The sequence below is a fragment of the Moschus berezovskii genome, chromosome 2, assembly GCF_049115385.1.
Source record: "Moschus berezovskii isolate FMDL1 chromosome 2, NW_MosBer_1.0, whole genome shotgun sequence".
Classification (NCBI taxonomy): Eukaryota; Metazoa; Chordata; class Mammalia; order Artiodactyla; family Moschidae; genus Moschus; species Moschus berezovskii.
The window spans coordinates 11,241,253-11,298,735 of record NC_142461.1 but is presented as its reverse complement, the minus strand read 5'-3'; the positions used below and the strand labels follow the sequence as shown (position 1 = coordinate 11,298,735).

At 41.7% G+C, this 57,483-nt stretch overlaps 1 protein-coding gene, 1 non-coding gene and 1 pseudogene across 5 annotated transcripts; 1 reads left to right on the top strand and 2 right to left on the bottom strand.

Moving 5' to 3' along the window:
• The first annotated feature begins 27,844 nt into the window (after window positions 1-27,844).
• LOC129538762 (small nucleolar RNA SNORA40) lies at window positions 27,845-27,949 on the top strand. The gene has a single exon (XR_008682303.1). It is a non-coding gene; the product is annotated as a small nucleolar RNA SNORA40 (small nucleolar RNA).
• A 7,225-nt stretch (window positions 27,950-35,174) lies between these two features.
• MED18 (mediator complex subunit 18) lies at window positions 35,175-42,164 on the bottom strand. 4 transcript variants are annotated; one of them, XM_088844144.1, is made up of 3 exons: window positions 41,965-42,164; window positions 41,063-41,141; window positions 35,175-35,919 (listed from the first exon to the last, which is right to left on the bottom strand). In XM_088844144.1, the coding sequence occupies exons 2-3, from the start codon at window positions 41,133-41,135 to the stop codon at window positions 35,366-35,368; spliced, it is 627 nt and encodes a 208-aa protein (XP_088700270.1). In that variant the 5' UTR covers window positions 41,136-41,141; window positions 41,965-42,164; the 3' UTR covers window positions 35,175-35,365. The 4 variants fall into 4 exon arrangements, with proteins under 4 accessions (XP_088700270.1, XP_088700259.1, XP_088700256.1 ...); XM_088844133.1 differs by having other exon boundaries at window positions 41,063-41,205; window positions 41,965-42,163; XM_088844130.1 differs by having other exon boundaries at window positions 41,063-41,205; window positions 41,978-42,163.
• A 1,463-nt stretch (window positions 42,165-43,627) lies between these two features.
• LOC148778483 (ubiquitin-conjugating enzyme E2 E3 pseudogene) lies at window positions 43,628-53,084 on the bottom strand (annotated as a pseudogene).
• Window positions 53,085-57,483: the final 4,399 nt, after the last annotated feature.

The window sequence follows — 57,483 nt, the reverse complement described above, 5'->3', positions numbered from 1 at the left end:
AAGGAAGAAACCCAGGATTCATTTTTATTACCTCCTTCAGCCGCTTAAGTCCAGTCATCCCAGTTCCTTATCAGTTTTCCCACTACTATCTAGGGGAACGCACCATCACCTTTCCAAATTTCTTTAGTTTCAGGCCTCCAGGCAGTCGATGCCCTTCAAACATCTTCCTTCCCACAGCCAGAGGATCTTTCTAAATGCCAAACCCATTATGTCACAAATAAGTTAGACCTAAAAGTAAAACTGTGAGCTACAAAACTTGTAGAGTAAAATACAGGAGAAAATTCATGTGACTTTCAAACACAATAAAGGAGACAAATTGATAAACTGCACATCATCAGAATTAATACTTCTGCTCTTTAAAACACGGTTATGAAAATGAAAAGGCAAGCCAAAGACCTGGGTGAAATGGTAGCAAAACCTATAGCCAACAAAGGACTAGTATCTACAACACACAACTCTTTCAACTCAAGACAAACAGCCTAGTTAAAAAAGAAAAAAAGATTGAACAGAGATACTTTATCAAAGATGATAAATGGATGGCAAATAAATGCATAAAAGATGTTAAGGAAATGCAAATTAAAACCACAGTAAGGTAACATTACACACCCACTGAAATGGCTAACAAGACTGGCAGTTATCAAGTGTTAGCAAGACTGTAGCGCAATAGAAATTCTCATTCATTGCTGGTGGGATTGTACGATGATACAGTCACTCTGAGAAACAGTCTGGCAGTTTCTTTAAAAATTAAATATACATCTACCATATGGCCCAACCATTTACCTATATTAGGTATTTACGCAAGAAAATGAAAGAGTACATCTGCAGAAAGACTTGAAGGTGAATGTTCACAGCAGCTTTATTTGTAACCAGCCAAAGACTGGAAACAACTCAGATGTCCTCCAAAAGGTAAATGGAAGGACTTCCCTGGTGGTCCAGTGGCTACGACTCCATGCACCCAATGCAGAGGGTCCAGGTTCAATCCCTGATCAGAGAGCAACATCTGACATGTTACAACTAAGAGTTCTCATCTGCAGCTGAAAGATCCTGAGTGCCACAACTAAGATGAGGCACAGCCAAGTAAATACATGTATATTTTAAAGTAAATGGGCATTTCCCTGGTGGTACAGTGAATAAGAATCTTCCTGCCAATGCAGGGGACACGGGTTCGATCCCTGGTCTGGGAAGATTCCATATGCTGCAGAGTAACTAAACCTGGATGTCACAACTACTGACCCTACATCCTGCAGCTACTGAAGTCTGTGGGCCTAGAGCCTGCACTCAGCAACAAGAGAAGGCCTTGTAATGGTAAGTCCTCGCAACGTGACTGGAGAGTACCGCCCTTTTCTGTAACAGAGAAAAGCCAGCACAGCAACAAAGACTCAGCACAACCAAAACATAAATAAATAAATTTATAATAAAAAAGTAAATGAATATTTATACAATGGAATACTCTTCAGTAATAAAAAGGAATGAGCTACCAATACATATGATTTAATGATGAATCTTAAAGTAATTACTGAGTGAAAGAAGTCAGACATAAAAGAGTATATCTGATATGGTTACATTTACATAAATTCTAGGAATTATCCTGAAAAAAAGCAGAATAAGTGGTTGCCTGGGGCCAAAGAACCAGGAGCACAGCAGAGTGGGATAATAAAGGAATTGAGGAAACTTTTGGGGTGACAGGTGTTGACGGAAAAAAATGCACCACATAGAAATTGACATTAATGTTTTATTTGGTGGATAAAACTGAGGACTTGACCCTGGGACACAATATCTCAGATAACTCTGAGAGACTGTTCTGCAGAGGCAAGGAGGGGGCCAGGATATGCAGGAGTTTTTCAACAAAGACTGAGTAGTGGGAACATCAAAAGATTCAGCTCAGTTCAATTCAGTTCAGTAGCTCAGTTGTGCCCAACTCTTTGCAACCCCATGGGCTGCAGCACCCCAGGCTTCCCTGTCCATCACCAACTCCTGGAGCTTACTCAAACTCATGTCCAAAGTAATGCCATCCAACCATCTCATCGTCTGTTGTCCCCTTCTCCTCCTGCCTTCAATCTCTTCCAGCATCAGGGTCTTTTCTAATAAGTCAGTTCTTCGCATCAGGTGGTCAAAGTATTGGAGCTTCAGCTTCAGCATCAGTCCTTCCAATGAATATTCAGGACTGATTTCCTTTAGGATCTCCTTGCTGTCCAAAGGACTCTCAAGAGTCTTCTGCAACACCACAGTTCAAAAGCATCAATTCTTCTGTGCTCTGCTTTCTTTATGGTTCAACTCTCACATCCATACATGACTACTGGAAAAAAGCATAGCTTTGACTAGATGAACCTTTGTCAGCAGAGTAATGTCTCTGCTTTTTAGTATGCTATCTAGGTTGGTCATAACTTTTCTTTCAAGGAGTGAGCATCTTTTAATTTCATGGCAGCAATCACCATCTGCAGTGATTTTGGAGCCCAAAGAAAGAAAGTCTGTCATGCTTTCCATTGTTTCCCCATCTATTTGCCATGAAGTGATGGGACCAGATGCCATGATCTTAGTTTTCTGAATGTTGAGCTTCAAGCCAACTTTTTCACTCTCTTCTTTCACTTTCATCAAGAGGCTTTTTAGTTCCTCTTCGCTTTCTGCCATAAGGGTGCTATCATCTGCATATCTGAGGTTATTGATATTTCTCCTGGCAATCTTGATTCCAACTTGTGCTTCATCTAGTCCTGCATTTAGCATGATTACTCTGCATATAAGTTAAATAAGTAAGGTGACAATATACAGCCTTGATGTACTCCTTTCCCAGTTTGCAACCAGTCCATTATCACATGTCCGGTTCTGTTGCTTCTTGACCTGCATACAGATTTCTCAGGAGGCAGGTAAGGTGGTCTGGTATTCCCATCTCTTTAAAAATTTTCCACAGTTTGTGGTGATCCACACAGTCAAAGGCTTTATCGTAGTCAATGAAATAATCAAGATTACTGTTAATTAAAGAAAACCAGATGTCCCAAGGAATTTAGTGGTTTTCTACATATGGGAAGATGAAAGAGTTTGGGCCCACTGAAATCATTTCTTTGATCAGCACTTCAGGTTTCTAGGGCTAGCATCCTGTGCTTTCTCATCCCAAGTTGCCTCAGGGTGCTAGATGGCTGGCGGGCATCCTGTCTCTATCTTCTGTTCCTTCAGGGCTCACCATCCAGGAGACTTGATGGCAGCAACATCCTTTGTTTACTGATACGACAGGCAATAGTCTTCATTCACACAGGTATGTTAACTTTCTTGATTGTGGTTATGGTTTCAAAGGTATATGATGAATTTTAAATAAACCAAAACTGGGAATTCTGACTCTGGGGCTTTCACTGTCTAGGGTGCAGGTTCAGTTGCTGGTGGAGGAGCTGAGATCCCGCAAGCCTCACAGGGAGGGGGGGTGATAAAACAACTCATCAAACTGCATTCTTTAAATATATGCTGTTTATTGTTTGCCAATTATATGCCATTAAACCTGAAAAATAATAAAAAATTGCTTTTAAAAAAGAAAAACTTCTTCAGTGGCTTCCCAGTACCCTAGGACAAAAGCAAAAGTCAGGAGATGTTGATTCAATACCTGTGTTGGGAAGATCCCCTGGAGAAGGAAATGGCAACCCACTCCAGTATTCTTGCCTGGGAAATCCCATGGACAGAGGAGCCTAGCCGCCTACAAAGAGTCAGACGTGGCTGAGTGACTAAGCGTACACAATAATGGTGGGACCAGTAGTAGTAATAGTAATAATGAAACTGCTTCTTTTTCTTGAACATCTGCCAAGAACCAGCTATTTTACATATGTCTTAATTAGAATTTCCCCCAGAAAACCGAACCCAAGACAACTGCTAGTTGCTGATAATTTAGTTGGAACATGATCTCAAGGATTTAATATAAAAATAAAGAGTAAAATAGGGAAAGAAGAAAAATCAACATAAAAATTCATTACTAAGATGTTCACTGCTGCGGGTGCCTGGGGCTAGATCCTACCGGTGTCACCTGAGGATTTCCTAGAATGCATCTCAGTGTAGTCCACTTGAGCACTGCCACAAAGAAGCATTTATCCATTGACTCCTAACCATCCCCCATTGGTTAGGATGGCCCAGGGGCATCAACTCAACTCCCACTTCTGGGTAGGCTCCCACCAGTGTCTTACGTCCTGGTTTAGGGAAAGTTCCAGAACAGATTGCAGAAGGAGCCAGGAGAGTTGAAGCCCCCACCCAGCTGTTTTCTGCAACTTCAGTTAGAATCTAAGGTCAGACTGAGATGACAGGAGGCAAAAGAGGTGCCACACCATCCGTTGCAAGACTCAGATTTGCCCATTCTCTACATTCAAATCCATTCTATCATCTCATCTTCAGTCATAGCTGGCTACAGTCTCACTGAGCTCATAATTCTTTGCAAAATGTACATTGTCCCATATGCCTTTTGTGCTCTATAACTCACTATACTCAACTATATGGATGATTCTCACAAATAATATTAAATGAAAGCAGCCAGACCAAGTAGTGTATACTTGTGTAATTTCACATAAATAAAAAACAAAGCAGGCAAAAATAGTCTGTTGAAAGCTGGGATAGCAGCTACCTTTCCAAGTGGAAAAGCAGTGTCTGGAAGAGGGTGGGAGGAGATTTTCTCAATGCAGATGATATCCTGGGTTTTGATCTGTGTGGTGGTTACATGGGTATATTCAGTTTGTAAAAATTAATCAATAGGATGTGTATGTTTTTCTGCACACATATACTTTTGATAAAATTTTTAAGTGGGAAGTGGCCCAAGCAAGTCCTCTCTTGTCTTCTGAGTGATGAATTAAAAGTACAGACTATTTCCAACTATTAGCATTTCTGGATTTGGGGCACTATTGGAGCATAATATTAATTTAACAGCACAAGCTTTGGCAACAGAGAACTGTTTGGTCACTTTCTATTTGAGTGCTGCTAGCTAAGTTATTTAAACCTATAAAGATTCATTCTCTACACCACTGTTTCTATTCAGATCAAGTAAATTTTTTAAACGAATTCAGTTTCCTCATTTTACAATAGGAAATATAATATTAATAGTACCTAATATATAGATTGGTGTGAGAATTAAAGTAACATGGATATGGTACCCAGCACAATACCTGGTTAAAATAATAATATTTATTTGTTATTACACAGGGAGTTGGTGGTGGACAGGGAGGCCTGGCATGCTTTGATTCATGGGGTCACGCAGAGTCGGACACGACTGAGCGACTGAACTGAACTGAACTGAACTGAACACAGTACCAGCTCAAAAAAAATAGTAACTGTAATGATGAGTAATATTAGTTTTCATCTTTCTATTTTTTTTAAGCTTCTAATTTTTCAGCTGCTGCTGCTGCTAAGTCGCTTCAGTCGTGTCCAACTCACAGCCCACCAGGCTTTCCTGTCCCTGGGATTCTCCAGGCAAGAACACTGGAGTGGTTTGCCATTTCCTTCTCCAATGCATGAAAGGAAAAGTTAAAGTGAAGTCGCTCAGTCGTGTCTGACTCTTAGTGACCCCATGGACTGCAGCCTACCAGGCTCCTCCGTCCATGGGATTTTCCAGGCAAGAGTACTAGAGTGGGGTGCCATTGCCTTCTCCTAATTTTTCAGCAGGGAACACTGACACAGGCTGCAGGTGCAAGCTTGATCATTGTAGCACTGTTAGAAATAAAGGAAAAAAATGGAGACAATCTAAATATCCATCTACCTGGAGAGTGAGCAAGTTAATTGTGATCTATTTGTAATCCAGAATACATCAAAACAGTTAAAATGAACAATCTAAAGCTAATGGTTATCAATATGGATAAAACAAAATATTGAGGGGAAAAAATGTAGAAGGATAGATACATCTTGATACCTTGTGTATAAAATTTTACAATGTGCCAAACAACACTATGTACTGTTCGTGTTCACATATACGTTGTCAAAATACAAAATCTTATGTATAAATAAAATATTCAGGTACGTGATTATTTTTTTAAACCCTGTTCTACCACCTTAAAATTTTTTTTACTTATTTATTTTTGGCTGTGCTGGGTCTTCGTTTATTGAGTGGGCTTTCTCTAGTTTCAGAGAGCAGGGGCTATTCTCTAGTTGTGGTCCTCGAGCCTCTCTGTCTCTTGTTCCAGAGGACGGGCGGTAGAGCACGCAGCCATGAGTAGTTCTGGCACATGGGCTCTGTAGTTGTGGTGTGTGGGCTTAGCAACCCTGAGGCATGTGGGGTCTCCCCAGACCAGGGACTGAACCTCTGTCCCCTGCATTGGCAGTCAGATTCTTAACCCCTGGACCCCCAGAGAAGCCCTGGGAAGTGATTACTTCTTGATGAGAAAGGAACGAGGTAGGTGAAAAGGATACTTTGGGGCTTAAAACATGTCTCTGATTTTTTTTTTCCTTGAAAATACTGCAAGGAAATAAGGAAGAACGCTAAAATTTAACAAAGTTGATGAAGGGTACTTGAATGTTACATAAAAGGCTGAAATATTTCAGCCTACCTGAAATATTTCTCTATTAAAAAAAAAAGCGTAACCATTCAAAAGAATGAAATAATGGCATTTGCAGCAACATGGATGGAGCCAGAGATTATTATCTTGAGTGAAGCAAGTCAGACAGTCACAATATCATGTGATTTTGCTTACATATAGAATCTTAAAAAAAAAAAAAAAACAGAAACAGATTCAGAGACTTAAGAGAACGAATTTATGTTTACCAGAGGGGAAGGAGGGCAGGTAGGGATAGATTAGGAGTTTCGGCTTGACACATCACACACTGCTATCTTTAAAATAGGTAACTGGGGAATTCCCTGGTAGTACAGTGAACTCCAAGCTTCCACTGCAGGAGGTGCAGGTTCAATCCCTGGTTGGAGAACTAAGCTCCTGCAAACTCCCGCAAAGGCGCAGCCAAAAATAATAAATAAATACTACATACATATAGAGATACACACACACACACATATACATATATACATGTTGTTATTCAGTCTCCAAGTCATGTCCGACTCTTTGTGACCCCATGGACTGTAGCACACCAGGTTTCCCTGTCCCTCACCATCTCTCAGAGTTTACCCAAGTTCATGTCCATTAAATCGGTGGTGCCATCCAACCATTTCATCCTGTTGCCCTCTTCTCCTCCTGCCTTCAATCTTTCCCAGCATCATGAGTTGGCTCTTTGCATCAGGTGGCCGAAGTATTGGAGTTTCAGCCTCAGCATCAGTCCTTCCAATGAGTATTCAAGGTTGATTTTCTTTAGGATTGACTGATTTGATCTCCTTGCTGTCCAAGGAGATCCATATATACATACATACATAAAATAGATAACCAACAAAGACCGATGGTATAGCTATTTACAAAAAAGCTATTTATTAAAACAAAACCAAAAAAACATGGACTTCCTGGGTGGTTCAGTGGAAGACTGTGCTCCCAATGCAGAGGGCCTGGGTTCAATTCCTGGTTGGGGAACTAGATCCCACATGCTGCAACTAAGACCAAGTGCAATCAAATAAAAATAAATAAATTTAATTATTTTTTAGAAAAGCAAGATGGGAGCAGATGAGTGTGCAAAATACTTTAAAAAAACATTTCTGGTAAGGAAAAACAGTTTATTTATATCAATAAGTGCTGTTATGCCAACTTGAAATCAATGACTTTGGTGAGGAGGTACAAGGTTTTGTCTTATTTTGTTCTTTAAAAACATACAATAAATTTCATGCACTTTGGTGTTCAGCTTTATGAGTCAAACACATTCCTGTGTTTCCACTACCATAATAATCTAATTAAAAACTGTCCATCACCCCAAAATTTTCCTTTGTACTATCTTTTGTGGTCAACACCTTCTTCTCACCGAGCCTGTGGCATCTACCGATTTGTTTTCTGTTCCTATGATTTGGGTTTTCCAGAAAGGATTCTCTGGAATAGTGTGATTGAATAGTGTGATTCAAATAGTGTGATTTGAATGTGATAGAGAAACTGTCTATAATGTGTACTCTTTTGTGCTATTGAATTTTACCTTAAATGTACACATTACTATGCCTTAAAAATAACAACAAAATAAGATTTTTGTAAAAGAAAAAGCTAAGATCTCAGAAGGGGATGACAGAGGATGAGATGGTTGGATGGCATCACCGACCCAATAGATGTGTTTGAGTAAGCTCCAGCAGTTGGTGAAGGACAGGGAAGCTTGGCGTGCTGCAGTCTATGGGGTCGCCAAGAGTTGGACACGACTGAGCGACTGAATCGAACTGAACTGAAGATCTCAGAAAGTGTTGGGGACCACTGAAAACCAGTTCCACCTAACACAGTTTAAACTCCCCAATTTTAACTCCCTTTAAACTAAGGTGGAATGATTTCACCTTAGTTTCAGATCCTGAGATCTTTTCTTTCACAAACTGTGAAAGCCTCCCAAAGCCTGGTAGTCCTTTATGGGTTGAGGACCAAGTCCAATTAATTGGCAAAGAATTTACTGGGCCAATCAGAGAACAATATGCAAATGAATGAAGACTATAAAACTTCCTCACCCTTGCTTTGGACATTGCAGAATTGAGGCTGTGAGTGTTGCTGTCCCCTGCCGGCCACATCTCTCAACAGCAGGTTCAGGGAAATAACTCATAGGATCCCACTTCAATTAAGACCTCTGTGGGGCTCTGGATTAGAGAAACGGGACTTATAATAAATTTTACTCTTTGCCGGTCTGACCTCTATTCTGCCACAAACATAAGCTGGTAATTATTGTTGTTCAGTCACTAAGTCGTGTCCGACTCTTTGCAACCCACAGGACTGCAGCATGCCAGGCTTCCCTGTCCTTTTTCACTGTCTCCCAAAGTTTTCTCAAACTCATGTCCATTGAATTGGTGATGCCATCCAATTGTCTCATCCTCTGTTGTCCCATTCTCCTGCTTCCCTCAATCTTTCAGTGTATCAGGGTCTTTTCCAATGAGTCAGCTCTTCGCATCAGGTAGCTAAATTTATAGGAGCTTCAGCTTCAGCATCAGCATCAGTCCTTCCAATGAATATTCAGGGTTGATTTCCTTTAGGACTGACTGATTTGATCTCCCTACTGTCCATTATATCTACTACTATGGGCAAGAATCCATTAGAAGAAATGGAGTTGCCCTCATAGTCAACAAAAGCATCCAAAATGCAGTACTTGGGTGCAATCTCAAAGATGACAGAATGATCTCGGTTCGTTTCCAAGCAAACCATTCAATATCTCAGTAACCAAAGTCTATGCCCCAGTCACTAATGTTGAAGAAGTTGAAGCTGAAAGATTCTATGAAGACCTACAAGATCTTTTAGAACTAGCACCAAAAAAAAAAAAAAAAAGATGTCCTTTTCATCACAGGGGACTGGAATACAAAAGTAGGAAGTGAAGAGCTACCTGGAGTAGCAGGCAAGTTTGACCCTGGAGTACAAAATGAAGCAGGGCAAAGACTAACAAGAGTTTTGCCAAGAGAACGCACTGGTCATAGCAAACACCCTCTTCCAACAAACAAGAGGTGACTCTACACATGGACCTCTCCAGATGGTCAACACCAAAATCAGATTGATTATATTCTTTGCAACCAAAGATAGCTCTATACAGTCAGCAAAAACAAGACCAGGAGCTGACTGTGGCTCAGATCATAAACTCCTTATTGCCACATCAGACTTAAATTGAAGAAAGTAGGGAAAACAACTAGACCATTCAGGTATGACCTAAATCAAATCCCTTATTATTATACAGTGGAAGTGAGAAATAGATTCAAGGGATTAGATCTGATAGACACAGTACCTGAAAAACTTTGGAGGTTTGTAACATTGTTCAGGAGGTGGTGATCAAAACCATCCCGAAGAAAAAGAAATGCAAAAGGCAAAAGGGTTGTCTGAGGAGGCCTTAAAAATAGCTGAGAAAAGAAGACAAGATAAAGGCAAAGGAAAAAAGGAAAGATATACCCCTCTGAGTGCAGAGGTCCAAAGAATAGCAAGGAGAGATAAGAATAGCAAGGAGAGACATTGGTCACTTCCTCAGTGACCAATGCAAAGAAATAGAGGAAAGCAATAGAATGAGAAACACTAGAGATCTCTTCAAGAAAATTAGAGATACCAAGGGAACATTTCATGCAAAGATGGGCACAATAAAGGACAGAAATGGTATGGACCTAACAGAAGCAGATGATATTAAGAAGAGGTGGCAAGAATACACAGAAGAACTATTCAAAAAAAGATCTTCATGACTCAGATAACAATGATGGTGTTATTGTTATTGTCACCTAGAGCCAGACATCTGACTTCTTGGAATATGAAGTCAGATGGGCCTTAGCAAGCATAACTGCCAACAAAGCTAGTGGAGGTGATAGAATTCCAGCTGAGCTATTTCAAATCCTAAAAGATGATGCTGTTAAAGTGCTGCAATCAATATGCCAGCAAATTTGAAAAACTCAGCAGTGGCCACAGGACTGGAAAAGGTCAGTCTTCGTTCCAATCCCAAAGAAAGGCAATGCCAAAGAATGCTGAAACGGCCACACAATTGCACTCACCTCACACACTAGTAAAGTCATGCTCAAAATTCTCCAAGCCAGGCTTCAACATTATGTGAACCGAGAACTTCCAGATGTTCAAGCTGGATTTAGAAAAAGCAGAGGAACCAGAGATCAAATTGCTAACATCTGTTGGATCATCAAAAAGCAAGAGAATTCCAGAAAAACATTTGCTTTATTGACTGCGCTAATGTCTTTGTGTTGTTGTGATCACAACAAACTGTGGAACATTCTGAAAGAGATGGGAATACCAGACCACCTGACCTGCCTCTTGAGAAACCTGTATGCAGGTCAGGAAGCAACAGTTAGAACCAGACATGGAACAACAGATTGGTTCAAAATTGGGAAAGGAGTACGTCAAGGCTGTATATTGTCACCTTGCTTATTTAACTTAGATGCAGAGTACATCATGAGAAATGCCAGGTTGGATGAAGCACAAGCTGAAATCAAGATTGCCAGGAGAAGTATCAATAACCTCAGGTATGCAGATGACACCACCCTTATGGCAGAAAGTGAAGAGGAACTAAAGAACCTCTTGATGAAAGTGAAACAGGAGAGTGAAAAAGATGGCTTAAATCTCAACAGTCAAAAAACAAAGATCATGGCATCCAGTCCCATCACTTCATGGCAATAGACGGGGAAGCAATGGAAACAGTGAGAGACTTTCTTTCCTTGGGCTCCAAAATCACCATAGATGGTGACTGCAGCCATGAAATTAAAAGACACTTGCTCCTTGGAAGAAAGGCTATGACCAACCTAAACAGAATATTAAAAAGCAGGGACATTTCTTTGCCAACAAAGGTCAGTCTAGTCAAAACTATGGTTTTTCCAGTAGTCATGTATGGATGTGAGAGCTGAACCATAAAGAAGGCTGAGCATCGAAAAATTGATGCTTTTGAACTGTAGTGTTGGAGAAGACTCTTGAGAGTCCTTTGGACAGCAAGGAGATCAAACCTGTCAATCTAAAGGAAATCAGTCCTGAATATTCATTGGAAGGACTGATGCTGAAACTGAAGCTCCAATACTTTGGCCACCTGATGCAAGCAGCCGACTCATTAGAAAGGACCCTGATGCTGGGAAAGGTTGAAGGTGGGAGGAGAAGGGGATGACAGAGGCTGAGATGGTTGGATGGCATCCCTGACTCAATGGACATGAGTTTGAGCAAGCTCCGGGAGATGGTAAAGTCCAGGGAAGCCTGGCGTGCTGCAGTCCATGGGGTCACAAAGAGCTGAACATGACTGAGCGACTGAACAGCAACAACGAAGCACAGTGACTGGCATATAGTGAGCACGCAGCCAAGATTAATCGCTGTTAGGCAAATCTTCAGGCTTCCCACGTGGCATTAGTGGGAAGGACATGCCTGCCAATGCACGAGACACAAGAAACCCGGGTTCCATCCCTTGGTCAGGAAGGTCCCGTAGAGAAGGGCATGGCAACCCCACTCCAGTATTCTTGCCTGGAGAATCCTGTTGACAGAGGAGCCTGGAGGGCTACAGTCCAGGGGGTCACAAAGAACCAGAAAAACATCTACTTCTGCTTTATTGACTGCGCTAACGTCTTTGACTGACTGAAGCAACTTAGCACACATGCAGGCAAGCCTTCAGAAGCCTCTCCCATTCTAAACTGACAAACTGTCCTTGACACACAGTAGTGCAGCGAAAAGACTGTTCACACTTGGCTCCACTGCTTATGATCTTGAGCAGAAGCGTCTTAACCTCTTTGAACTCTATTGACCTCACAAGTGGTTTCGGATGTTACATGACATCATCTATGCAAAGCACCAACCACAGTGCCTGGCATGCCGTGAACAACAGAGTAATAATTAACACAGGAAGAGTTACCAAGTACAGCCAAAGGTTGAACAGCTCTTGTTGCAAACAGGCAGGTGGTCACTATCCTGTATATATTTTGGGCTGGCCCTCAGTGTTTTACAATTTTTAAGTTACTTGCCAGCATTAGAAACAGAAATTTCACATATAAGTCCAGATTCTTCTATTTTTTAATGTGAAGCTCTGACTAGGTGTCACACCAGATCCATAAGGAAGATGGCATATAGCAGCTGTTGTTCAGTCGCTCAGTCATGTCTGACTCTTTGAGAGCCCATGGACTGCAGTGCAACAGTCTTCCCTGCCCTTCACCATCTCCATATAGCGTATAGCAAAGAAACCTAATTTCTTGCAAAGGAGCCAAGTAATCCCTGAAGAAGTGATGTTAAAGCTGAGACATGAAAGTTGAGTAGGGGTTAACCTGATAAAGAGGGTGGAGATGATGTTCCCAGCAAAGGGACTGGCAGGTCTAAAGACCCTAATTCAGGGACATTAGTGCCTCCAGGACACTTCAGGGAAGCCTGGCTGGAGCTCAGAGGAGGGGAAGGTGGGAAGATGAGACTCCAGTTGACACCTGATGGATTTTGGACTTTATCGTGGGGTTGAATGTAGTTCAAGGCTGGAAGCTGGGCGGTAGCCAATTGGTGTAAAAAACTGATGGGGCTAGACAGGGTCAGAAAGGTTTAGGGTCAAGGGTCAAGACTGAGCAGATGAGAAAGCAGAGCAGTACGAGGAGCCCCATCTAGAAACTCTGGGCAGACACAGGATAGCCTGTCAGGTATGGTCTTGCAAAAGGCAGACTTTACAAGGACCAGCTAAGTTGGACACCAAGGTGAATTTCTTATGTTCATTTTTAAAGTGAAAAAAATGAGAAAAAGATTTGGACAAGGACATATAACAAACGAGATACAGATTCACAACACCTACCTCTAACTTGCTGCTTATCTTGCCATATTAATTTTCTCAAGGTGAATAATCTCAGTACCAATACTGTGTTGTTGATAATAATATAGGTCCTTTATCAAGAGCTTGCTAAATGGTAGGCTCTGTGTTTATGTGCATTATCATTCTCATTATTTCATTTAGTTAACAACTATAATCCACCCAAAATAGTATGTACCAGGGGACAGGAATGATGAGACAGACACATCCCTATCCTGGGGGAGTTCACCATCCGGAAAGGAGCTGAGGAGTTCAGGTAATGACAAAGGGTAATCGGCAGGCATTGTAGGGAGAGTCTAACAGTGAACCTGTCCTACCATGGGCAGCTGGGAAGGCTTTCTGGAAGAAGTGACAGTTGAGCTGAAAAGGCAGGAGTGAAACTCAGAGGAAGATTGTTCCAGGAAAAGAGAACAGCACGTGGAAGTCACTATTCTCACCATAACCTGTTGAGACAAGTGCTGTGGTTATCCCCTTTTCACAGATGAAGAAGCTGAGGTTCTAAGAGAGATGAAGTAACTGTCCCACTAGATAGTGCTGGAGCCAGGGTATAAGCCTGGATCTGCCTGGACCAAGGCTCATTCTCTTCGCTGCTAAACTGGATATTTCTCTTAGTCGGTCTGTTCCTTAAAAGGGTCATGTGAGTGAAGTGGAATATTAACTGAGGTGCTTGCAATGCAAGAAGTTGAAATCATGGCTTACAAACTATGCAAGCATGTTTGTGTCAGAGTTGGGTGTCTGTTTGGGAATGACAGCTATTCAGTGACACAGCTGCTGTGCTAACATCTGAATGGATGTTCAGTTCAGCTGAATATGATTCAACAGCCGTTTATTGAGTGCCTACTATGTGCTAGGAAGGGTGCCAGGCATTGTCAGAGTTACAGAGATGATGAGAAAAGTGCCCAGGTACTAGGCTAAAGATCATGTTTGTTGTTTAGTGGCTAAATCAGGTTCTACTCTTTTATGATCCCATGTTAATCACTAACAAAAAAAGTTAAACAACAAAGCCATAAATAACCCTTGCAGTTAGAAACCATAGATAATATCATAATAGCTACCAAGTTTTGAGACCTTAATGAAAATAAAACTGATCATAAAATGAAAGTCGCTCAGTTGTGTCCGACTCTTGGCAATGCCGTGAACTGTATAGTCCATGGAATTCTCCAGGCCAGAATACTGGAGTGGGTAGCCTTTCCCTTCTCCAGGGAATCTTCCCAACCCAGGGATTGAACCCAGGTCTCCCGCATTGCAGGTGGATTCTTTTACTAGCTGAGCCACAGGGGAAGCCCATAAAATCATAGCTAAAAACTAAAAGCCCATTCTGTGAGATTAGGTTGAGGACTTTGCAAGTATTATCTCCTTTAACCCATGTTCATGCTATAAAGCTAATATCATAGTGTCAATGGTACTGATATGGCTTATTTTATAGATGAGGAAACTGTGCTTCAAAGGTTTCTGCGTGAGATTGCAGGGCTTCCAAGATGGTGCACTGATAAAGACTCTGCCTGCTAATGCAAGAGACACAAGAGATAAGAGTTCAATCCCTGGATCAGGAAGATCCCCTGGAGAAGGAAATGACAGTAATCTTGCCTGGAAAGTTCCATGGACAGAGGAGCCTGGCAGACTACAGACCATGGGGTTACAAAGAGCTAGTAAATAGAAGAGCTATAATTCAAACCCAGGTCTGCCTGACTCCAAAACTTGGACTCTAGAGCATTGCACCACACCATCTTTTCAAGAAGTGTCAGTTTGTGAAAACCCAGGGGAATGTATGATCTGCATTTAGCCAGGCACACATCCAGACAGGAGAAATAAATATCAGTGCTTTAAAAACCCTCCAGGGGAGTAAAGAAACAGGGGAAAGAAAATATAACAAGATGTCTAATCATTTAAACACTAGTTAATCCCTAAATGGAGAAGGCAATGCAACCCACTCCAGTATTCTTGCCTGGAGAATCCCAGGGATGGAGGAGCCTGGTGGGCTGCAGTCTATGGGGTAGCAAAGAGTCTGACAGGACTGAAGCGACTTAGCGGCAGCAGCAGCAGCAGCAGTAATCCCTAAATTGAGAGCCCACCTCAAATATTTATACTCCTTTTTGTCACTTAATTCTACTTAAACTGGCCTCTAGAAGTATCTTTAATTAGTAGCTAAAGCTTAGAATTTTTAGTATCAAGATATACCTCTTTGAATTTTTTAAAAAATTAATTATTTAATTGATTAATTTGGCTCTGCCCGGTCATAGCTGTGGCTCTCAAGACCTTCAATCTTCTTTGTTGCTTGAGGGGTCTAGTTCCCTAACCAGGTATCAAATCCAGGCCCCTTGCATTGGGAGCTTGGAGTCTCAGCCAGTGGACCACTAGGGAAGTCCCACCTCCTTTAATTCTCATTTTACATTTATATGGGAAAGAAAATAAACTATTTCATATAAAATCAGTATCAAGCAAATAAGAGAACCTCATTAATGGCAAGCTGGATGACTCGCAATCTGAAATCAAGATTGCCAGCAGAAATGTCAACAATCTCAGATATGCAGATGAAAACTCTTTAATGGCAGAAAGTGAAGAGGAACTAAAGAGCCTCTTGATGAAGAGTGAGTGTTAGTGGCTCGGTCATGTCTGACTCTTTTGAGTCCCCATGGATTATAGCCCACCAGGCTCCTCTGACCATGGAATTCTCCAGGCAAGAATTCCAGAGTGGATTGCCATTCCCTTCTCCAGCAGATCTTCCTGACCCATGGATCAAACCTGTGTCTCCCACATTGCGGGCAGATTCTTTGCTGTCTGAGCTGAAGAGGAAAAGAGCTGAATGCAAAAGATGGCTTAAAACTCGACATTCAAAAAATGAAGATCATGGTATTCAGTTCCATCACTTCATGGCAAATAGGGAAACAATGGAAACAGTGACAGATTTTATTTTCTTGGGCTCCAAAGTCACTGTGAACAGTGACTTCAGCTACAAAATTAAAAGATGCCTGCTCCTTGGAAGAAAAGCTCTAATAAATCTAGACAGCGTATTAAAAAGCAAAGACATCACTTTTCTGACAAAGGTCCATCTATTCAAAGCTATGGTTTTTCCAGTAGTCATATATGGAAGTGAGAGTTGGACTGTAAAGAAGACTGAGCACCAAAGAATTGATGCTTTCAAACTGTGGTGCCTGACAAGACTTGAGAGTCCCCTGGACCAGTCAGTCCTAAAGGAAATCAACCCTGAATATTCATTGGAAGGACTGATGCTGAAGCCGAAGTTCCAATACTTTGGACACCTGGTATGAAGGGCTGACTCATTGGAAAAGACCCTGATGCTGGGAAAGAGTGAAGGCAGGAGGAGAAGGGGGTGACAGAGGATGAGATGGTCGGGTGGCATCAATTCAGTGGTCATGAGTTTGAGCAAACTCCGGGAGATGGTGAAGGACAGGGAAGCCTGGCGTGCTGCAGGCCATGACGTTGCAGAGTCGGACACGACTGAACAACATCAACAACAATAGTTAAGGATGTGGGTACAAACTGTGCTATGTTTTGCAAACTGGGGGAAGAACATCCCTTGCAGTAGGCAGCCATCAGCCGTGCGACGTGAACATCCTGTCTCTGTGATTATTTGTGGCTGTGGGCAGGGAGGTATGCAGCCTCATTCCAGATGTTCAGATGCAGCCAGAAGTGAAATCTATGTAGCTAAGGGAAGTGCCCCAAATTGCCTCTGTGACACATGGATCAGGAAGATCATTGTGTGTTCAAACATATGGATGCATGCATTTCCATCTGCTTATTTACCCTTTGTCTTAACATAAAAAAGGCGTGAAAGAAAACTAATGCTTACTTTATACCACTTTGAATATGCTATGTTATTGTCTCTTAACAGTTCATTTAATACAAAAAATGCATTCAAAGAGGTAGAACACACAACAACCTCTATCACAGCAACTGTAACAAGTTACTTATTACAACTATTGCGTTAGTAGAAAAGCATAATGAGAGCTTCCATTTGTTGAGTGCACACTATGTGCCAGGAACTATACAGAGCACTTCTTATACATGATCTTTTTTCAAGCATGAAGTGTCTTTATTTGATTTTAAATATTAATTGAAGTATAGCTGATTTACAATGTTGTGTTAATTTCTGCTGTACAACAAAGTGAATCATATATATATATTCATATCAACACTTTTTTTAGATTCTTTTCCCATGTATATAGGTCATTACAGAGTATCGGATAGAGTTCCCTGTGCTATACAGTAGGTCCTTCTTTGTTATCTGTTTTATATATAGCAGCATGTATATGTCAGTCCCAATTTCCCAGCTTGTCCCTCCCACTCCCTTACCCTCTGGTGTCCATAAGTTTCTTTACATCTGTAACTATTTCTGTTTTGTATTTAAGTTCATTTGTTCCCTCTTTTAGATTTCATGTATAAGTGGTATTATATTTGTCTTTCTCTGACTTACTTCACTCAGTATGAGAATTTCTAAGTCCATCCATGTTGCTGCAAATGGCATTATTTTGTTCTTTTTTATGGCTAAGTAATATTCCATTGTGTACTTTATCCATTGTCTTCTTTATCCATTCACCTGTCAATGGACATTTAGGTTGCTTCCATGTCTTGGCTAGTGTACATAGTGCTGCTATGAACACTGGGGTGCAAGTATCTTTTCCAATTATGGTTTTTTCTGGATATATGTCCAGGAGTGGGATTGCTGGATCATTGTGTGTGTGTGTGTGTGTGTGTGTGTTAGTTTCGCAGTCATGTCCAACTTTTTGCAACTCCCTGGACTGTAACCCACCAGGCTCTTCCATCCATGGAATTCTCCAGGCAAGAATACTGGAGTGGGTAGTCATTTCCTTCTTTAAGAGATCTTCCCCACCCAGGGATAGAACCTGGGTCTCTTGCATTGCAGGCAGATTCTTTACTGTCTGAGCCACCAGGGAAGCCCTTGCTAGATCATATCGTAGCTCTGTTTTTAGTTTTTTAAGGAATCGCCATACTGTTCTCCATAGTGGCTGCACTAATTTACATTCCCAGCAGAAGTATAAGAGAGTTCTCTTTTCTCCACACCCTCTCCAGAATTTATTGTTTGTAGATTTTTTTATAATGTCCATTTACACCAGTGTGAGGTGATACCTCATTGTAGTTTTGATTTGCATTTCTCTAAAAATTAGTGAAGCTATGACAAACCTAGACAGTGTATTAAAAAGCAGAGACATTACTTTGCTGACAAAGGTCCATCTAGTCAGCTATGGTTTTTCCAGTAGTCATATATGGATGTGAGAGTTGGACCATAAAGAAAGCTGAGTGCTGAAGAATTGATGCTTTTGAATAGTGGTTTTGGAGAAGACTCTTGAGAGTCCCTTGGATCGCAAGGAGATCAAACCTGTCAATCCTAAGGGAAATCAACCCTGAATATTCATTGGCAGGACTGATGCTGAAGTTGAAACTCCAATGCTTTGGCCACCTGATACGAAGAGCCAACTCATTGGAAAAGACCCTGATGCTGGGAGAGATTGAAGGCAGGAGGAGAAGGGGATGACAGAGGATGAGATGGTTGGATGACATCACTGACTCCAGGACATGAGTTTGAGCCAGCTCCAGGAGAAGGACAGGGAAACCTGGCGTGCTGTGAACCACTGGGTTCGCAGAGTCAGAAATGACTGAGCGACTGAACAAGAGTAATTAGTGATATTGAGCATCTTTTCATGTGTCTCTTCGCCATCTATATGTCTTCTTTGGAAAAATATATATTTAGATCAACTGCCCATTTTTTGATTGGGTTGTTTGTTTTTTTAAATTTTGAGTTGCATGAGATGTTTGGCATCACCAACTCGACAGACATGAGTTTGAGTGAACTCCGGGAGTTGGTGATGGACAGGGAGGCCTGGCGTGCTGTGATTCATGGGGTCGCAAAGAGTCAGACACAACTGAGCGACTGAACTGAACTGAACTGAACTGAGATGTTTGTATATTTTGGAGATTAATGAATCATTGGTTGCTTTGCTTGCAAATGTTTTCTCCCGTTCTGAGAGGTGTCTTTTTGTTTTGCTTATGGTTTCCTTTGTTATGCAAAAGATTTTAAGTTTAATTAGGTTCCATTTATTTATTTTTGTTCTTATTTTCATTACTCTATGAGGTGGATCAAAAAAGATTTTGTTGCCATTTATGTCAAAGAATGTTCTGCCTATGTTTTCCTCTAAGAGTTTTATATCTCGCCTTACATTTAGGTCTTTAATCTCATATTATTTCATGTAATCTTCAGAACAACCCTTGGTCTAAGGACTATGACCTATTTTACAGAAAAAGAAACAGACATTGAGGAGGTTAAGCAACTTCCCGAGGTCACACAGACATCTAGTAGCATCTGAGGCAGATGGGTCCTCAAGGCTCTCTGAGAGACTAACTCCATATATAGACATCAGGCTTGTCTTCCCCATGCAAGCTTTTCTCTTTTTCCTCATCGATATAGACACCTGATTCCCTCCCCAGTTGTGGTTGCTGTTCAGTCACTAAGTCCTGTTTGACTCTTTGAGACCCCATGGACTGCAGCACGCCAGGCTTCCCTGTCTCACTCTCTCCTGGAGATTGCTCAAACTCATGTCCATTGAATCGATGATGCCATCCAACCATCTCATCCTCTGTCACCCCCTTCTTCTCCTGCCCCCAATCTTTCCCAGCATTAGGGTCTTTTCCAATGAGTCTGCCCTTCATACAAGGTGGCCAAAGTATTGGAGTTTCAACTTCAGCATCAGTCCTTCTAATGAACATTCAGGGTTGATTTCCTTTAAGACTGACACGTTTGATCTCCTTGCTGTCCAAGCAGTAAGAGAAGTACCTTATAGCAACAGAGCCTTGAGAGGATATGTCTGCAGTCAGGTAGCCTAGGTTAAAATCCATTTCTATCTCTCACAGTTGTGACTTTGGCTGTATTTTTCTATGAGCCCCAGTTTCCTCATCAGTAAAACAAGGACAATAATGTCTATCTCAGAAGATTGTTGAAGTGTTTAAGATGTGACAGTTTTTTATCTTTTACTGTTTAAAATTTTTTAAAATTTATTTCTGTATTTATTTTTAAATGTTTTGGGCTGTTCTGAGACTTCATTGCTGCCCACAAGCTTTCCCTAGCTGTGGTTTGGAGGGGCTGCTCTCTAGTTGCAGTGTTTGGGCTTCCCACTGTGGTGATTTCTCTTGTCACAGAGTGAAGGCTCAGTAGTTGTGGCCCACGGGCTTAGTTGCTCCGTGGCATGTGGAATCTTCCCAGATCAGAGATGGAGCTGGTGTTCCCTGCATTGCAAGGCAGAGTCCTAACCGCTGGACCACCAGGGAAGCCCCTTTCAAAAATATTTATTTGTTTGTCTGCATTGGGTCTTAGTTGTCTATGTGGGATCTTTCATTGCTGTGAAGGGATTCTCTATTTGCTTTGTAGTATGTGGGATCTTAGTTCCCTAGCCAGCCACAGAACCTGAGTTCCTTGCATTACAAGGCAGATTCTTAACCACTGGACAACCAAGGAAGTCCCCTGTAGGTTTTTAGTACAGAGATCAGAACATAGTAATTGCTTAATAAACAGTAACTCTGATTATTACCTGTCAGCCACCAACCTTATCAGGTACATCTAATAAGGACTGAATTTCAGGAATGGACCCAACTTAAGGTCAGACTGGGGCCCAAAACAATATTATGCCTGATTCTTTAAAAACGTGGCACACCTTATGTGTACAAATGAAAATTGTTAACTTCAAGTTGTCATCACCTTGGGGGCAGTGCGCTTATTCCAGGGATGCTTCCACTCTCCAAAACATTTTGGGGGTACCCAATTCAGAAATCCTTCCCAGCATCAGAGTCTTTTCCAGTGAGTCAGCTTGTCGCATGAGGTGGCCAAAGTATTGGAGTTTCGGTCACAAAGAGTCGGAGACGACTGAGCGACTGAACTGAACTGAATTCAGAAATGGCTTCAGGGTCTATGACACATTCTTTTGAATATCCTCATCAATAGCAAATCTTTACCCTCTGTAAAGATAAATTCGATGTTTGAAATAATCAGAAGTTGGTGAATAAGTAGGGTACAGGGGAAGATGAAGTAAGACTAATTTTCTAATATGGCTTTTACATGGATTTTATCCTTTTATTTTATTTTTGGTCATGTGACTTGATGAATCTTAGTTTTTCCGCCAGAGACTGAACCAAACCCTCAGCAGTGGAAGTGCAGAGTCCTAACCACTGGACCACCAGGGAATTTCCAAGGATTTTATCCATTTAAAATACACTAGTTTTTCTTATCCTTCAATTTAAAAATAAATTAATTTTAAAAAATAAAAAATAAACTAGTTTTTCAAAGATAAAAGCAAATGAAGTTCAATTAAATTAAAAGAAAGAAAATTACCCATAGCTTACAATACATGCATGTTAAGTCGATTCAGTTGTGTCCAACTCTTTGCGACCCCACAGACTGTAGTCCGCCAGGCTCCTCTGTTCATGGGATTCTCCAGGCAAGAATACTGGCGTGGGTTACCACGCTCTCCCCCAGGGAATCTTCCTGACCCATGGATTGAACCCACATCTCTTAACTTTCCTGCACTGGCAGGCAGATTCTTCACCACAAGTGCCACCTACAACTGCTATCATTTTGGTGCATTTTCCTTATCTTTCCTTAATACACAATTTTAAAAACAGAAGTAATAGTGTATATACAATTTGTAAAATGCTAACCTGATTTAAATTATGTCATGAACATTTTTTCATGTTGCTGTAGTCTTCATAATATTTTTAATGGCTGCATAATATTTCATCAAATAGATATGGCAGAATTTACTTAACCACTTCTCTTTTGCTGAACATTTAGGTTGTTTCAAATGTTTTATTATGAAATATATGTAATTTTCCCCCAATTTTTTCTTATTTCTTCAGCTTGGATTACTGGAAGAGGGATGTTGGATCAAAGGGTATGAGAATTTAATGATTCTTTTGTTTTTTTAAATTCATTTTTAATTGAAGGATAATTGCTTTACAACACTGTGTTGGTTTTTGCCATGCATCAACATGAATCAGCCATAGGTATTTATATGTCCCCTTCCTATTGGCTCTCCCTCCCAACTCCCACCCCATGCCACAACTCTAAGTTGTCACAGAGCACCGATTTGAGCTCCCTGAGTCATACAGCAAATTCCCACTGGCCATTTGTTTTACATATGGTGGTGGATATGTTTCCCAGTGGCTCTTGATATTTATTTCCAAATTGTTTTCCAGTAGGTTTTCACTGGGGCTTTCTCGGTGGCTCAGCTGTAAAGAATCTGCCTGCAATGCCAGAGACATGGGTTTGATCCATGGGTCAGGAAGATCCCCTGGAGGAGGGCATGGCAACCCACTCCAGTGTTCTTTCCTGAAGAATCCCATGGACAGAGGAGCCTGGTGGGTTACATACAGTTCATAGGTTCACAAAGAGTTGGATGCTACTGAGCATGCACACAGGTTTTCACTCGTTTATAATGCCACTGGAAATATTAGAATATCCATTTCACTGCATCTAAAACAAGCACTTGGTATCACAATTTTAGTAAATTAGGACCTAGAAGAGTATTTCCTTGGGAACTAATTTTAAAGTCAACTGGGGGGCTTCCCTGGCAATCCAGCAGTTAAGACTCGCCACTCTCAATGCAGGGAGCATGAGTTCGATTCTTGGTCACGTAACTAAAATCTCCTCATATGCTGCATGGTGTGGTCAAATAAATAAATAAAATAAAATTGGTTTGACTTCTCTCTCTCCCTCCCCAAATCAAAAAATATATATATTTGAAAAAAATTTACGAAAACATGTTAATAACTGTGTACTTTCTCAAAATCAGTACTTTGAAGGGAATCACTTATGTAGATGTTTGTCTTTTGATATTTTTGTTTTCTAAAAAAATTAATCTCATCACTTCACATTCACACCTCCAAAGAAAAACACAGGAGCAATTATAGTCAACTTGACAAAAATACCAGTGTGATGACTCACATCCTGTCCACCTTGAGTTTGGTGCTGGCGCTATACTGCTGGGTCCCACACTGCTGGGAACCTGCCATTGCCTAAAGGCTTCTGGGGGTGGGATCGTCTCTCCTTTGCAAGAGGAGGGATCACCTTTTAAAGTGAGTGGAGAAGACTGCCGTCTTTACCCTCTTATAACAATCACACCAGCCAAAATGGGCCCAGACAGAGTGGAAAATTCCAGATACCCATTACACCCCTACTAAAGCAATGATCTTTTTTGGTTTGGTTTTGTTTTTAATTATTATAACTTTTCAGCTACATAAGAAACCTACATTCATTTTAAATATATAAAGAAGACAGGCAAAAACAATAAAAAGTACAGCGTATTTCCCAGTATCAAGCAAAAACCATTAAGATTTTGAAGTATTTACCCTCACACCATTTTCTCTATAGTACATGTTTTATCAAAAATAGCATGCCATGTGTACTTAGTCCCTTAGTCATGTCCAACTCTTTGTGATCCCATGGACTGTAACCTGCCAGGATTCTCTGTCCATGGAATTTTCCAGGCAAGAATATTGGAGCGGTTTGCCTTTTCCTTCTCCAGGGGATCGCCCCGACCCAGAGATCAAGCCTATGGCTCTTGCTTCTCTTGCATTGGCAGGCAGGTTTTTTTTTTTTAATCTCTGAGCCACCTGGAAAGCTCAAGGAGACTGAGGCAGAGAAGTAATTTGCCTAAAGTCACAAAGTTTATAAATTAACTGACTGGAATATTTTTTCCATGTTGTTAAGTTCATTTCCACCCAATTTTTTGAATGGCTGCACGGTATCTCACTCTGTGGATGAAGCATCATTTAATCGTTCCGCTTCCTTTTATGAGACGTCTAGATGAGTTCCATTTTTCAGTGTTATACGAATCACTAAGATACTTACTATGTGACCTTTGTGCACATCCTTGATTATTTCCTTATAAGCTAAATGCCCTCAAGAAGAGTTTCGTTGATTTTTATTTCCCTCAAAGAGATGTTCCTTTCTCTATGTTTTTCGTGATCTTAAATGTTATAAATTTTACCACTTTTGCCTACAGCAATATTCTAAAATTCATTTTACCAGTTCTGAGAAATGAATTCCAGTGCTAAAGGGCGAGTCATTTCTCTAAAGGAAAAGAGCCAGGGCCTCAGATCTCTCCCCTCTCCATGCTCTCTTGCTTTTTACAGGTGCTGAACTTCATGGCTTATCCACTTGTTCACTGGAGAGGAATGAGGAGTGTTAACCTGGGACAAACCAATTTACGCAGGCAAGATTCTTCTGGTCTATGAGTCAGCATTCACTAGTTCAGTCAGTCAGTAAACACTTGAATAGTTACTTTATAAGTAGTACTAAGCAGAGGTTATGGGGTTCACAGAAAAAATATTTAGAACATGCTAAACAAAACATTTAGCACATTATACTCAATAATTGCTCGAGAAATCAATATTTATGCCAGGCACTGTGCTAATTGCCCAAGGAGTGTATATCTCCTTTAATTCCTACACCAACCTGCAGAATTGGGTTCTTTTTTAATATTTATTTTTATTTATTTATTTGTCTGCACTGGGTCTTAGTTGTGGCATGTGGGATCTAGTTCCCTGACTGAGATTGAACCTGTGCCCCTTGCATTGGAAGTCATTCTTAACCACTGGACAACCAGGATATTCCTGGGGGGGTCTTTTATTATTCCCATTTTTCAGATAAGAAAACTGAGGCTTAGAGAGGTTTACCCAGATTGAGCAACATATATGTGGTGTTCAGATTTGAACTGAAGACTCCAGAGTCTGTGCTCTTAACTATTATGCTGAACTACAAAACACAATTTCTCCCCTTAAGACACATGCAATCTTAACAATGCTAAAACTGAAAACAGCTAACTTACGTGCCAAGCACTCTGCTAGGCCTTTATGCTTATCGATCATTTAATTGATATGACAGCTCTGTGAAATAGATACTATTGTAATTATACTTGTTTTATAGATGAGAAAATAGACATTCTGAGAGTTTAAAGAACTTGCATGAGATACAAATAACTACTAAATGGTAGCACTAGAAGCCAAGATAGACAAAAGAATTATTAGGGCTTGCCTAGTGGCTCAGTGGTAAAGAATCAGCCTGCTAATACAGGAGACACAGGTTCGATTCCTGGCCCAGGAGGATCCCGTATGCTGTGGAGCAACTAAACCTGTGTGCCACAACTATTGAGCCTGTGCTATGGAGCCCGGGAACCACGACAAGAGAAGCCACCACGATGACAACACTCTGCACCACAGTGAAGAGTACCTAAACCCCTGCTAACTAGAAAGCCCGTGCAGCAACAGAGACCCAGCACAGCCTCCCCCCGAAAAACAACCAAACGAATTACTGTATAGGGAATGAGATGAAATGTAAAACAAGTGATGCTACTGAGCTGTCATCAAATGTCAGAAGTCACAGGAAGGAAACTTCATTACCTTCTTGTGTTCCAGGAATGACCATAGAATGACAGAAAGGGAAAATCCTGGCTGCTTGTGAGGCCTGGTGTTGAAAGCCTTCACACAGGTTATTTCATTATATCCTCTACGTGATGAAGATGTCAAATTTCCTCACTGTGACAGATGGGGAAATGGATTCTCTAGAAAGTGATGCAATATGTCCAAGGTCACACAGCTGGTAAATGGCAGGGCTAGAACTGGAACCTATTTTGTCTCTCAGGTCTGAGCCCTTAACCACTATGTTACCTGCTTTCTATTATTTGATCTTGCTTTTTGGTTGCATGGGAGTCACATAGCCAGAGATGAATGGAAAAGTCAAAGGTAAATGGATATTAAGGAAGATAATGTATAAGCGAGTATTCAAGCACATTCAAGCAAAAGGAAGCAGATCTGCTTGGTCAGTGCTGAAGATTCATTTGTTTTGGGAAGGAGCCCCTTGTTTGCGTACCTTTGATGACTACATGAACTGTACAAATGTTTGTTTCTGCCATTGTAATGGGAGCTATTAAAAGACAGGAACTGTATCTTAGACACTGTAAGCCAGTGTCTAGCATTGTTGTTGCTTATTCGCTAAGTCCTGTTCAACTCTTTTGTGACCCCATGGACAGTAGCCCACCAGGCTCCTCTGTCCTTGGGACATTCCAGGAGTGGGTTGCCATTTCCTTCTAAAGGGGATCTTCCCAGCCCAGGGATCAAACCCACGTCTCCTGTGTCTCCTGCATTGGCACGCAGATTTTTTACCACTGTGCCACCCGGGAAGCCCACTGGAATGGCAACTTCCCTTGCCACAAGGCAAAGCCTAAGGAGTTCATCAAGAAAAACACTAAACTCTATTCAAGGACATAAGAAGACCTGGATCAATGTCATGATCCAGATAACCTCAACTGTGTGAAGATTTCATTCATTTAACAAATATTCAGAGTGACTATCACAGGCCAGATATTGTTCTGGGTACTAGGGGTACAGTAGAGAACACCTATCCTCACAAGTCTTATATTTTTAGTAGAGAAGCAGTGTTTAGATACTCTAAAGTTGGATAGTAATAAATGCTATGAAAACGATTAAATAAAAAAAGAAAGGGTAATGGGTAGTGAGTGTGCTACTTAATTTAGGATGGTTGGAGGTGCTTATCAACATTTTAGCAGAGACCTGAAAGAGATGAAGGAATTCTGCCACGTTGAATTCTGGCGAGAGAGCACTCCATGCAAATGTCAGTTCTCCTGCATGAGAGAAAAAAATGTCTGTGAAAGCTAAGTCTATTTTCAGAGGGAAATAAAAGTAGGGAGACCTGCCCTACTGGTAGAACTGGCTCTACCACGAAGCCACAGTAATAAAAATATCGTGTTGACACTGAAACAGAGAAAATGATCAATGGAATGGAATGGAGAGCCTAGAAATGGGAACTTAACATGTGATAAAAGTGACATCATGAAACACTGGAACGATTGTTTTTCCCTTGATAATAGAAAAATGAATTCACTGTGTAGAGAAAAAAGCTGAGTTTTTCCCTAAATGTGAAAGTTAAAACTATAAAGCTATTTTTAGACAGTACAGGAAAATCTGTTACCCAGGTATAAATAAAGACTTCCAAAATAAGACTCCAAATTCTAAGGTCAAAATTTAGGACATCTACTACATTAATGACATAACAAATTTGCATGAAGGTTGCAGACTGGGAGAAGGTATCTGCAGTGTTTAAACAAGGAGGGACTTCCCTGGTGGTCCAGTGGTTAAGATACTACCCTCTCGATGCAGGGGCCCCAGGTTCAGTCCCTGGTCAGAGAACTAGGTCCTGCATGTGGCAGCAAAGATTGAAAATCCAGTGTGAGGCAGCTAAGACCCAGAGTAGCCAAAAAAATAAATAAATAAATAAATGTTAATAAACAAGGAATAATGTCTAGAATATTCAATCGTTACAAATCAACAAGACAAGAAATCAAATAGAAAAACAAGCAAAGGATATATATAAATACCTTAGTATTTTTTCACATACTAAGCATACCAAAAAATGAAAGTGTCAACTTTAATTATAATCAGAGAAATGCAAATCAAAACAGCTGAGAACTCCCACTTTACCACTACCAGACTAGCAAAAATCAATAGTTCTTGTGTTTTTTGTTTCTTTGTTTAATCTGTGGACAAAGGTGAGAAAAGAAATCCTCTTTTGCAGCCCAGAACTCATTGTTTAGTATGAGTTTTGAGACAGATAAGAAGGATCATGATATCTGAAAGAGATTCAAGTGGTGGAGGTATTGATAAACACAAAGGTTGCTTCCAGGACTATAGATCTGATCATTTAAAAGTTTAAGATATGAAGGAAATTACCAACTACATTGATTTAGTACTCTAATTTTAATGTTGACATGAAACAAAGATGGCTTCCTTTTTTAGGCTTTTGAGGGTCTGAACTTTAAAAATGAATTACCATATCCTAATGATCTATATTATTCTTATTTTTTTAATAGCTTATTTTTTTTAAGTACTTTATTTATTTTTGGCTGTGCTGGGTCTTTCGCTAGTTGTGGAGAACAGGGGTTACTCTCTAGTTTCTGTGCCTGAGCTTCTCACTGCAGTGGCTGAGTTGCAGAGTACTAGCTCTAGGGCTCCAAGGCTCCAGTAGTTGGGGCCCCTGGGCTCTTAAGCACAGGCTTAAGAGTTGAGGCATATGGGCTTAGTTGCTCTGTGGCATGTGGGATCTTCCTGGATCAGGGATTGAACTCGTGTATCCTGCATTGGCAGGCAGATTCTTTACCACTGAACCATCAAGGAAGCCCCAGCTGCACTGTTATGAGGTGTGATAGCTTAAGAGTAAATCTGATTTGAACCTAAAGCATGTTTAGAGGATATCTAAAATTCAGAACCAGGCAGATCCATCTCCTCTGACCCTAAACATCAGTTCAGTTCAGTTCAGTCGCTCAGTCGTGTCCGACTCTCCGCGACCCCATGAATCACAGCACGCCAGGCCTCCCTGTCCATCACCAACTCCCGGAGTACACTCAAACTCATGTCCACAGAGTCGGTGATGGCATCCAGCCATCTCATTCTCCGTCGTCCCCTTCTCCTCCCGCCCCCAACCTTTCCCAGCATCAGAGTCTTTTCCAGTGAGTCAACTCGTCGCATGAGGTGGCCAAAGTATTGCAGTTTCAGCTTTAGCATCAGTCCCTCCAATGAACACCCAGGATTGATCTCCTTTAGAATGGACTGGTTGGATCTCCTTGCAGTCCAAGGGACTCTCAAGAGTCTTCTCCAACACCACAGTTCAAAAGCATCGATTCTTCGGCGATCAGCTTTCTTCACAGTCCAACTCTCACATCCATACATGACCACGGGAAAAACCATTGCCTTGACTAGACGGACCTTGGTTGGCAAAGTAATGTCTCTGCTTTTTAATATACTATCAAGGTTGGTCATAACTTTCCTTCCAAGGAGCAAGCGTCTTTTAATTTCATGGCTGCAATCAGTATCTGCAGTGATTTTGGAGCCCAAAAAAATAAAGTCTGACACTGTTTCCACTGTTTTTCCATCTATTTCCCATGAAGTGATGGGACCAGATGCCATGATCTTTGTTTTCTGAATGTTGAGCTTCAAGCCAACCTTTTCACTCTCCTCTTTCACTTTCATCAAGAGGCTTTTGAGTTCCTCTTCACTTTCTGCCATAAGGGTAGTGTCATCTGCATATCTGAGGTTATTGAGATTTCTCCCAGCAATCTTGATTCCAGCTTGTGCTTCTTCCAGCCCGGCGTTCCTCATGATGTACTCTGCATATAAGTTAAATAAGCAAGGTGACAATATACAACCTTGACGTACACCTTTTCCTACTTGGAACCAGTCTGTTGTTCCATGTCCAGTTCTAACTGTTGCTTCCTGACCTGCATACAGGTTTCTCAAGAGGCAGGTCAGGTGGTCTGGGATTCCCATCTCTTTCAGAATGTTCCACAGTTTATTGTGATCCACACAGTCAAAGGCTTTGGCATAGTCAATGAAGCAGAAATAGATGTTTTTCTGGAACTCTCTTGCTTTCTCCATGATCCAGCGGATGTTGGCAATTTGATCTCTGGTGCCTCTGCCTTTTCTAGAACCTGCTTGAACATCTGGGAGTTCACGGTTCACATACTGCTGAAGCCTGGCTTGGAGAATTTTGAGCATGACTTTACTCGCGTGTGAGATGAGTGCAATTGTGCGGTAGTTTGAGCATTCTTTGGCATTGCCTTTCTTTGGGATTGGAATGAAGACTGACCTCTTCCAGTCCTGTGGCCAGCGCTGAGTTTTCCAAATCTGCTGGCATACTGAGTGCAGCACTTTCACAGCATCATCTTTCAAGACTTGAAATAGCTCAACTGGAATTCCATCACCTCCACTAGCTTTGCTAGTAGTGATGCTTTCTATGTTTTGGACCCTAAACATAGTCCAAAGCTAATGGCTTGAGGAAATTGAATCCCCAAGACCACAGCTGGGGAATTTTGAAATGTGTCCCTATTCCACTGAATATCAAAGAAGCCCAACTGAAAAACTGTGGAGTAAGCAAAAATTCTTTTTGAAAGGGTTATCTTGAACTCAAATGGAGGAATTAAGGCGATTGGCAAGGAGAAGACATCAGAATGTGAAATTACTTAAAAATTTATTGACAAATAATTTTGCTTGTTACATATTAAAAAAATCTTTACACTTAAATAAAATACTGGCAAAAATTAGAAAAATGGTAACACTGAAGATTGATGAGGATGTGGTTAATAAGATTTCTTGTGTACTGTGATAGTAATGGAAATAGCACAGATATTCTGAAAAGCAACCTGATAATTTTTGGCAAAATTGAGCATTCCCAATTACATAGTGTAGGGGAATTATTCATGTCAATATACAAGCTTGGTTATTTTTGCAATTTTAATAGTAACAGAGTGTTGATGGCAATCTAGATTTCTATCATCTAAAGAGTGAATGAGTATAAACGTGGTAGATGCACAGTACTTATGTGCCTGGATTCTGAAGCTAGACTGTTCAAGTTCAAATGCAGGCTCCAACACTTACAGTGGAAGTAAAAATTTGAGTTATTTGTGCCTCATTCTTATCTACAAAATGGGAGTAAAAATATCATAGGGTTGTTGGGAGAAGTATATGATTTAAAACATTTAAAGCATCTGAAACAGAGTTAGCATTGTTGTCGTTCAGTCACTAAGTCATGCCCAACTCTGCAGCCCCACGGACTGCAGCATGCCAGGCTTCCCTGTCCTTCACTATAGAGTTTGCTGAGATTCATGTCCATTGAGTCAGTGATGCTATCTAACCATCTCATCTTCAGGTCCCCTTCCCCTTTTGCCTTCACTCTTTCCCAGCATCAGGGTCTTTTCCAATGAGTTGGCTCTTCGCATCAGGTGGCCAAAATATTGGAAGCTTCAGCTTCATTATCAGTCCTTCCAGTGAATATCCAGGGTTGATTTCCTTTAGGATTGACTGGTTTGATCTCCTTGCAGTCCAAGGGACTCTCAACAGTCTTCTCCAGCACCAGAATTCGAAGGCATCAATTCTTTAGTGCTCAACCTTCTTTATGGTCCAATTCACATCCATACATGACTACTAGAAAAACCATAGCTTTGACTATATGGACCTTTGTTGGCAAAGTTAAGCATTATTTAAGTACTAATATTACTAGTAATATGAAAGCCTATGCAAGTTCAAAGTTGTAAGTTAGGTTTATGTATAGCAACAAGAGAATATCACAAAAGCAAAAATAACTTTAAAAAGAAGAAGAACGTTTATTGCACATCACTTATGTGAATATGCTTACATAACTCTACATAGTTTATAAGACAAGCATCAGAGACATACATTGAACATATATGAATGGGTGCCTATAATAAAGAGTCGAGTTTAGGAATAAAGTGGAAGACTACAAAATAAGAAAGGGGCCTGCTTGAATTATCTTGCTAATATATTATGAAAGGAGGAACAAGATTTACTCATGCAACTGAAGCAACAGTTAGACCGGACATGGAACACAGACTGGTTTCAAATTGGGAAAAGGGTACGTCAAGGCTGTATATTGTCACCCTGCTTATTTAACTTATATGCAGAGTACATCATGTGGAATGCCAGGCTGGATGAAGCACAAGCTGGAATCAAGATTGCCAGGAAAAATAGCAATAACCTCAGATATGCAGATGACACGACCCTTATGGCAGAAAGTGAAGAGGAACTGAAGAGCCTCTTGATGAAAGTGAAAGAGGAGAGTGAAAAAGCTGGCTTAAAACTCAACATTCAGAAAACTAAGATCATGGCATCTGGTCCCATCACTTCATGGTAAATAGATGGAGAAACAATGGAAACAGCGAGAGACTTTTTTTGGGGGGGTTCCAAAATCACTGCAGATGTTTACTGCAGCCATGAAATTACAAGATGCTTGCTCCTTGGAAGAAAATCTATGACAAACCTATACAGCATATTAAAAAGCAGAGACATTACTTTGCTAGCAAAGGTCCGCTAGTTGAGGCTATGGTTTTTCCAGTAGTCATGTATGGATGTGAGAGTTGGACTCAAAAGAAAGCTGAGCGCCAAAGAATTGATGCTTTTGAACTGTGGTTTTGGAGAAGACTCTTGAGACTCCCTTGGACTGCAAGGAGATCAAACCAATCAATTCTAAAGGAAATCAGTTCTGAATACTCATTGGAAGGACTGATGCTGAAGCTCCAATACTTTGGCCACCTGATGGGAAGAACTGACTCATTGGAAAAGACCCTGATGCTGGGAAAGATTGAAGGCAGAAGAAGCAGACAACAGAGGATGAGATGGTTGGATGGCATCACTGGCTTGATGAACATGAGTTTGAGAAAGCTCCAGGAGTTGGTGAAGGACAGGGAAGTCTGGCGTGCTGCAGTCCCTGGGGTCGCAGAGTCAAACACAACTGAGCAACTCAACTGATGCAACTGAAGCCAGTAAAAGCTGTGTTGAAAATATGCAAGGTTAAGTCAAGAAAAGGATCCCAGAACCAGAGAAATAACCACCTAACCAACTTGGAAGCTATCCTATCCTTGATTTTACCCTTAAATCAGGTAATATCATCCTTACCATTTAAGTCAACTTTGGATAGGTTTTTTTTTAACAGAGTATTCATATAATCTTTCGAGTGGCAAACTGAGGTCCAACGAGAATTATGATTTGTCAAATGTTGGTCAACTGGGGTGTTATCTAAGTGGAAGGTTCCAGAAGAAAATGAAAATTTTGAGTGACCTACAATTTACAATTTTTAGCAAGCCAAACTGTCTCCAGCGTATTAAAAACTTCTACAGGTATTAAAATAACCCACATTTATCTCACACAGAACTGTTTTAAACAATTCATTAAGTCAAATGGGAAATTATATAAAAGCTCTTTACAAATAAAGATGAACAATGAAGAAAAGGAAATTCATGTAAGGAAAAAAATGTCCAATAAACATAAAAATTTAAATCTCACTGATCGTGTTTTTTTTTTTTTTAATTAAAACCAGTCACCATTTAACATCAAATGGGAAAAATGTGTTATCATGGTCACATCCAGTTTTGGCAACTGTGTTGGAAACCTCATTTACAACTGGTAGGAGTGAAAACTAGAACATTTCTGGAAGGCATTTGGCAATACATGGCATAAGACTTAAAACAGTACATACTCTCTGACTCAGCAGTTCCCTAGAATTTATCCTAAAGAATGATCACACATGACAAAAAATATCTAATTAAAAGTACTAGCAACACCAAATAGTTTATAAAAGCAAAAATATGGGATCTAACTAAAAATTCCAAAGTAGAGGAAACAAGTTTTAGAAAATCCTAATGATAGGATACAAATAATAATTACAATTATCAATATTTAAATACAAGCTCTGCTCGTTTGTAGCTGAATCACTCAGGGAAAGCTAATTACTCTCTCTGCACCTCAGTTTCCCTGTAAAATATGGGTCTGTTGTGAGGGTTAAATTAATAAACATACCTAATGAACTCCGGGAGTTGGTGATGGACAGGGAGGCCTGGCGTGCTGTGATTCATGCAGTCGCAAAGAGTTGGACACGACTGAACTGAACTGAAACCACTTAGGATAACACTGACACATAATCAGTTCAGTTCAGTTGCTCAGTCGTGTCTGACTCTCTGCGACCCCATGAATCACAGCACGCCAGGCCTCCCTGTCCATCACCAACTCCCGGAGTTCACTCAAACTCATGTCCATCGAGTTGGTGATGCCATTCAGCCATCTCATTCTCTGTCGTCCCCTTCTCCTCCTGCCCCCAATCCCTCCCAGCATCAGAGTCTTTTCCAGTGAGTCAACTCTTCGCATGAGGTGGCCAAAGTATTGGGAGTTTCAGCTTTAGCATCAGTCCTTCCAATGAACACCCAGGATTGATCTTCTTCAGAAAGGACTGGTTGGATCTCCTTGCAGTCCAAGGGACTCTCGAGTCTTCTCCAGCACCACAGTTCAAAAGCATCAATTCTTCAGCGATCAGCTTTCTTCACAGTCCAACTCTTACATCCATGCATGACCACGGGAAAAACCATAGCCGTGACTAGATGGACCTTTGTTGGCAAAGTAATGTCTCTGCTTTTTAATATGCTATCCAGGTTGGTCATAACTTTCCTTCCAAGAAGTAAGCGTCTTTTAATTTCATGGCTGCAATCAGCATCCGCAGTGATTTTGGAGCCCCCAAAAATAAAGTCTGACACTGTTTATTGGTTTTCTTTGGCTCCCTCCTTTCATTCTTTCTGGAGTTATTTCCCCACTGATCTCTAAGAACTCAATAAAAACTTTTTTTTTTAAGCAGAACACTGTAGCCTAATATCCTGGAAAAATGTTACTGATTAAAAAAAATGATTACAAACCAGTATATACACGATATTTTTCTAAAATATATCTCATATATATACATTTCTAAAAATAAAGCCTAGAAGGATATAAAACAAAATAGAAACTATACACCTCAGGACTTCCCTGGTGGTCCAGTGGTTAAGAAACTGCTTCCACTACAGGGGGCATAGGTTTGATCCCTGGTTTGGGAACTAAGTTCCTGCATGCCACGCATGAGGCACACCAAAAAAAAAAAAAAAACAACCAGCACATCTCTTTAAATAATAGGATTACACATTATCTTTCTTATTTTTGTCTGTATTTAATTTTTTTCAATAACAAACACATGCTACTCATACAAAAGGTAAAAGCTATCTATCATCGACCAAATATAAACAAAACACTGTCCTATATTTGCTCCAGTTGGTAATGAGTCCATCCCAAATTAGTAGGGTAGTACGGTGCAGAATCAGAATAGTAGACATTTCTCCTTACAGCTTTTATTGCTGCACAATACAAACTTGGTCTCTATTTTACAAACCTTATACACAAAAAGTTTTCTTCCCGAAAGCTACTTTACTCCAGTTTCCCCTCTTCCTGCAGAAGGATGATCTAGATTCTCCATGTTACTCTTAGTGTTTAAGTTAGAAAGGCTGTCACAAAAGTGAACTGGCCATATGAGGAAACCAGTGCAAAGAACCAACTGAGTTCTCACTGGCTTCCATCCTGAGGGAAGAATGCATGGCTGGCAGTGGTGAAATGGGGCAATTATAACATCTTTTCTTGTAACAGCTGAGGACAAGCCCCAGTGGTGGACAGATTGTCTCAGTCACATGAGCCTTTTGGGGTCTATTTTCTCTAGGTGAACCAGAGGTTTCAGCTGCTCCGCAAAGTTCCTCATGTCATCAGAGACCATGTCCTGCCCCGCTGGTGCAACAACACTTAGTTCCACGAGATAGGAGAGTGACAAGGCCTCAGTGTTGTCTGTGTTCCCTGGCACCAGGATGCGGAAGATCTTGTACACCACAATCTTCATGATGCCTTTCCGGAACAAGTGTCCCCTGGCAACAAACTCGTGGTCCATGCGAAAGCCCATTTCCATGAGGAAGTCAGTGAGGTTCTCAGATGTTGCAATGTCCACGCAGTTACGCACCAGGGCATGGCGGTTCTTGTCTCCCATCTCTGGCTGTCCCAGGTAGCGAAGATGCCAGGGTGCCCCTGCCCTATCCAGAGAGCGCCGGGCTCTTAGAACAAATGGACTGGCTTGCTGGCCCTTAAGGAGGAATACCATCTCATGGTCAACAAAAGTCTCGGGTTCCATGTTGTCACATAAACCACGAAGGCGGTGGATGAGGCTTTCCAAGCTGTGATCTAAAACACTTCCTAAAGAAGGAAAAAAGCACTATTGAGTCCATCTTTCATTTTGGGTAATGGAATTAGCAAAAGACTGAAAAAAACTTAAAAAGACAAAATAATTTAGTGCAGTGTTTTGTAAACCATAGGCCCAATATATAAGATTTTAGAGAGGTTACACTGCCAAGGTATTATATAACAAGTTAATCTCTTTTCAATTTTTTGCACTTTCTTATTTGGTATTAGAAGTTAGGCCTTGTTTAGTAATGCTAACCTCTAGCAGACTTCGGGGTTTAACAGGCAACAGTATCTACCTAGAATAATTATTTTATTCCATTCTATTATAAAATAATATATATTTTTATTATATAAAAAAAATAATAAATAAAACAGCATGTGTGTGTGTTAGTTGCTCAGTCGTGTCCGACTCTGCAACCCCACAGACTGTAGCCTGCCAGGCTCCTCTATCCATGGGATTTTCTAAGCAAGAGTACTGGAGTGGGTGGCCATTTTCTTCTCCAATAGAATAGCGTATTTCCCTCCAATCTCTTTTCACTTTTCCACTTTATTTTTTTTAGCTTATCACCTCAACTCTTTAGTCATCTTTCGACTTATCAATGTATAGACTTTTTAGTCATCTTTCTTTCTCTACTGCTGATACTCCAATGTGACGAATATATTCCTTTATTGACTAAATCTGTTAAAGTAAATAAAAATATACTACTGTAACTACAGTAAATATTGACAGTGGTACTCAAATGACTAAATTTTTGGAAAAGCAACAGAGTGGGTCCCAGTTATCATAGGACAGAAAATCACAGGAGTAGGGAGTGGGTCCTACATTCAGAACAGTGTCAGACATGTGTTTTTTCATTCTTCAAACATTTAAGGAGCTTTGTTAAGTCCTGGTTCATATACTTACACTCACTGAATGGCACCATGCTAAGAAGTAGGGGGCCTGGCCTGCCCAGAGAGTATAGTTTAATGGGGGAAACAAAAAAGAATAAATAAGTAAACCAATAAACAAGAGATAAATGGAAATAAATAAGTAAACAAACGAATAAGAGATAAACAGGATACGGAATAGAGAGCAACCGGTATGGGTGGAGAAGACAAGACCTCTGAGGGCTTGGAGTAGTCAGAGATCTCTAAGGGAAGGACAACTGAGTTGAGGCCTGAGGGATAAATATGAGATGGCTAAATATGTGAAGGGCTGGAACAAAGTATAGAGGCCGGGGGATCAGAGGTAGGAAAGAGCTTGGGGAACGCAAAGAAATGAAAGGATCTCAGTGTGGCTGAAGTACGGTAAGCAAGATGGAAGATGATCATGAAATGAGTATTTGGGGTGGGCCAAAGCATGCAGGCCTTATGTGTCGCCCGTGCTAAAGTAAGGCCACTGGGCAGTTATTAGCTCCACACTTTATTCTCCATGCAACAAGGAAAGATATGACTGGATTTACATTTTAAAAAGATCCCTTTCTGGCCTCGGCTCTCGGCGGGGACGCTGCTTTGCTAGAGGTTCCGATGGCTCAGGTCGTCCCGCAGCCAGGCCTGTGAGCGCCGGGGCGCCGGGCGGGACTCTGCGGCCTCCCTGAGTCTTGGGAGGCTGCTGCCGCAACCGGGCCGGCAAGATGCTCCTGGCACCTGCACGCGTGGATGGCAGCGGCCTGCTTTGGCCTCCGCCACGTCATTGTTGAGACCTCAGGAGGCTCCACGCAGCCCCAAGTGTGCTCTTCCATGCCAGGAGAGGGCGCTGGGGTGGGGGCTTTTGAGTTCATTGACTGCGTGCCAGGGAATTTCTAATGAGGGGATTTTGTGTGTGTGAGAGGGAAAGGCTCACCGTGTAACAGCACGTATGCAGCCCATGTTGTGGTGTGAAATCAGGCCAACGCAAGAGTGCCATTTCAGGTGTAGATCTTGATAACAATGTCATGGTGCAGAATTTGACGGAAATGAGTATCACCATCCTTGCAGGTGAAAGATGGACGCTGGAAGCATAGACTGCTGCCAACTGAATACTTAACTATCTGGAAGCGCGAAGATGACCTAAAGCTGTCCTTGGTGAGGAATTTGACAACTTGATCTTCAGGAGCTGCTTAGAGTATTTAAAATTTCCAGGATTGCTTAAAAAATAGTGCTTTTGGACAGCCCATAAATGTACATATAAAACAGTGGGACTGTAAGTAAAATAATGTGCTTGCTTCTTGGAAAACAAAAAAAAGATCATCCCAGGAAAACTGGTATGGATGCTTCAACCAGACAGGGTCACATGAAAAAAAGTGGGAGTGAGGGGAGGCGGGTCCAAGTTAAAGAGGCTTAAGAGACACGGTTTTCATAGGTAATGCATGAGACAATATTATGCCCTGGATCAAAACTACAAGATGGAGGAAACTTTTGAATCTGAATTAGATATTCAGTTCAGTTCAGTTCAGTTCAGTCGCTCAGTCGTGTCTGACTCTTTGCGACCCCATGAACCACAGCACGCCAGGCCTCCCTGTCCATCACCAACTCGTGGAGTTCACTCAAACTCATGTCCATAGAGTCGGTGATGACATCCAGCCATCTCACTCTCTGTCGTCCCTGTCTCCTCCCACCCCCAATCCCTCCCAGCATCAGACTCTTTTCCAGTGAGTCAACTCGTCACATGAGGTGGCCAAAGTATTGGGGTTTCAGCTTTAGCATCAGTCCTTCCCAATGAACACCCAGGATTGATCTCCTTTAGAATGGACTGGTTGGATCTCCTTGCAGTCCAAGGGACTCTCAAGAGTCTTCTCCAGCACCACAGTTCAAAAGCATCAATTCTTCGGTGATCAGCTTTCTTCACAGTCCAACTCTCACATCCACACATGACCACGGGAAAAACCATAGCCTTGACTAGATGGACCTTGGTTGGCAAAGTAATGTCTCTGCTTTTTTATATGCTATCTAGGCTGGTCATCACTTTCCTTCCAAGGAGTAAGCATCTTTTAATTTCATGGCTGCAATCAGCATCCGCAGTGATTTTGGAGCCCCCAAAAATAAAGTCTGATACTGTTTCCACTGTTTCCCCATCTATTTCCCATGAAATGATGGGACCAGATGCCATGATCTTCGTTTTCTGAATGTTGAGCTTCAAGCCAACCTTTTCCCTCACCTCTTTCACTTTCATCAAGAGGCCTTTGAGTTCCTCTTCACTTTCTGCCATAAGGGTGGTGTCATCTGCATATCTGAGGTTATTGATATTTCTCCCGGCAATCTTGATTCCAGCTTGTGCTTCTTCCAGCCCAGCGTTCCTCATGATGTACTCTGCATATAAGTTAAATAAGCAGGGTGACAATATACAACGTTGATGTACTCCTTTTCCTATTTGGAACCAGTCTGTTGTTCCATGTCCAGTTTTAACTGTTGCTTCCTGACCTGCATACAGGTTTCTCAAGAGGCAGGTCAGGTGGTCTGGTATTCCCATTTCTTTCAGAATTTTCCACAGTTTATTGTGATCCACACAGTCAAAGGCTCTGGCATAGTCAATGAAGCAGAAATAGATGTTTTTCTGGAACTTTAGATGATATTAAAAATATACTATGAATTTTTCAGGTAATAATGATAGTATTGGGATTATTAAGGAAAATACTGTTGCTTTTTTAGAGATGTATACTGAAAGTGTTTGGGGGTAAAATGTTACGAGATCTGAAACTGTCTTCAAAAACAGCAAAATGAAAAAGATAAAGCAAATATGGCAAAAGGACAGAAACTGAAATCTAGGTGACCAGATCTAGAAATCTAAGTTGACTGTTCACAGGAATTCCCTGGTCATCCAGTGGTTAGGACTTGGTGCTCCCAATGCAGGGGACCCAGGTTTCATCCCTGGTCTAGGAACTAAGATCCTGCATGCCATCAGGTATGGCCAAATTAAAAAATAATAAGAGAAATGGAGTGTTAACTATATTAGTCTCTATTTTCTTCTCCCTGAGATTGATTCTGAATGCATGGCTTACACAACTGATGACTGACAGTGGCCCTTACTGAGATGGGAAAGATGAGGAGTGAAATTAACAATCCTATTTTGTTCATAGTAAGTTCATTGGAAGGACTGATGCTAAAGCTGAAACTCCAATACTTTGGCCACCTCATGCAAAGAGTTGACTCACTAGAAAAGAGTCTGATGCTAGGAAGGATTGGGGGTGGGAGGAGATGGGGATGACAGAGAATGAGATGGCTGGATGGCATCACCGACTCGATGGACATGAGTTGAGTGAACTCTGGGAGTTGGTGATGGACAGGGAGGCCTGGCGTGCTGTGATTCATGGGGTCGCAAAGAGTCGGACACGACTGAGGGACTGAACTGAACTGAACTGAAGTTACTAAATGGATGATCTGAATTAAAGTCTAAATTCTTCCACTAAAGATTAAATGCCCTCCTGAAAATCATAACCCTCTCTGGGTCTTGAGTTTTCTCATCTGGGAAAGTTACTTCACTTATATTTCCTGATCTATGAGATGGAACTAATAATGGTATCATAACATTACCATATGATCTATTAATCTCACTTTTGGGCATTCACTCCTAAAGAATTCAAAGCAGGATCTTGAAGAGGTATGTGCACACTTATGTTCACTGAGCATTATCTATGATAACCATTTGGGTAGAAGCAATCCAAATGTCTGACAGAGAAATGAATAAAGAAAATGTGGTACGTAGATACAGTGGAACATTATTCAGATTTTTAAAAGGAGATTCTCTCACATGCTAAAGGGTTAATGTTGAGGACATTATATTAAGTGAAATAAGCCAGTCATAAAAAGACAAATACTGATGCTTCCACTCCAATGAGGTTATCTAAAGTTGTCAAAATTAGAAACATAAAGTAAAAAGGTTGTTGCCAAGGCCTGGGACAAGGCAAAAGGAGGAATTAGTATTTAACAGGAATAGAATTTCAATTCTGCAAGGTGAAAAAGTTCTAGAGATTAGCTATACAACAATGTGAAATACTTAACGTTACTGAACTATATGCTTAGAAATGTTTAATATGGTAAACTTAATGTTACGTATTTGTGACCATAATTAAAAGTAAATTGGGGAATAAAAGGGAGCCAGAAATTATGCAGGTAGCCTTTATATAACAGCCTCTCATCTCCATGGAAAGCGGAACAGAAAAGAGGAAAACAGGTAATTCAAGCTTCCTAGTTCACTTACCCTGCAGTAGGTACTCCATCATGTTAATGGTGCCCCCGGTGACAGGCATCATGGTGACTGGAGGTGCCTCCATGTTTATCTGTTTAAGTTGAAAACGAGAGAACTAGATTTTGAGTCCCCAGTCAGGTAAAGACAGGATACACCTGGAGAAGAGTTATACTTGTTAATACATGGGAGAGCCAGAGAGACACCAGATCTGCTTGGGTCATTGGCCTGGACATGAATATTCATTCATCCACCCATTCAAAACTTTTTTAGTAACTGCTATAGGAAAGTTTCAGGTGATCCAGAAATACACAAAGGAGGCCTGATCATGGAGTTACAGCATAATCTTCCAGTCTCAAGGTCTGAAACCCTTCAGTGGTTTTCTGTGCACCCTGGGACTCAATGTCTTTCTTCTAAAATGAGGCCCCGATATTAACCCCCAAGGCTTTGTGGCTCAGATGACATAATGGACCTGCAACTAAAGACTGAAAGGTGACTTAAGGACTCTGGTATGCCCTTCAATTTATAGATGAGGATATTGAGGCTTGGGGAGGAGCCTAAGGACATAATGGGTCGGTGGCAGAACCTAGACCAGACTAAAATCTAGGCGTTCCACCTCTCTGAAAACCTTTTAAAGAGATTGAAGCAAAAGCGCGAAGTTCTTTCCATTGATGCTTTGTGTTAGTCGTTCAGTCATGTCCGACTCTTTGTGACCCCATGGACTTAGCCCGCCAGACTCCTCAGTGCATGGGACTTTCCAGGCAAGAGTACTGGAGTGGGCTGCCATTTCCTTCTCCAGGGAATCGTCCCGACCCACGGGTCGAACCCAGGTCTCCTGCATTGTAGACAGACGCTTTACCGTCTGAGCCACCAGGGACAGGGCCTCCTAAAGCCAGCATCAAAATGTGCCCACTTACACCAAAAACACACCTCCGAGTGCGTTCCAGCCTCTTCCAGCAAAGCGGCAGACCGTATTCACCCAAGCACCTCCGAGCTTTCGAGCAACAATCACCACCCCCAGCCCTAAACTTGAAAACCCCTGGGAAGTGTAACACTTCTCTCGCCTCTTCCCACTTCTGACAAAAATCTTCCGTCGCGCAAACCTCGATACCGCTACTCGGCGACGTACGGGTGCCGAGAGGACAAAAAAGTCAATTCCCCGGTACGGCAAGCAGGAGCGCATGCGCATGCTGCACAGAAGATGGCGGCCTCCTTAGGAACGGTCTTTTGCAAGTTCCAGGAGGCACTGACGTCATAGGCCGTCCTCCAGGAAAATATTTTTTTTCAACTGTGAAGACCTGGACGTGTTTTTGTCCAGGAAATCTCTTGGACCTGAAAGGACAAAGAGACCCTGGGGAAGAGAGCTTCAGAAAAAGAGGAGAGATTGTCGTAAAACAGAAACTTGTTTTGGTTGGGTATCTGAAAATAGAACTTCCCCGGTGGCTCAGCGGTAAAGAATCTACCTGCAGAAGACACAGAAGCCTCTGGTTGGATCCCTGGGTCGGGAAGATCCCCTGGAGGAGGGCATGGCAACCCACTCCAGTATTCTTGCCTGGAGAATCCCATGGACAGAGTGGCTGGCTACAGTCCATAGGGTCAAATAGTCCCGCAGGACTTAAGCGACTGAGTAGGCACGCAAGCAAACTGTTCAGAACCGTGAGGGAGCTCAGCAATACATTTAATACTTGTTCACTCTTCTGTGTTTGTTTCACTTCAATACAAAAATATCGGGAGATAAATAAATTCGACAAGTATTTACCGAACACTGCTTATGTGTTAAGGACATAAAGTACAGGAAAAGAGTGAGCTGGAATAACATGACTGAAGCCCTCTCTTGGAGCGAAAAATTTAAAGGGCACCAAAACACTCAGTAATAAATATTTTAAAATTTAATGCAGGGTGTGCGAGCCAAGCAAGCAACGCAGACGCATCCCCGAGGGACCGGCGCGACTCCTCCTTTGAGGCACCGGAGGTTCACTCAGAGCAGCTCCCGCTCCTAAAGAAGAGCTGCGCGTGTAGAATTTTGCTCTTCTTCTGGCCCCTCCCTCCGGCCGGCGTGCGCGGCCCCGCGGGGGCGGGGTGGGGCCCACCGGAGCCTCCTGGGGGGCGTACAGCCCGCCGCAGTGGGACTCAGTCTCCTGACCGCCGCCGCCGTCGCCACACCTTATGTCACTTTGGCTTCTGATGTTTTCATTTCCCTTGCTGAGGCGCTGCTTCTGGGTTAAAGTCATCTTATTGCCTGTCCATTTGTAGACAGGACAAGGTCACTTGAATAGATCAGTAGTCGAACTCAGAGTGGGCTTCCCTGGTGGCTCAGACGGTAAAGAGTCTGATCCCCTGGAGAAGGCAATGGCAACCCACTCCGGTACCCTTGCCTGGAAAATTCCATGGACGGAGGAGCCTGGTAGGCTACAATCTATGGGATCGCAAAGAGTCGGACACGACTGAACAACTTCACTCACTCGAGCTCAGAGTAGGTCAAAGGTATATAGTTGGGAGCGGGGATCACAACAGAAGGAGGGTTGTCAAGTACAGCCAGGGCTAGGTGTTCACTGTGTATACTTAATAAAGGCCAGAATCTCATCTGTCTCTGGTGGGCAGGTCTGTTGGTTTCACTGGATCAAATTCAACCGGATCCAAAGCAGTTTCATGGAATAAAACACTCTGGATTTCGGTGACCACTGTTCCCATCAAGAAAGGATGGTCCTGTTTGGAAGTCAACATGTTGGAGAGCTGTAAACTCCACAAACCTAAGTACAGGTCACAAGGCTAAAACTGGGCCTAATTAGACCTGAAACCAAGGAAAAGAATTCGGCTTCTCCAGCTGGTTCTCCTATGGATTTTTGATGGTTTACTGCAGCTGGATTACAGGCACTTCCAAGGGTACTGAGAGTCCTGTGGTGAGTCTTCCAGGCAGTTCTGGATAAGAAGCACTTTCCAGACTTCAAGACCGCTGAAGAGAAGTGCAAGAGTCAACTTTGAGTCAAGCTCAAAGATAGTGCATCCAGGGACTGACGGATTAACCTATTAAAAGTGACAAGAACAGTGGGGAAAACTAGCTGTTCTGCCCCAAGGGTGAGGAAAAATGTCTCAAATTGCAAACACTTATGTCTATGATGCCCCAATAGACTTCACTGATTTTCAATCAAATCATGACAAAGACACCAAAGGCATAGATTCTTCATTTGAGAAGGCCAACTGGAGGATAAGGTGCAGAGAACTGTGGAAAAACACCCTTTATCCTTTGATTCTTTGGAGAAAGAACACCAATTACTGGAATAAGAGAGAACTGCAGACAGGTGAGGTGCCCTTCAGCTTCAAGGTGCACCTGTTGCCTTAATTTGCCATCATTAATCTGCCAGAGAAGAAGGTGAAGGATACAACCAAGCCTGAGCCTTTCTGCCTGGAGACAGACAGAAGAGGGGCCCTGAAGGCCCAGATTCAGAATCAACACCTGGAGGAAGAACTAAAACAGCAGAAAGCAGCAGCTTGCTTTGAGGTTAGTCCAAACACCACCATCTACCTCAAGCCCTTCTGTAGGGAAAGAGCAAATTAGCCAAGATGGCATGGTCAGACCCTCTCTCTTACCCCACATTTTGTAAAAAATGATTATGTAACATCTGAGTTCATTTATAGCACTGTGCATGCGTGTCAGGAGGTACTTGCTTGGCCAAGGGCTACTGTTTTTCTCTAAGCATATATGAACTTTACCTGAAAAGCCCTGGCGGGCTATGTTATGGTTATGTGAAGTTATGGCTGTTGCTACAGCTGCTGCGTCAGCCAGGAGAGACTACATTATGTTACATTATGGCTGTGTTATGGCTACCTTATGGTTATGTTAGGTTATGTGATGTTAGGGCTGCTGCTATGGCTGCTGTGTCAGCCAGGAGAGAATAAAGGTGTCTGCAGTTCCTACTGCTCCTTGCATCTTCTTCCAGCCTCTTAGCTCGTGTCTTGCCTACCCTGGATTCAAAAAATAGTGCAGCACAGTGAGACACAGGCTGTCGCTCACCAGGCTCCTCTATCCGTGGAATTTTCCAGGCAAGAATACTGGAGGGGGTTGCCATTTCCTACTCAAGGGGATCTTTCTGACCCAGGAATTGAACTCGTGTCTCCTGTGTCTTCTGCATTGGCAGGCAGAATCTTTACCACTGAGCCCACCTGGGAAGTCCCTGCTAACCATTGGACTGCCAGGGAATTCCCTTTTTAAACATTTTTTAATGACATTTACTCAAATTTTAGCTGGCATTTCAGAAGTGGCATTAAAAAAAAAGAATGAGTAAGAAATGGGTGAACAATATAGTAAAACTTGGACAAGAGCTCAGGAGTTATAGGGGTGGGTTTCTGTATAAGGATGTGAGGCCTGGCGCTTAGAATGGAGCTTGCTTCTGTCTTCTGTCGCTACCCAGCTGTGCAACCTTGGGCAATTCACTTCCCCTCTCTGAGCCTCAGCTTCCTTTTTTATAAAATAGAGTTAAAAATAGTACTTTCTTAAGTGGGGGAGGTTGTAAAAATAAAATGAGATATTTATGAAATACAGCATAGAGCCTGGCTTATTGTAAGCAATCAATAAATGATAGCTATTATTATTACACTTTATATCTCTCATTTGAGCAAGCACATTCTATTTTAATGAATATATTTTGTGCATGTCTCATCCCCCAAAGTCGGAGAAGGCAATGGCACCCCACCCCAGTACTCTTGCCTGGAAAATCCCATGGACGGACGAGCCTGGTGGGCTGCAGTCCATGGGGTCGCTAAGAGTCAGACATGACTGAGCGACTTCACTTTCACTTTTAACTTTCATACATTGGAGAAGGAGATGGCAACCCACTCCAGTGTTCTTGCCTGGAGAATCCCAGGGATAGGGGAGGCTGGTGGGCTGCTGTCTATGGGGTCACACAGAGTCAGACATGACTAAAGCAACTTAGCAGCAGCAGCATGCCCCAAAGTAGATTATAAACATCTTGAAGGGAGGAATCATGTATTTCCTTTTATATATTTGTGTCTTAGACAGCTCAGGCTGCTGTAACAAAATATAAATGAAATGGCTTATGAACAACAGAAATTTATTTTGCATAGTTCTGGAGAGTGGAAATCTGAGCTTAGGGTCCCAACATGGTTGGGTTCTGATGAGTGCCCTCTTAAGGCTGCTGCTTGCCAACCTCTCCTCGTAGCCTCACATGGTGAAGATCAGAGAAAACTCCCTCTGGACTCTCAATAAGGGCACTAATCCCATTCACGGGGGCCCTTCCTCTTGACCTCATCTAACCCTAGCCATTTCTCAAAGGCCCTTCCTCTTAAATACTGTCACATCGGTGGTAGTATTTCACCAATACCAGTAGTATTTCATTGGTAGTAGGGTTTCACCATAAGGATTTGGTGGGGAGGGACACAAACATTCTGTCTACAACAATGTACTTTACAGGTAGTTGGTGTTCAAAAATGTTGTTGAACACATCAAAATGACTACCAATTTTTGAACAGTTGCTGTATACAACTTTACACTGTATATGTGTAACTATGTCAAATACCTCCCAAAGGTAGCTGTTACCATCTCCATTTTACAGACGAGGAAAAAGAGGTTCAGACAGGTGAAGTGACTTGCCCAAAGGTGAATCACAGCAAATGGCAGGACACAGATTCAGACTGAGTTCCTTCACTTATAAACCTATCTCTTTACCATGCCTCCACTCTGAATTCATGGGCTCTTTCTCCACAGTGAATTTCCTCAATTATTACAATTAATTGCACCAAAGAAGGAGAAAACTTCATACATTAATGCTTCCTAGCCCATCACTAGACTGGGCTCCAAGGAGTAAGACTAGTTCTTGGCCAGTCTTCATCAGAACAGCAGACCATCAGCATGGATTGCAGGGCACACTTCAGTTCAGTTCAGTTCAGTTCAGTCGCTCAGTCGTGTCCGACTCTCCGCGACCCCAGGAATCACAGCACGCCAGGCCTCCCTGTCCATCACCAACTCCTGGAGTTCACTCAAACTCATGTCCACAGAGTCGGTGATGCCATCCAGCCATCTCATTCTCGGTCGTCCCCTTCTCCCGCCCCCAACTTTTCCCAGCATCAGAGTCTTTTCCAGTGAGTCAACTCGTCGCATGAGGTGGCCAAAGTATTGCAGTTTCAGCTTTAGCATCTGTCCTTCCAATGAACACCCAGGATCGATCTCCTTTAGAATGGACTGGTTGGATCTCCTTGCAGTCCAAGGGACTCTCAAGAGTCTTCTCCAGCACCACAGTTCAAAAGCATCAATTCTTCAGCGATCAGCTTTCTTCACAGTCCAACTCTCACATCCATACATGACCACGGGAAAAACCATAGCCTTGACTAGACGGACCTTGGTTGGCAAAGTAATGTCTCTGCTTTTTAATATACTATCAAGGTTGGTCATAACTTTCCTTCCAAGGAGTAAGCGTCTTTTAATTTCATGGCTGCAATCACCATCTGCAGTGATTTTGGAGCCCCAAAATATAAAGTCTGACACTGTTTCCACTGTTTTTCCATCTATTTCCCATGAAGTGATGGGACCAGATGCCATGATCTTCGTTTTCTGAATGTTGAGCTTCAAGCCAACCTTTTCACTCTCCTCTTTCACTTTCATCAAGAGGCTTTTGAGTTCCTCTTCACTTTCTGCCATAAGGGTAGTGTCATCTGCATATCTGAGGTTATTGATATTTCTCCTGGCAATCTTGATTCCAGCTTGTGCTTCTTCCAGCCCAGCGTTCCTCATGATGTACTCTGCATATAAGTTAAATAAGCAAGGTGACAATATATAGCCCTGACGTACTCCTTTTCCTACTTGGAACCAGTCTGTTTTTCCATGTACAGTTCTGACTGTTGCTTCCTGACCTGCATACAGGTTTCTCGAGAGGCAGGTCAGGTGGTCTGGTATTCCCATTTCTTTCAGAATTTTCCACAGTTTATTGTGATCCACACTGTCAAAGGCTTTGGCATAGTCAATGAAGCAGAAATAGATGTTTTTCTGGAACTCTCTTGCTTTCTCCATGATCCAGCAGATGTTGGCAATTTGATCTCTGGTGCCTCTGCCTTTTCTAAAACCTGCTTGAACATCTGGGAGTTCATGGTTCACATATTGCTGAAGCCTGGCTTGGAGAATCTTGAGCATGACTTTACTAGCGTGTGAGATGACTGCAATTGTGTGGTAGTTTGAGCATTCTTTGGCATTGCCTTTCTTTGGGATTGGAATGAAGACTGACCTTTTCCAGTCCTGTGGCCACTGCTGAGTTTTCCAAATTTGCTGGCATATTGAGTGCAGCACTTTCACAGCATCATCTTTCAAGATTTGAAATAGCTCAACTGGAATTCCATCACCTCCACTAGCTTTGTTCATAGTGATGCTTTCTAAGGCCCACTTGACTTCACATTCCAAGATGTCTGGCTCTAGGTCAGTGATCACCTTATTGTGACTATCTTGGTCGTGAAGATCTTTTTTGTACAGTTCTTCTGTGTATTCTTGCCACCTCTTCTTAATATCTTCTGCTTCTGTTAGGTCCATACCATTTCTGTCCTTTATCGAGCCCACCTTTGCATGAAATGTTCCCTTGGAATCTCTAATTTTCTTGAAGAGATCTCTTGTTTTTCCTATTCTGTTGTTTTCCTCTATTTCTTTGCATTGATCACTGAGGAAGGCTTTCTTATCTCTCCTTGCTATTCTTTGGAACTCTGCATTCAGATGCTTATATCTTTCCTTTTCTCCTTTGCTTTTCGCTTCTCTTCTTTTCACAGCTATTTGTAAGGCCTCCTCAGACAGCCATTTTGCTTTTTTGCATTTCTTTTCCATGGGGATGGTCTTTGTCCTTGTCTCCTGTACAATGTCACGAACCTCAGTCCAGAGTTCATCCGGCACTCTATCTATCAGATTTAGTCCCTTAAATCTATTTCTCACTTCCACTGTATAATCATAAGGGATTTGATTTAGGTCATATCTGAATGGTCTAGTGGTTTTCCCTACTTTCTTCAAGTTAAGTCTGAATTTGGCAATAAGCAGTTCATGATCTGAGCCACAGTCAGCTCCTGGTCTTGTTTTTGCTAACTGTATACAGCTTCTCCATCTTTGGCTGCAAAGAATATAATCAATCTGATTTCGGTGTTGACCATCTGGTGATGTCCATGTGTAGAGTCTTCTCTTGTGTTGTTGGAAGAGGGTGTTTGCTATGACCAGTGCATTCTCTTGACAAAACTCTATTAGCCTTTGCCCTGCTTCATTTCGTGCTCCAAGGCCAAATTTGCCTGTTACTCCAGGTGTTTCTTGACTTCCTACTTTTGCATTCCAGTCCCCTATAATGAAAAAGACATCTTTTTTGGGTGTTAGTTCTAAAAGGTCTTGTAGGTCTTCATAGAACCATTCAACTTCGGCTTCTTCAGCGCTACTGGTTGGGGCATAGGCTTGGATTACTGTAATATTGAATGGTTTGCCTTGGAAACGAACAGAAATCATTCTGTCATTTTTAAGATTGCATCCAAGTACTGCATTTCGGACTCTTTTGTTGACCATGATGGCTACTCCATTTCTTCTAAGGGATTCCTGCCCACAGTAGTAGATATAATGGTCATCTGAGTTAAATTCACCCATTCCAGTCCATTTTAATTCACTCATTCCTAGAATGTCTATGTTCACTCTTGCCATTTCCTGTCTGACCACTTCCAATTTGCCTTGATTCATGGACCTAACATTTCAGGTTCCTATGCAACATTGCTCTTTACAGCACCGGACCTTGCCTCTATCACCGGTCACATTCACAACTGGGTATTAGTTTTGCTTTTGCTCCATCCCTTCAATCCTTCTATAGTTATTTCTCCACTGATCTCCAGTAGCATACTGGGCACCTACCGACCTGGGGAATTCCTCATTCAGTATCCTGTCATTTTGCCCTTTGATACTGTTCATGGGGTTCTCAAGGCAAGTATACTGAAACGGTTTGCCATTCCCTTCTCCAGTGGACCACATTCAGCTGTGGTCCATGTGATCAGATCGACTAGTTTCCTGTGATTATGATTTCAGTGTGTCTGCCCTCTGATGCCCCCTCGCAATACCTACCGTCTTATTTGGGTTTCTCTTACCTTGGGCATGGGATATCTCTTTACAGCTGCTCCAAGAAAGCACACTTACCCATACACAATTCCTTCATCAATTTTCTAGAATAGTCTGATATAAATTGACAGATCTATCTCTCTGTTATCTACAATGCTAGGATATCAACCTTAGTGTTGCTGCTGCTGCTGCTGCTAAGTCGCTTCAATCGTGACCGACTCTGTGCGACCCCATAGACGGCAGCCCACCAGACTCCCCCATCCCTGGGATTCTCCAGGCAAGAACACTGGAGTGGGTTGCCATCTCCTTCTCCAATGCATGAAAGTGAAGAGTGAAAGTTAAGTCGCCAGTCATGTCCATCTCTTAGCGACCCCATGGACTACAGCCCACCAGGCTCCTCCGTCCATGGGATTTTCCAGGCAAGAGTACTGGAGTGGGGTGCCACTGCCTTCTCCACATTAGTGTTACAAACTAGTTAATTTCCCTAGGAAAAGCTGCTTCCCGTGTGCATAGCCCTCAGGAAAATGTATAACTGTTCTTTTCAACCTAGTTGTTGCCACCATCCTTATAAGTTCATGCCACTTCTCAGAGTAAAAACCAAAGTTCTCACTCTGCCTACACGATCTGCCCTCATCACCTGTTACCTCTCTGACCATTTCCCTCTGTGTCTGCCCCCGCCCCATTCACTCAGCTCCAATCACACTGGTCTCGTTGGTCTTACTTGAACATGTCAAGGAGGCTCCCATCTTAATTGTGGTACAGTCAATCTTGAGCGCTCCTTTTCTACTGAACTGTGGGATTCACTCCCTTGTCTCCTTTTGGTCTCTTCTCACATCTTTACTAGGCATGCCTTCCCTGATCACCTGTTTCAAACTGTAATCCACTATCCACCCTGTATTCCCTCATACCTTTTTGTATTTTTCTTCACAGGATATTTGACTAGGTGATATACTGCCTATTTACCAATTAATTGTTTATTTGCTCACCTCCCCATTAAAATCACAAGTTCCATGAAAGCAGAGTTTTATTTACTGCAGTATTCCCTGCTCCCAGAATGATGCCTGGCATAGTGCATACACTTAATAAATACTACTTTTTTTGAGAGAATGATTTGAAGAGAGCAGAGGTTACCAGAGGCTTTTCTTGGTCTCCTAGATTTAGTCTGCCCTGAGTTCAGCAGGAGAACCTAAGTCCTTAGATTCCAAACTGGGAACACTGCATCTTTCTTCTAGGTTTGTGCTGTCTAATACGACAGCAGTGAACCACATGTAGTTATTTATTTATTTATTTGCCTTCAGGAGCATGTTTATTGTGTTTGAGATGATACATCAGGTGCTCTCTGAGCTACAAAGGGTAAAAGGAAATCCTCTCGTTACAAACTGACAAAGGTGAAAGGTAAAACATTTTTCACAACAGCATGAACCACATACTCAGAAATAGATCTGGGTTTATTACAAATGACATAATTCCTAATCATCTACGGCTACTTTTATAACTTCATACAGATAATGAATTAGGCTAAAATGCACTATAATATTTGGTAGACTTCAGGACCAGTATTCTTAGTACATCACAAAATACATTTTGATATCCCAAACAAGCAAGACTTGCAAGTAGTGTTTTAAACAGAACTAATCTACAGCTGCAAAGTTCTACTCTTGATAGCATTTACCTTTTTGGGGAGTCTCCCAGTCTCCAAAGGATAAAAGCAGAGAGTAGAATCAGTATAACATATACACAGAAGTCCGTATTGTAAAGGCTATAAAGATCTGCAGCACAGTGGGAAGATGCCTTCTGCTCCTTCACACTGTGTACAAATCATGTGAATTATGTTGCGTATCGCTTGATCCACTGTCTGGCTATTCTGTTGTGTTCTGCTCTGTTGGTCAAATACTGAGTGGCTATGCTTCCAACCCGGAGAAGGCAATGGCAAGCCACTCCAGTACTCTTGCCTGGAGAATCCCGTGGATGGAGGAGTCTGGTGGGCTGCAGTCCATGGGGTCACTAGGAGTCGGACACGACTGAGCAACTTCACTTTCACTTTTCACTTACACACATTGGAGAAGGAAATGGCAACCCACTCCAGTGTTCTTGCCTGGAGAATCCCAGGGACAGGGCAGCCTGGTGGGCTTCCGTCTATGGGGTCGCACAGAGTCGGACACGACTGAAGTGACTTAGCAGCAGCAGCAGCAGCATGCTTCCAATCAGAGGGTCTGAAGGGTTGCAGTCTGTCAAAAGAGAACAAATTGACAGCAAAACCTTTGAAATAGTCAAAGCAGGACTCCAGTTGTCTTTAAGGATGTCCAGACAGATGACTCCCTGACTATTGATGTTGTAGTGATAGATTCTGGTGCAGAAACTAACCTTTGGTGGCTTAAATGGATAACTGGATGAAAATGTGATATCCAGAAAAAAACACACCACCTTCATATACAGAACCTGGTGGACCAAGTATAGTCGATCTCCATTCGTAAATATTATCTCCTTTAGGCCCAGCACTGCAGTTAGGAGGAGGATCAAGGGTTATTTCAGCTAGCTCCTTCTGAATTCTTTTAGCACTAGTGGATAATTTAGCAGTGGTTTTGATAGAGAGTTTGGTGTTTTTCTTCTACTAGGTGGCAGAAGGTTTTCTTTCTTCTTGTTCTTCAGGCTCTGGAGCGGCTGGGTCTGGCTGGTCTGCATCTGAACTACCACTGCTGGTGCTGGGGCTCTCATCATCGGACCTCTGCCGATCACTGGACATCTTGGTGAAGTTATTCCTCGGAAAACTCGGCCACCCGCCCAGCCTGCTCGTGCGCTGCTACGGTATGGGGGAGGGAGAGAGAAGAAAACCCTTCCTTAAGGAAATGGAGGCAGCTGGCGGGCCACATGTGGTTATTAACCACTGGAAAAGTGCCTAGTTCAAATTGATTTAAGCTCTCAGTGTAAGATACACATTGGATTTTGAAGACTTACTATGAACTCTGTTCATAATTTAATATATTGATTACATGTTGAAATGATATTTTGGATATTTAGAGTTTAATAAAATATATGATTAAATTTAATTTCACTTCTCATTTTTTACAATGTGGCTAGAATATTAAAAATTTCATATGTGACTCACATTCTATTCCTATTGGACAGCACTGCTGTAGGATCTAGATTTGAAGATATGGATTTAAAGCCTGACTGATCTAGGTTTGAATCTTGGCTACTGTTTATATGGCCTTAGGCAAGTTATTTACATTCCTAGGCCTTCAGCAGTGCCTGGCACATACTGTGTATTGTAGGTATGCAATGAATCAGAGCTATCATTAGGAGAATGGTTTAGGAACTGTGGAATGTTTAATTTGGAAAAGACTTGAGGGTGGAAATAACATCTGTCCTCAAATATATAAAATTATAACAAATCTAGCAAGGAAAGAGTATAGAAGAAGAGGAAGGAAATAGCTTACTTTTATTGAGCATCAGGTGCCAGATACTTTGTACTCCTATATCTAATTTAAATCTCACAATAATGGTAATTTAATCCACTTAATAAATAAGTTAACAGAAACTAAGTTATTTGCTAATAACTGGTAGAGTCAGGATTAAAACCCAGATCTGTCTGCCTCCAGAGATTTTGCTTACTGTTCTGAGCCATTCTGCATCCTAAGAAAAATTTATTTTGTGTAGTTCCAGAGGAAAGGACTAGAAAAGATGGGAAAAAATTATAGACAGATTTTGGCTCCATATAAGGAACAATTCGAAGAAGGCAATGGCAAGCCACTCCAGTACTCTTGCCTAGAAAATCCCATGGATGGAGGAGCCTGGTAGGCTGCAGTCCGTGGGGTCGCTAAGGGTCGGACACGACTGAGCGACTTCACTTTCACTTTTCACTTTCACACATTGGAGAAGGAAATGGCAGCCCGCTCCGGTGTTCTTGCCTGGAGAATCCCAGGGACGGGGGAGCCTGGTGGGCTTCCGTCTATGGGGTCACACAGAGTCGGACACGACTGAAGTGACTTAGCAGCAGCAGCAGCAAGGAACAATTGGTCACAGTGATGATGTCTAGTAATGAAAAGGACTGCTTGGATAAGTAAATTCCTTTCCAGTGGAAATATTGATGCCAAGATTATGGTAGAAAGAATTCTTGCCTGGAATGGGAGACTGAACTCTTATATTGCTTTGATTGTTGGATAATCAAGCCACAGCATTTACATAAAAAGTTTTAGGCAGTTGAGAAACACCTCCATAAACAAGCACATATGTATTAAAAGACAAAGTCTGATACGCATGGACACAAAGTACATCTTAGAGTTGAAAAAATAAGGTAGTTGAAAGTTATGATTTCATAATTCATGGAGAACACCTAGCTTTAGTAATTCTTTGCTTCTGGTTTTTTTTTTTTTTCCTATTATGAAAACACCGACATCATTATTAATAGTAACCATCATGAGCAAAGCACCCAATGACAAATAAATAATACAATTCTGGCTCTAAAGGTGTTTGGTTTGCAGACAGACAGGTAAAACACCCCAGGTTATTTTGTGCCTAGTATTCTTCATTGGCTGCTGACTCAAGAGTTCACCTTCTTACCCCACCCTCGTATGACAGGGAGCATCAGCCAATTCAACCTCTTAATCTTAAGGCAGGGACCTAAGAAAGTCTGTTGCAGAAGAGTAATTGGCCTATTTACTTGCTGCTTTCCACTTAGCCTGGCCAACCCAACCCCAGCCTCTGGTCGACCAGGTGTCAAGGTGCCTCAAGGGGATAGGCTATAATAGTTAATCTATTACACATATCCATAAAAGATTAAAGATTAGCTCTGTTTTAGCTGAACTGTAACTGTCTGTTTGGGTTTCTCCCCTCTCAGGTCTGTGTGGGAAGTCGGTGTTGTTTTCTATCTGAGGATAATTAACCCACTGGGTCTCGGATTTCCTAGACAGAGGCCCCTTTGGTGTGGGCTCACAGTGTGCTGTGACAGACTCTGGGGTAAGCGCTTTCAGTGAATCCAGACCACTCATTTACTCCCCACACCTGCCTTCTGAAGCAGGTGGTGTTCTTCCAGTTGCATAGCTGCAAGAATTGTGAGTCTGCCGTGTGGTATCTTTGGAAATAAGAGTTTGTTTCAGATCCCCTAAGATTGCATCGTCATTAACCCCTTTGGGCTAGAGGATTATACACTATCAACTCAAACTGTTCCTGTAGGACACTCTGCATATAGCCCAGAGGAGCTAAAGAAGCCCAAGGGGGCTCCATGGAGAAGAAGGGCCAGGGTCAACACACTAGTTCTTAGCACATAAGATGGATCCTGAAGTCAAGCTACATGGGTTAAAATTCTGTTACTCTCTAGCCATGTAAGCTTGGGCAACTGGCTCTGCCTCTGTGAAGCTCATGTTCTCATCTCTCCAGTGGGGACATGCTAGTGCTTCCCTTTAAGGTTGTTATGAGGATTGACTGATACCTTTGGCACATAGCAAGTATCAATAATAATTTTAACTATTCTCCTTTTGATTTCAGGAGTTGGATTCTATTAAACGTGGGTTGAAAACAAACAAACATGGGTCATATCTGGACCCAGTTGCATACTGGTGTGTGGCCTTGAACTGGTCATTTAATTTCTCTGAGTTTGTTTCTTAACCTGTAAAACAGTGAAATGATCCACTTGACAGGATTGCTATGAAGAGTTCAGATGGCACACACAATATGTTGAGCATGTAATAGGTGTTTGCAGACAGTGCCTTCAAGTAGTTTGGATGTGGAGGCAGGGCAAAAACATTAAAAAAAAGAACAAATAAAATTAACATTTTAAGGAGATCATATACAAATGCATATATGTGGAATCTGAAAAAAAGTGGTATAGATGATCTTATTTCCAAAGCAGAAATAGAGACAGATGTAGGGAACAATCAATGGCTACCAAGGGGGAAGGGGATGCGATGAACTGGGAGATTGGGATTGACTTGTTTACACTATTGATACCATGCATAAAATAGATAACTAATGAAACCTAGGGCATATCGCAAGGAACTCAGCTCAGTGCTCTGTGGTGACCTAAAGGAGAAGGAAATCCAAAAAAGAGAGGATATATGTGTACGCATGGCTGATTCATTTTGCTGTACAGTAGTAACTAATGCAAAATTGTAAAGCAACTATATTGCAATAAAAATTTGTTTTAAACGTTTAAAAAAATTTAAGGAGAATGACATGTCCTACATGTCAGACATGTCCTACAAACATAGCAAGGCAAGCTGTGGTATAAAGTTTAGTCGATATTAATTGTGTGCCTGCTTCAAGCCAAGCATTGTACGGGGCTCTTAAAATACAAGAATAAGCAAGACCAGCAAAAACTAACACAACATTATAAAGCAACTATACCCCAATAAAAATTTTAAAGAAAGAGCAAGACAACCTAAATCCCTCCCCTGACAGGCCTACATTTTAGAGATCAAACATTACATACCATTAAAAATGGTTACAAAGGAAATAATGTGAAAAATGCATATTATGTCAATTTTAAAAAGCCAGAAAAATCCTATGTATGATGTGATTTTAGCTATATAGCCTCCAAAACATCACTGCACAGAGGAAAAAACCTCTAATGCCAACAATAATTGATTTTGGTTAATGAGACCAGAGATGATTTTTCTTCTATTTGTCTCTGTTTTCCAAATTTTTGATGAGCATGTGTTACCTAAAAAGCTTAAAGCAAGCCACATGTCCGTCAACAGGTAAATGGATAAATATGATGGGGTATATTCATCCAACACAATAGTATTCAGCAATAGAAAGAAGAACAAAGTACTGATATATACAACAAGACAGATGACTCTAAAAACACTCCAAGTGAAAGAAGCCAAACATGAAAAAATATATAGCTTGTGATTCTATGTACAAGATATTCTGAAACAGACAAAACTAATCTATAGTGAAATAAATGTGATCTCTGCTTGCCTGGAGTAAGGAATGAGAAGGACTAATTGCAAAGAGACACAAGGGAACTTTTTGGGAAAATGGGAATGTTCTCTCTTTTGATTGTGGTGGTGGTTACTGAGGTGTGTATATTTGTCAAAACTGATAGACTGTACCTTTAAATGGGTGTGTTTGAATTGTATGTAAAAATATTACAATAAAATTGATTAAAATAATGAACAATTTTCCAGTTTTTTCTGGTTACAATAGCATTTCATGCTTATTATAATAAATTCTAATATTTTATTTTTTAAGATTTTAAATTATTTTAAAATTAATTACATTATTTTAATTGGAGGATAATTACTTTACAATATTGTGATGGTTTCTGCCATACCTTGACATGAATCAGCCATGGGTGCACTGTTGTCCCTCCATCTAGAACCCCCCTCCCACCTCCCTCCACATTGCATCCCTCTGGGTTGTCCCAGAG

Excerpts from the sequence above, each read along its gene's own strand:
- MED18 (XM_088844144.1), bottom strand. The coding sequence starts at position 41,135 with ATGGAGGCACCTCCAGTCACCATGATGCCTGTCACCGGGGGCACCATT. Across the intron at positions 35,920-41,062 it reads GATGGAGTACCTACTGCAGG|GAAGTGTTTTAGATCACAGC; the intron begins GTAAGTGAACTA and ends TTCCTTCTTTAG.